Source organism: Lycium ferocissimum, chromosome 4 (assembly GCF_029784015.1).
Source record: "Lycium ferocissimum isolate CSIRO_LF1 chromosome 4, AGI_CSIRO_Lferr_CH_V1, whole genome shotgun sequence".
NCBI classification, from domain to species: Eukaryota; Viridiplantae; Streptophyta; class Magnoliopsida; order Solanales; family Solanaceae; genus Lycium; species Lycium ferocissimum.
Window position 1 is genome coordinate 45,998,347 of NC_081345.1, and position 72,089 is coordinate 46,070,435.

At 34.4% G+C, this 72,089-nt stretch overlaps 5 protein-coding genes across 9 annotated transcripts in view; 3 read left to right on the top strand and 2 right to left on the bottom strand.

Moving 5' to 3' along the window:
* The window catches only part of LOC132054108 (14-3-3 protein 1-like), a gene marked incomplete at its 5' end in the record, with an annotated part of 5,392 nt that extends 3,724 nt beyond the window's left edge, over positions 1-1,668 (top strand). Inside the window, 2 exons of the mRNA XM_059446171.1 lie at positions 761-877; positions 1,468-1,668. Coding sequence (XP_059302154.1) covers positions 761-877; positions 1,468-1,488 — 138 coding nt within the window. The remainder of the gene's footprint in view (positions 1-760; positions 878-1,467) is intronic.
* Positions 1,669-21,811: 20,143 nt separating this feature from the next.
* On the top strand, positions 21,812-26,067 carry LOC132053302 (uncharacterized). 2 transcript variants are annotated; one of them, XM_059445266.1, is made up of 5 exons: positions 21,812-22,035; positions 23,877-24,076; positions 24,692-25,167; positions 25,757-25,803; positions 25,891-26,067. In XM_059445266.1, exons 1-4 carry the CDS (start codon positions 21,876-21,878, stop codon positions 25,794-25,796), a joined length of 876 nt encoding a protein of 291 aa, XP_059301249.1. In that variant the 5' UTR covers positions 21,812-21,875; the 3' UTR covers positions 25,797-25,803; positions 25,891-26,067. The 2 variants fall into 2 exon arrangements, with proteins under 2 accessions (XP_059301249.1, XP_059301248.1); XM_059445265.1 differs by having other exon boundaries at positions 21,813-22,035; positions 25,757-26,067.
* A 1,680-nt stretch (positions 26,068-27,747) lies between these two features.
* On the bottom strand, positions 27,748-38,541 carry LOC132053304 (uncharacterized). Its single transcript, XM_059445268.1, has 9 exons — positions 38,361-38,541; positions 35,726-35,961; positions 34,844-35,264; positions 32,966-33,154; positions 32,506-32,597; positions 31,291-31,350; positions 31,119-31,188; positions 29,816-30,019; positions 27,748-28,398 (listed from the first exon to the last, which is right to left on the bottom strand). The coding sequence occupies exons 2-9, from the start codon at positions 35,920-35,922 to the stop codon at positions 28,012-28,014; spliced, it is 1,620 nt and encodes a 539-aa protein (XP_059301251.1). The 5' UTR covers positions 35,923-35,961; positions 38,361-38,541; the 3' UTR covers positions 27,748-28,011.
* Positions 38,542-40,184: 1,643 nt separating this feature from the next.
* LOC132054780 (major pollen allergen Ole e 10-like) lies at positions 40,185-43,319 on the bottom strand. Of its 4 annotated transcripts, none has more exons than XM_059446749.1 (5): positions 43,168-43,318; positions 42,205-42,464; positions 41,447-41,636; positions 40,607-40,637; positions 40,185-40,517 (listed from the first exon to the last, which is right to left on the bottom strand). In XM_059446749.1, the coding sequence occupies exons 1-5, from the start codon at positions 43,256-43,258 to the stop codon at positions 40,361-40,363; spliced, it is 729 nt and encodes a 242-aa protein (XP_059302732.1). In that variant the 5' UTR covers positions 43,259-43,318; the 3' UTR covers positions 40,185-40,360. The 4 variants fall into 4 exon arrangements, with proteins under 4 accessions (XP_059302732.1, XP_059302735.1, XP_059302733.1 ...); XM_059446752.1 differs by lacking the exon at positions 43,168-43,318 and adding an exon at positions 43,100-43,167; XM_059446750.1 differs by lacking the exon at positions 43,168-43,318 and adding an exon at positions 42,571-42,948.
* Positions 43,320-67,439: 24,120 nt separating this feature from the next.
* LOC132054781 (uncharacterized) lies at positions 67,440-68,965 on the top strand. Its single transcript, XM_059446754.1, has one exon. It carries the CDS (start codon positions 67,496-67,498, stop codon positions 68,348-68,350), a length of 855 nt encoding a protein of 284 aa, XP_059302737.1. The 5' UTR covers positions 67,440-67,495; the 3' UTR covers positions 68,351-68,965.
* The last annotated feature ends 3,124 nt before the right edge of the window (positions 68,966-72,089 follow it).

Here is a 72,089-nt window from a genome sequence, read left to right on the forward strand (position 1 = left end):
TATGTTCATGCACAAATTTGTTGCAACTATTCAGGCTTTTAAATTATTGGGAATGTAATGTATAGATCTTTGACCATGTGATTGTGGTAAAGGAGTACTACATCAACAGGGGCGGATCTACGTGGGTATGTTCAGAAAACTGAAACATAATTTTATGTATATATAGCAGTAGATTTTAAATCTGTTTATGTACATATATTAGTTTTTGAACACCCTAAAAAGGATGCAAAGGAAAAGCGATTTTTTTACTGTTCAAAATTGTCTTTGTGTGGTGTTTGTTTCGATCCCCATTGACAATATTTTTTTTAATATTTACAAATTTTTTTTGTTTTTTTAAATTCTTGGGAATGAAAATGTATAGATCCTGACCAGTGATTGTGTACATCAACAATGAGTGCCCCACATATTCATGATTTTGCCTAAAGCACTATAATTTAGGTTACGAATATGGGTAAACTCAACCCTTTTCTCCAATCCTGTGATGGTAAAACCAACCGTTTGTTTAGATGAATAGCTTCGTAGTCAAGTCTAACATTACGGGGAAATAGACTTTGAGTGTCATAAACCTTTTTAGTGTTCCCGGCAACTGCCTAAATAGAAAAATGTCGATTCTACATGGACAATTTCTTTTACAGTTCGGCAAGAGGTTTCACTTTATTTGCTTTTAGTTCTTTTGCATATACAATGACTACCAAATTTGATTGTAGGAGTAGCTTTGACTCTTTAGCTGACTTGGGATTCATCTTTTGCTTTGTTACAGGCATTTGAGGAAGCTATCGCTGAACTGGACACTTTGGGTGAGGAATCCTACAAGGATAGCACCCTTATCATGCAATTACTAAGGGACAATCTCACTCTCTGGACTTCTGATATGCAGGTACTTCATTTTTTAAAATTAGAAAATTCATTGAATTATTGCATGGTATGTGATATTTTCTCCCCTTTTGGGCCTGTTGTGGACGAGGAGTGACCAAACCCCCGACACAGTGGTTCATAGCCACATCTGAGCTACAAGCCTCATCTTGTTTTACTGGATTTGTTCCCTGGAGTACCCCAAAAAGGAACCTTTCCTCTCTCCAGCCACACTTTTCCCATTTGTCCATAAGAATCAGACACCCATATTCCAGGACCATTCAAGCTCGTTACATGAAATGCACAAACAAAAGCAAGCCAACCCTGAGAAAATGGATGAATTCCGAAGATCTTTTGCAAATCCAAAGAGGGTTTTCCTGTATGTTCATCACAAAATATTTCATGATCCCAATACACCCAATATATTGCTGCATAACTGAATCCAGCAAACAAAAAATTCTACTTGGACTGCAATTTCAAATATATAGCCGTTCCATCTATATCCAATCCCAATGAGAATAGTACCATTCACTTCCACCTTGTTTTCTAGTCGTAGACTCGTAGTCATTTCTCTTAATAGAGAACTAAAACATTATTATATTATGGTTAATGCAGGAGCAGATGGACGAGGCTTGATATGAAACTGTTCCTCCAGGAGGTGGGCTCAAATGTCACTCAGCAGTCTGTAATCTACATATGTGACTGATAGCTTTTGTATTTGATATATCCTGCCTACTTTGATAATTTTCTTGTTCAAACTTTTGTTTGATACTTTTGATGATTTTAATTTTATTTCTCTAGCTTCCCTTTGGTTAATTTTTTTTTTGCTGGATCTTATTTCTTCTTTTCTTCCCTGGGGTTTCACCTTTGAGAGATCCTCTTTCTTTTGCCCCATTAGAGAAATAGAAAATTGTCTTAGAGTAATTGGAAGAGTCACATTTTTTTTTAACACGAAAATACCTTAGCTAATCACAAACTAATACTCCCTTTCAATTCACACGCCTTAATTTGACTATTTACATGTCTTAGCTTGATTGAACATAAAGTTTAAATTTTAAGAATGTAAAGAGTTTATTTTAAATCATGTGATCTTAGAGGACTTCTCCAGGTAGGAGTAAGGTTTGCGTTTGTGTACATTCTATGCTCTCCAGATTCCACTTGTGGAATTAAACTGGGTATGTTGTTGTCGTTGTTGTGTGATCTTAGAGGTGTGTATAATTCTATGTCATTTTTATAAGAACCTTGTTATTATCTTTATGAAGAATCAGTGTTCTAATATAGGCGTGGATTTGGTAGTTCTCTCTTCCACTAAAACAAGTGAATTGCGTATATGGGATTAACTTCTAGTGCATAATAAAAGATAAGTTTTTAGTCAATTCAGTTCTATTTGTTCGACGTGGTTTCTTGTAATCATATATATACAAGAGTGCCACGAAGGGACTTATCTTTGGGAAAGACGAAGCCTTAGTTTGTTCTATTCTAGATCAATAAAAATCAGGGTGCAAGAACGGTAAAAAACTCATTTGCTTTGAATATTTACATCGAATAATGCCAACTCACTACGGTTAAGTAATTATATATGACAATATGAGATAATAATACATACTATTAGTTAATTTGGTGTAAACAATCAATAACTATCACTGGAGCAAGTTGCTTATGCAATATTCACCTTTTTTTAATTTTAATATTATGGTGGTGTTATGTACCTCTTCATCTTGAATCAGAGTTTTTGAGTTCAAGCCTTGAAAATAAAATCGCATTTGATAGGGAACATTTACCCTCCAAAACTGGGACTGTCCGACACAAATTTGAATCACTGGAGCCTTAAAACGGATACCGAACACTGAACACCATACGGAAGAAACATCACAATGTGTAATAAAATGTATGAATTATTCCTCATCTGAATGCAGAAGTAACCCGAAAATTAAGAAGGATTCATGGCATCAACAAGGTAATGAGATGGAACATAATAAATCTTTCCTATTAGTGCTCTTTGCTATATCAATATTAGTTTGCAAGACTTCAAACCACAAAAAGGGAAGAAGAAAAAGAAATTAAAAAAAGTACAAGGAAAAATTTCTTGACAATTTTTAGACGTCGAGATGGACGGAAATAAAAGGCTAGAGTAAAATGGCAGATGAAACGAATTTAATAGAGCAATCACTAATGGTAGGTTTATAAACTATTTGTAGAAGTGCTATGATATCTTTAAGCCACAAAATGGGACAAAGCTAATGACTCTTAATCTGTGAATAAACTTTACTCCCAATGTTTATGCAAAATCAATAAATACAAGATGTATGTCTTTGCTTATACATTTGATCACTACAAGTGATATGTATCCGTAGTTTAGTCTGTAACTCTTAAATTAAATTATTTGATTGGTACAAACATTAAATTAAATTATTTGATTTGGTACAAACACTATGTGTAAGTAAATATTTTGGTTTAAAAACATTTTGCAAAGGTTTTCCAGGAAAACCCAAATATTTTTCAGAATGCTAAACAATCCAAAGGGAGATGCTAACAAAAACCAAAAATGAATGTTGTTTTGAACATGTTTTATCAAAACTAATCCAAATGCATATGTAGAGAGTATATATATATATATATATATATATATATATATATATATATATATATATATATATATATATATATATATATATATATATATATATATATTTTAAAAGGATAATAATCATAAAAAAGTTTCAATTAGTTTTCCAAAAACTGAATGCCATATTCAAAATGCCACCATAGTCACTTCCCTCTTCTATTCCTTAAAAAAAAAAAAAAAAAAAGAGAGAATTGATATCAGAAATGGCAATCTTATAAGCATAATGTTGTATTGGTAATAAATGTATCGGGATGAAGATTCTTTGATCGGGCACGTGGCAAGCATGGAGGGAATTCATAGTCAATCCTGTCAATTGGTGTCAACTTGGCCAAAGACTGAAGAACTCTTACCCGTTCGAGAAACTGGATCTTGAGTCTGCTTCGCTTATAATGGATATCAGTGTTTGGAATGATCCACCCGGAAAGTCCAAGATACACTGAAAACCGTCATCGATCCCAATGCCGGCCAACTGTGAGATAATCGGGATTCCGTCTTATCACTTGCAACAATCACGATCTTATCCTTGAAACGTGAGGGCGAGGTGCTAAGAGCAAGTTATGGTTAAAATTATCTTATAAATATTTCCCTCTTTCCACCATTGTAATACACATGGATGTACAAAAACTCTCGCAAAATCACCATTCATTTATTGTTCATTACTACCGTTTGATATCAATCAGCCTGGCTCAATTAATAAAAGTTACTTCTTTTCTCTTTTTATTATTTCTGCTCGATTATTTACTTTGTTGTTATTATTATTACTAAATTATTTCTATTATCTTTACATTATCAAGGACCAACAATTTACAAATTTAACTGCTTGACATAATAATAATCGACTTTTAAGTTAAACAAGTGGGGCACTGAAACTTGAGAACAGAGAATGAATGAAAGCAAGATCGGCCCAGTTGCATAAATGTTGGTTGGCAAATGACCCAATTTCCAAGAAGCCATAAATGGTTCTACTAAAACCCACAAAGAAAGAAATAATTGAAGCCAATGTGAGAAAGGCTTCTGTTCCTTCAAGAAAGTTAAAGCAGAGAGACTGAAAACAGTACTATGATATGCCCATTATTCTGTTCTATATTCATATGGTCCAAATAGTCCAGCATTTCCCCTTTCACCCAATCATGCTTTGACCATTTATTTTCCCTCTTCATTCTTCTCTCAAAAAATTTCCTTTCGTTTTTCTTTCCGTATCTGTTTTAGGGCTCGACTAATTTAAATTCACATTATTAAAATCCACGTGAGGGTAAAACGCTTCTTACAAAAGCAACTTCATAACTAAGGTTCGAACTCGAAATATTTAATTAAAGATTAAAGAATAATTACCACTTCACCACAAAATTTTAATGATTCTTCCTTGGAAAAGTTGCTAGTTAGCTTTGACCATATTAAAGGCCAATATGGTCCTCTTTTGCAATTAAAGTTCTTAGCTTGGATTCCCTTCTATCCATTTATTGTGTTTTTAGGTCCTTTTCATATATTCTTCTTTTTCTTAATCCACCCCCACCCCCCCCCCACACACACACCTTTTTTTTTTACAAAAAAAAAAACAAAAAAAAAAAAAAATCATGACACGAGGGATCGGAGAAGGGAAAAAGTTGGATGTTGTATTTTTTTACTGGTACAATTTTTTAGAATAATTAATTATTTAGTTATAAGAGATGCTTAATATTTAGTTTACTGTAATATTAAGTCTCTTAGTTGTAGTAAGAATCTAAGATTTTTGTTGTATGTTATTAAAGCTCTATAAATAAAGAAATTTTAGATCCAAATTTTCATCCATATTATCAATGTGGTTACTTGCATCTTTCTAAGAAAGGGGGTTAGTTAAGAATGAAATTCACACTAATGATATTTCAATTTCTGGAGATATATACAAATCTACTTATCAAACGGAGGGGACAACTTTCAACTATCTTCACATGCCACGTTCACCATAAATGGTCGTCTTATTCAAAATTTCAATTGTGAAATTTCTTCTCTCTCACTTAATCCTTCTAAATGCACCCTTCTTATAAAAATAAATGCACTTTCACATTTTTTTAAATTAAAAATGACTGGAAAAAAGGTTCCTTTTCTACTGTATTCTAGAGAACATATCCAGTAGATGGAAGTAATAACCTTTTTAAGATCATTTCGATATCATATATTTGGCATGTGGCTCAATAAGATCGGTGGCTTAAAGTCAATTTTAATGGGAGATCCTATTTTTTTTTTAAATTAACTTATAAATCTATTATAAGTAAAAATTAGGTATCATCCTCCCTTAACTAAAAGTTTTGAGTTCGAGCCTTAGAATAAAAAAAATCTTAGGGATCGCTTCCCTCTTTAATAGGCCTTGTGTGTCTCGGAATCGAATCAATCAGAAAATTCAATACAGATACCGAACAACGGATGAGAAAACATGGGGGCAAATTTGCACGACTGCCCTTATTCGCAAGTGGTCTTTAATTTTTGTCCTTCGCCTAAATACCCCGAGGTTCTGGGTTCGAACCTCAGGTCATTAAAAAAAATAAAAATTGCAAGGCAGAATTTTATAGCAAAATTAGGCCTATTCGGGCAAAAGTTAGGCTTTCAGCAGAGTAAAAAAAAAATTGCCTTGCAAAATCTAATCTCTCGGGGCAAACTTTTGCCTTAAGGCAAATTTTGCCTTTTTCGCAAAGTCGTGCCTGTGTGAAATTGTTTTTATTTTATTTTTATTTTTATTGAGCGGGGTTCCAACCCAAAATCTCGGGATATTTTCGACCACTTTTTTAAGCGAAGAGAAAAAATTCAAGACCAGCGCCTCTGAAGGATAAAACATGGGTCCCCCAAAATTTTGGGACCCAAAGCCCCCGCTTTAGTGGCTTGGACCTCTGGTCGGCCCTGACTCTGTTCTAATTGTTCTCAATCATATATATATATATTTTTTGAGCGGAATACCCTTCAAAGGCAATGATCTTTAAAAATTCGATCCAAAATTTTTTTAAAAAAATTGTAAGACAGAGCTTTGGATTCAAACTCTTCGAGTTTGAACCTTATGAGGCAGAGTTTGGGCAAAAGTCTGTCTTAAGGCAAACATCTGCCTTAAAGGCCTAACTTTTGTCTGAATAGGCCTAATTTTGCTACAAACCTTTGCCTTGTGAAACTCTTTCTTTTTTTTTACTGAGCGAAGATTCAAACCCAAAACTTCGAGGTATTAGGCGAAGGACAAAAATTAAAGACCAACAATTTGATCGAAAAATTTTTGGGCAATCGTGCAAATGACCCGTTCTTAATTGATCGTTCAAGCAATTTCCTTATAGCTTTATGTAATTTAGATTGGGCAATCTAATTCTGTTCTTTGGGGTGGTCTTTAAATCATATATATATATATTTTTTGAGCGGTTTAAAATACCCTTCAAAGGCAATGATCTTTAATTTTTGCCTTATGGGCAGACTTGGCATAAGTATTTGTAATTTGATAATTCCTTAATTTTTAAAAGTCCTTTAATAGTATGCCCCCATCGGCATAAACTTGTTAAGGAAAAACTTTCGATGGGGGCATACTTATGCCTTATGGGCAAACTTTGCCTTATATATGTATTTTTTGAATAAACCAAAGTTACATGGAAAAGTATTTTTAAAAAAATTGTCACACATTGCACTGGCAATACAAAGTAGCTTTGGATTCAAATTCTTGCATTTGATCCAAGAAACATTTTCCTATCTTTATTTTGAATGCTCCATCACAAAAGGACCGTGGGTACAGTTGTTGGTTGGGTACACTAGAAGAATAGTAAGGCAAAATGAAATCAAATGGATCTCACACATTGCTTAAAGGCTCCATTACTTGTCGCATTTTTGGTATGCTTGGCATTGGTTTGAGAGAAAGGGCATTTCAAAAACTCGCTTTTTGCTACAAAGATTGCACAACATATTCACATTTGAACCTCAAATGCAGAAACTCTTTTTTTTTTTTGTAGTTGATTGAAGCCGTTTTTTTTTTTTTTAATGTAATAGTTGCTCCTAGTTTGACTTATACAAGTTTGAGTAGGAATTTTACCAGGCGAAGGACAAAAAGTTTTTTGGATGGAATAAAATAGACTTTCAACAATTTGATTGACAAAAATTAAAGACCAGTGTCTTTGAGGGGCAATCGTGCAAATGACCCGTTCTTAATTGATCGTTCAAGCAATTTCCTTATAGCTTTATGTAATTTAGATTTAAACGTTGAATTTGTAGAGTCCTTGTTTTTCTTCCTTATTCTTGAAAAAGTCTCTTCATTGCAGATTTGGAAAGAACAGCGATTTTTGTGAGAAAGAGATGATAATTAAGGAAAAAACACAATTGAAAGAATCAACTAAAAAAAGCATGGAATTCCTTTTTCCCTTTTTTTTCCTTTTTTGTTTTCCCAAGATGTCATAAAAGATGCTACTACTTCCGTTGAGTTCCACTTGTCCACTAGATTAAAAATAAATATTTGTTTTTACATGTCGAAAAAGTATAATTATTTCCTATTGCAAAGCATTGAATTTATTACTACATTCAAAGATGATCTACTTATCATTTTAAGGAACGCGTCAAATCAAATATGGGCAAGTAAAAATGGACGAAGAGAGTAATTTAGATGCTCTGCAAGGAACTTCATGAGCACTTATAAATATTGATGATTGAAGCTTCACTAAATTTCATTTGTGTATGAATGAAAATGCAGGTTTCACTAAATTCAATGACTATAAAATTTGCAAATGGACCAGCCTTAGCCCAGAGCATTTAATGAGTTAGTACTATTTTTCCAGGCTACGTTCATAAAAAAAAATCTATATTATTTGTATTTTAAAGTACTTATAAAACCATTAAAAAAGATATTGAAACAATTTTAATCATAAAAATGTTTATCTAAACTATTATTAAACGCCTCATTTAATTGATATATAACAAGGACCAAAATCGAAATTTACCAATAAAGTAGGGATAAAAATATTATCGTATTGCTCTATTATTTATTTTTTGACCAATTAAAATGTGTACTTTTGGTCCATTTATGTAAAAAAACATGTCATATATAGATTTTTTAGAAGTATATTATCTTCAAATAATCTTACAAGCGGAACAAATACATTGCTAATTGAATTGTGGAACATTTGATACTTGTGGAACTTTGTGAATATTCACAAGTAAAGGAGTCAAAGTGCATATTTCAAAGTTAAATGTGCTTAGTTAGATATTAAAAGAACTAAATATAAAATTTACCAAATATAATATTAACTCTAATAAAAAAAACTTAAAATGTCAATATCTTGAAACAAGTTATGTTTGTCAACACGACTAATATTTAGAACCAACCAAATCAATATAATATTAACCTATTTTTCTCGAGTAATAATGGTTTGCTTGAGCATTAAATGATATAGCGAATCTGCAATGTTAGCTTGGTCTTAAAAAATAAAAAAGTCAATGACTCCTGAGTCCTGCCAATAAAAAAAGTAGATTTTTTCTTATTATGAAATATAGAATGGATGTCCACTACACAAATATAATGCCTCTTTTATTATCTTCCACCATCTTAATGGTTTTCCATTATCTTCCACCATATTAATGGTTGTTCCATTATCTCATATATTGAATGCATATGTAGCACTATAAATAGAGGCATAAGTTTTCATATGGAATGGACTTGAAAAACACATTTGGATGAATAAGAAAGCTCTCTTCTTTTGTCATTCTATTTCTATGGTTTTCATCCTTTAATATTATTACTCATTTTTGCTACTTTAATTTATTGCACTGCTTTTATTTTATAACACGTTATCAGCACAAATTGCTCCGTTCATCTTCTCTATCAAGCGTATGTGGTACAGGTACATAATAATACAAGATATATTCTAACAAATTAATCTTGAGAATGCAGATAAAACAGACATAAGATCTGGTAGAAATTTACATCTACAACATATCATGAAATAGATTAAATTATTATACTTTCAAGTAGAGATACTTTTGTTCCTTTCAGTTTTTCCTTCTTTGATATCAATTCTAACACATAGGTTTATTTTGCGTTCAAAGCTTTACATATTGATTTATGTGGTGCTAACATTTTTAAATGTTTCAGAAAAGTACCGAAGAATAAAGAGAAAGGTTTTCATGTTGATTTTCTAAAATCTTATTATGACTAAATTTGGTTAAGTCTATAACCATTGATGGTGGTGATATATTTCAAAGGCTCAAGGGCGAGTCCTAGTACATTTGGCCTATTATGTCATTGGTTGAGGGTAAAACAATGGATTGAAGTCTTGTCGCACCAAGAGGGTAAGACATCGGGTTTGAGTCCCGGTGCTCTATGATGATAATATAAGATATTGGGTTTAAGTCCCATCAATTTATGGCCTAACATGCCTTTATATGGATAAGACGTTGGGTTTAAGTCCTAATGCACTATAGTGATGATATAATGATGATCAAGGCAAAATAATATATCTTTGACGATAAATCTTGAAACCTGTCTCACTAGATATGCTTCATTCCGTGAGGGGAATGTGGTAGCAGTGCATTATAATTCTAAATGAGAACATGTGGCTAAAAGAATGAACGTGGGCGTAGAAAATGACAAAATAATGTTAATCATCATTGTGGTAATATAAAAGGAAGAACATTATGGGTTCTCAAATGGGTCCTTCTAAAGGTGAAGATAATTTTGTCATCAATATGATATGAAAGGTCATAACGCCGGCGTGCGACCTAAATTGATGAAAATTAATAATAATATCCATCAAAGAAAAGGATACAATTACAAAGTGATGTTGAGGTGGGTCTATGAATATGATAAAGATAATGGGCTTATAATGAAAAATTATGAAGCACGAACATATGGTTATAGTCAATTCCTTGACGAGAATGTGACTTGTAATAAGCACCGTGAAAGTAATTCAGTCAAGATACGATAAAAGTTATCGATAAGGACATGCTCATATATGGTTGAACAAATACCACGACTCACCTCTACGAAAGGTTTGAGAGAAATAAAAAGAAAATATTTTGGCATAAATGGTCATTTAATTTGGTCACGTAATTTTAGTACGTCACAAATATTGTGGTGTGTTTTATCATGAATTACCAAAGGGTAAAAGCAAGAAATAAATCTTGCTTATAAATGTTTTGGCCATGACTATAATGACAATTACTCCCTAAAAAGAGATGTTCACCAAATGGATGGTATTATGAACTATGTGGTAGTACATAATTAATTAGGAGCTCTGGAAAAGCTAATATGTTATTACCCGGAGGAATGAAATTATCCATAATATTGGTGTTGTAGTAAGTCTCAAAAGAAACTTTTTAAGTTTCAAAGGCATTGACCAAAAATGAATTATATTGAGACTATAAATTATGAGAAGGTTTAATATCTTCATATTACTACAACTACAGCGGGGAAACAAAATGTATGTGAAATGTTGCCCGTTTTTCCTCTGAATTTGTACCACATAAATATAAGCATGATGGAATCACATGCTATGGAGGTTGGCATGACCGGTTGACCATCCCGGTTCAAATGTGATGCGAAAATAATTGAGAATTCATGTGGTTATATTTTGAAGAAATAAAGAGATTCTTCAAGAATTCTCTTGTGCTGCTTGTTCTCATGATGACAAATTGATTAATTTACCAGCTAAGGTTGGGATTGTATCCCATGATTTTGGAATGTATAAAAGGTGATATATATATATGGGCCCAGTCACCTACCATGTGGACCGGTTTACTATTATATGGTTTTGATAGATGCATCTATATTATGGTCACATGTGCATATGATATCAATTTGCAATTTGATTTTTGCAAGGCTGTTTGCTCAAATTCTTAAATTAAGAGCACCATTCCAAATTATGAAATAATGTTGATAATCTTTGGTTTATATCCAAGTTGGTTTAGCAGAAATTGTATGCCTCCAATTATAGCTAAACAATTGGTTATGAGAACAAACTCCCAAAAAGAAATTTTGCCATGAGATATGTTATTTAATATGTAGCAGCACTTGTACGCATCAAGCCAACAAGTTATAAAAAGTTCCTCCATCATAATTGGTTCAAGGTCAAGAACCAAATAATTCCTATCTAAAAATTTGAATGTGCGGTATATGATTCAATTGCTCCACCACAACGCACAAAGATGGGTCCCCAAATAAGGTTGGAAGGTAAATGTTAGATTTCCTAACATTAGGGGGAGGGATGATAGGTGGCTGGAAATAATGTATATTTAATGAATTATCATAGTTATGATCCTCGTTGAAAAGATAATTCAAGTTAACTGCCAGACGCATTTGTTCACCCAAAAGACAATATTATATTCTAGCTACAAATGCTCAAATTAGAACTAAAGTCCTTGAAGGACAACGTCTATGACGATAGACCAATCGGTTCCACAGATAAAACTCCTTGAAGAAGGAGAGGAGCAAATGATAAAGATGGTCATAATAATGAGGTAGGTGCTTTAAAAGAGCACCACGACATAAATACTTTATAAAACCTTGGGAAAGGTTCAGGTACCTGAAATTGATGAAAAATGAAGAGATCTCGATAAATTATGTCACATTGGAACCGATATCAAATAACCGTCAACGGTATCTTTGAAATAATGTAGCGTTCAACATTATAATGGTGATGAGGATCTTGAATTCAAATCTGTCAAAGAATATGGACAGATATAATGATTGGTCAAATAAAATACGCAGTTCAAGTATATTTGTTTCACTTGGAAAAGTGATGTTTTGGACCTATAGTCCGATGACCTCAAGGTATAATGTCAGTGGGGTACAAATGGATTCTTGTGCGAAAAGTAAAATGAGAATAAAAACCGTAAAAATAAAGTACGGCTTGTGCCTTGTGGCATAAAGATTTTTCGCAAAAGTCCTGACATTATTGTATGGAGACGTATGTACTCTCCTGTGGTGGATGCAATGGGGTTTCTTATCAGTCTGGCAATATATGAAAATATTTGAATGCGTATAATTCATTGTTGTCAATATGGCTATATAGACAATGAAAGAAAATCTATTGGGATTTAAATTGGTTTGAAGCATTTGAGGTTTATGAAAATAAAGCTTCAACAAATCTTTATATGGGGCAAAGCGATTCCATTGAGTACCCAATGGTTGTGATGTCGCTAAATATAAATAAACATCATTTTGACCTCATGATAATGATGAATATATTGTATTGCATACTGCAAAAGAAATTATTAATATAGATTTGTTTGTCCTAACAGCTATTATCAAGGTTTTGTTGGTTATATAAATGCAGGGCATTATTTGTATTATTACATGAAGTTTGGTCTTCAAGCAAGCATTGATTTGCATATGAGGATACTGCCACACTATGACATTCGACATGACAGTCAATTGTTGATACTTATACAAAGCAATTCAGGAATGCGTGTCTCGCTGAGATCAATAATTCAACACATTTTTCAATAATATGATGTTTATTTGGAAATGAAAATTTCAACAATATTGTACGAAGCTTGCATAGCTCAGTTGAAAGAAGGATATAACAAAGGAGACAAAATACAACACATTCCTCAAAGTTCTTTTCCAGACATGACCTTCAACAGAAAGGTGAAATATGTTTTCAACAAATACGCTCGATTGATAAGTTGACGGACATGTTCACTAAAGCATTGCTAACCTCGACATTTGAGAAGCTGATATACAAGATTTGGATGTGTTGTCTCCAAGAATTAAGTGATACTTTAATCAGGGGGAGTATAATACGCGCTGTACTCTTTTTCCCTTAGCTGAGGTTTTGTCCCACCGGGTTTTCCTAGCAAGGTTTTTAATGAGGCAGCTAGCAATGCGTATTACGAGATATGTGTACTCTTTTTCCTTCATTAGAATTTTTTCCCATTGGGTTTTTCCTAGTAAGGTTTTAACGAGGCGCATCATCTATTAAGACAAGCAAAACTTTGTCTTGGTTTGCACGAAAATGTTTTAAAATGATTTTACATGGACAATGCGCATCCTTTAAGTACTCCAATGGTTGTTCGCTCACTTGAAGTGAGTAAAGATCCGTTCCGACCTCAAGAAGAAAATGAAGAGCTTCTTGGTCCTGAAGTACCATATCTTAGTGCAATTGGTGCACTTATGTATCTTGCTAACGCTACAAGACACGACATAGCGTTCTCTGTTAATTTGCTAGAAAGATATAGCTCTTCTCCTACACGAAGACATTGGAACGGAGTTAAGCATATATTGCGATATCTGAAGGGAACTAGCGATATGGGTATGTTTTATACTGACAAAGGCTATCTGTTTACATGCGGATACTGCTATATCATGGCGATCCACAAAGCAGTCCATTGTTGCTACTTCTTCGAATCATCTTTGAGATAATAGCTATTCATGAAGCAAGTAGAGAATGTATGTGGTTGAGATCAGTGATACATTTCATCAGAGAAAGATGTGGCTTGAAATGTGATACAAAATTACCCACAGTATTATATGAAGATAATGCTGCATGCATAGCTCAATTAAAAGGAGGATTTATAAAAGGAGATAGAACGAAGCACATTTCACCAAAGTTATTTTTCACACATGATCTCCAGAAGAATGGTGATATTGATGTGCAACAAATTCGTTCAAGTGACAATCCTGCAGATTTATTCACCAAATCTTTGCCAACTTTAACTCTTGAGAAGATGATATTCAAGATTGGAATGCGAAGACTCCGACATCTGAATATTGGTCTTCGTCAGGGGGAGTGAAATACGCGTTGTACTCTTTTTTCCTTAACCAAGTTTTATCCCATTGGGTTTTCTTGGTAAGATTTTTAATGAGGCAGCTCTCAAAGCATATTACTAGATATGTGTACTCTTTTTCCTTCATTGAGGCTTTTTCCGACAGGGTTTTTCCTAATAAGGTTTTAACGATACACATCATCTATGGACATCCAAGGGGGAGTGTTATGAAATATAGAATGGATGTCCACTACACAAATATAATGCCTCTTTTATTATCTTCCACCATCTTAATGGTTCTTCCATTATCTTCCACCATATTAATGGCTGTTCCATTATCTCATATATTGAATGCATATGTAGCACTATAAATAGAGGCATAAGTTTTCATATGGAATGGACTTGAAAAACACATTTGGATGAATAAGAAAGCTCTCTTCTTTTGTCATTCTATTTCTATGGTTTTCATCCTTTAATATTATTACTCATTTTTGCTACTTTAATTTATTGCACTGCTTTTATTTTATAACATTAATTAGTCTCTTTAGAAAGGGAAATATGATTTACTGCAAATTTATGTGAGGTACGGAATCATACAATAGTATAGTCGTATTTATTGACTGCCAATTTGACCTAACTGAATTTATACTTTACGAATTTATGTTTGTTTATCGGAAAAATACATAAATACCCCCAACATATACACAGATTAATTATGACGCATCCAACCTTTGCGGGCAACCTATTATTCCCTGACCTTATTTTTTCAGTATTTTTGTGGCCTTTTAGGCTGATGTGGCACCAAAAAATTTTAATGCCCAGTTGCACAGTGGAGAGTGTTGCACACTCTCTGCCACGTCTGCCCCACGTCAGTGCCACATCACTGCCACATTGGTGCTACTTTTCCTTTCTTTTTTTCATTTGATTTTTCTTTTATTAATTATATTTACACTAATTAACCTCTAATTAACCATTAAACCCTCTATTAATTTTATCTTCTTCATCACTAAACCCTTCTTCTTCTTCTTCTTCTTCTTCTTCTTCTTCATTTCAAGAAATCAATCAACCCATGTTCTTCCTCCATTAACATACACACGCATTCAACCCATTTTCTTCCTCCATCAACACACACACATTCAATTTCTTTCATCAATCATAAATATTTTTTCAAGAAATTAACCAACCAATTTTCTTCCTCCATTAACACACACATTCAATTTAATCATCAATCATAAAGAGCTTATTTTCAAGAAACATTCAACCCATTTTCTTCCTCCATTAACACACACATTCAATTTCATCATAAACCCTTCTTCTTCTTCTTCTTCTTCTTCTTCTTCTTCTTCATTTCGGGTTCCCCCCCCCCCCCCCCCCCCCAAACCCTAAAAAAAAATTCGAGATTGTACGGATATAGAAAAGAACAAAACCAAATACTCAAAGTTAGTTGTCTTCTCTTGATCAACAAGAACCCCAACACACACACCCGCAAGACCCAGCAATACCAACAAACATAAATCCTAGTTTCTTCCCCCAATTTGCCTTCTTTTTCGATTTCCCATGAGATTTATCGTGCTTTTTATCGTTGTTTTTATCGTGGTTAGAGTGTTTACTCTCCAAGGTTATCGTTTTCGGAGCAAAATGCACAGATTTTGGAGGTGGTGGATCTGACATGGCGGTGGTAGCGGTGGCGGTGGTGATAAAGGACTCATATTTTGCTGAGATAAAAGACTCACATTTAACATTTGGGTTGGTCTCCAACTAAGCTAAAAAGAGAAAAAATAAATCTGAATTGCAATTAGTAGCTTTAACAATAAATCTGGTGGCGGCGGCGGTGGGGGTGGTTGAGGAGAAAAAAGAAGAAAGAGAAAAAGGAGAAAGAAGAAGAAAGGGAAAAATAAATTGCAATTAGTAGCTTTAACAATTGAAATGTGAAAGAAAGGGAGGATGGGGGTGGGTGAGAGGATAAAATATAAATAAATTTTTAAAAATTAATTTTTATTAAAATATAAAAACTATTTTTACTGCTTTCACTCGCTATTAATTTTTTTTGTGCCACATCAGCCTAAAAGGCCACAGAAATACTGAAAAAATAAGGCCAGGGGGGTAATAGGTTGCCCGCAAAGGTTGGGTGCGTCATAATTAATACGAGTATACGTTGGCGTTTTTTTTTATGTATTTTCCCTTTGTTTATCTCTTGCACGCATCATAATCTTAGATCAGATCGTATCAATTAAAAACATTCAATAGAGGGTCTTAAAAAAATAACTTGAAAAATACTACTAGCATTTAGGATCACGAACTTCATTTATATTTTCAACTATATTGACCGAATTAATAGTTTGAACTTAGTTTTATTTTGTCATTATTTCATCATCCAAACTAGCGTAAGCAATAAGCATGCTTATGTACTAAAAGCAATAGAAGAAGTCAAAATTAAATGGAGCGACACCAATGTATGTATGGTCAGATGTGGATTTATGACGAGTTCTCTAAGTTTAATTAAATTCATTAATTTCGGCTCAAACTATATGAAAAAGGGACAAACTATACGTAAATCAAGGGTGTTTTTGTTACGGAGGAAAATATATTTGGAACAAATTTTTCAATTTTTATATGTTTGATTTTATATATATATATATATATATATATATGAAAAAGGGACAAACTATACGTAAATCAAGGGTGTTTTTCTTATGGAGGAAAATATATTTGGAACATATTTTTCAATTTTTATATGTTTGATTGGTCAAATGATTTGGAAAATATTTTCTTTTCTAGCAAAATAAGTTTCTTAAAAATTAGCCAGGAAAATATTCTTTCCTGATGGACGCAGAGAACACAAGTTTCATTGCATGATGATAAATGTCACCTCTCCAGCCCCAAACACTCCACCCATGCCCCCTCCACCCACCCACCCCCCAATCCAAACCCCACCCAGACCACCATAATATCCTTTACTCCCACCATATAGTGTTTGCTAAAATTATGTATAAATGCTCTTAAGATTATTTTTTCTGCTTACTTGCAAATATAAAAAATAATAATAAGAAAGTTGCTTATTTTTTAGAAAAATATTTTTCGCAGAAATATTTTACTTCGTACCAAACATACCCTAAGATGTCGCTCATTATAAATTCATTTGTCTCTAGACCTTGAAGTTACTTCTAAATGTGTAGCGTAGGTTGTGGTCATTATAAGACACAAAGAAAAGACTAATACGTAAACGCAATGGATATTTATAACGAATTATATTAACTTATAATCATAATTAAGTAGAAGAAGTATGAGCAAACATATATAATACTTCTATTAATATGAGGTAAACACGAACCTCATCCCATTCCTTCTGCAGCATTTTACGGACTTATGTTCAACTTGTATGGACAAGTATGGAGGAATAACATAACGTGATAGTAAAAACTACTACTACTACTACTAATAATAATAATAATAATAATAATAATAATGTACCTGACCGTGCACATAAACAAATAATACCCCCTTTGATTTGATTCCCTTTAACAAAATAACTGACAAATCTTCCTAATTTAAAGATTTTAAGCATTTTTAGAACTGCTAAACAACTTGATCTTAGCAACAAAAAAAAATGGAATACAGAAAATAAGCCAATGTAGATTTGCCACAGCACTTCCCTAATTACTGCAACAAAATTAATATATATAGTACTACATAAAAGACTATATATATATATATATAAAGACACATGAAAAAAAAATCTAATCATACAAAGACTAAAATAAAACATACATAAAAGGAAGAAAAAAAAAAAACAGAATCAGCTCTTATGGTGGAGTAGCAACATTTTGACACCCAACTATGGTTCGCATTTAGGAAGTCAAAAGAGCTTCTGTCTTTAAATATATTATAGCTTTTAGAAAAAAATAAATACTTTTGAGTAATAGTACGTGGAAGTTGTTTTCTAGAAGCTGAAAGAAGTAGCTAGCATTTCCCTATAAGCACATTTCGAAACTTGGTCAAGCACAAATTATAGTTCTACATTCGCAAAAGTGTTTCAAATCGATCGATTAGCCAAACACGAACTACGATTCTACAAAGAATTTTTTTTATTTAGAATAAAAATATTTCGGACAAAAAACACTTTTTAAAATAAGCAGATTCTGCAAGTTTGACCGAAGATTCTATTGATGTTTTGGGGTTATGTATTGTCGGGCCTACACTCATGCCGGCAAGCACCCATTGTGTTATACACAATGGGTGTTTGGTCAAGCACTTAGAAAAAAAATACGTATTTTTAAGTAGTTAGAAAATTTTTTTTCGTGAAAATTCTAAAATAATAGATTTTCTCCACAAGCGCTATATTATTTTTGTATTGGAAAGTTGTAGTGACATACAAATGTATTAACTTAGCACCTAATCTCGGCTTGTGACTGGGGGAGTATATTTCATTTTATTAGAGGAAATTTTTATGTAATCCAACTCGGTCGTTGTGAAAATACAGAGTAGACAAGAAAATGATACTGAATTCCGCTTTTTCTGCATTTGTTCAATAGAGAAATCCAAAGAAAATGTTACATTCCATTGCTTCTCCTACTAATAAAAATTAAAACACGGAGAACCTTAGAGAACAACTTGACCATCTTCACAAAGAAGCACAATGCACAAGAAACAATTTGGAGCGTAGGCTATTAAATATGGGGGCCCAGCATTGGGTGAGATGTGTCTTGCACTAATACTTTGTAAAGAAATGAATGTTGAGCCTAACTTAACTCGAAAATAAATTAATTAAATAAAAAACTAAGGTAAAAAGCTTCTATTATAAGTAAAAGCTAGTTTTGGTAATTCTTTCACAAGTCCACTAATTGCAGGCAATATATAAATCTTAAAATGAGATAGCAGCTCGTCACCTACCCATTTATCTCCTTTGCATAGACCTAAGTCTAGTGAGAGCTCTTCAAAAAGATCATCCATATTATAGGTAAGCCTGATGGCTTCTTCGAGCCAACTATCCCAGGATTTCTTGAGTATGTTGGTAGAAAAGGTTACATAACCAAGTTCTACGATATCAACCATTGCCTAGATCTAAGGATCATCCTTTCTAACTTTTGGAGCTCAGCATCTACACCCAAAAATTCTGCCTCATTCGCTGCAAGCGCCGTGAAATTGCAAGTAAAATTGAAAGAGAAACAGAAGCAAAGCTAGCACGGAGGTCTTTATCCATGGATGTAAAGTTCTTAGTTATATGTCCACAATAATCATCGTCAATAAAAATGGCTAGGACTCCTTTATCTATATATTTGAACAGTCCTCCAGAAAAATCTTCCAATGGGGCGACCGCCTAAGTGGACTCCTGATATGGATGCTGCCCTCGAAAGGGGTGTCAAAAAGTATACAAAGAAGGGCATCGTCCATTGGAAAGAAATGCGTAATGATAAAGACTTAGCTGACAATTGGCTGCCTGAGTGGACCGGAGACAACTTGAAAGACAGATACAAGAGAAAGGGGAAAGAACCCATAGATCTGAATATTCCTGCACCTCCGCCTGCTCCTCTTGTGAGTATTCCTGCACCTCCACCTGTTCCTCCTGTGAGTATTCCTGCACCTCCACCTCCTCCTGTGGGTATTCTTGCACCTGCTGCTGCCACTCCCTGGCCTCCGCTGCCATCTCTTGATCCCAAGAGAAGTGAAACTCTTGCACTCAAAGTTCAGCGATTGCCTGTGGAATCTAAAGAAGACATTTTTGCTGGGATTGGTGCCAGCGCCAAGAGTGCGGTCTTCTGGTGACGTGCTCAAAATGGTTAAAAAAGTTCTCAATGAGTCCCAGGCCAGCTTCAGAGTTTTTGAGGAGTTCTCCAAACAAAACCTTCATGAAGAAGTAATTAGTGACTGAACAGTAGGGAGTCTTTTATGTTCGGTGGATTCTCTTTTAGTATTGATACAAATTCTACTTTGAAAATGCCGTTTTCATTTTTCAAGGTAATATCTTTGCGAAATATATATATATATATATTTGAACCATCTTTAACCTTTATCAATATATCCTGAAAAGAGTTTGAACCATGTTTAACCGTTGATATGTATGGTGCAACCTTCGGACATTTTCCTTTGCTACGCTACTACACCAAACATCTATTAGTAATATTTATTTATAGTGAAAAAATAATTCAAGTTAATGAGATGGCAGGAATATGTTTACATATACTATCGTGGATTTTTTTGTTAAAAATACTAGGTGCTAATATGAAGATTTCAATAGTTTAATTTAAGGCCTTAAAATATTAGGAAAAGTTCTATTAGAGGTTCAGAAATTTAAAATTTAAAATTTAAAACTTGGAACTAAATATTCGATCATATTTATTTACACTTAATGGATATATATAAATCTAAATTATCTAAATGTCAGTGTATTATGTACATTCTTTAAAACTTTTACAACAATTTATTATGAGCTAAGGGTCTATCATAAACAACCTCTCAACCTTACAAATGCGGCGGTAAGATTTGCATACATCCTCACTCTCCTCAGACTCTACTTGTGAGGTTACACTTGGTACGTTGTTGTTTTTTACGGCCATTTATTAGCTCTTAAAAAGATTTGAATCATTTAGATCTTTGCATATAGCTTTTGAGCAAGTTTCACTTTACTCTCTTAACCTCTAATGGTTGGGGAAAAAATACACCACCAGCTTTTGAACGAGACCGATAATTCCCTGAACAACATTTTTTTAGATTATCTTTTTGATATTGTAGAAGTAAGAAATCAAGATTTCAGATCATGCACAGACCTTTAGAACAAGTTCCACTTTACCCTCTGAACCTTCAAGGCTCGTTTGGTTGGGAACAAGTTATTCCGAAATTATTATTCTACCCTCAATGTGGGATAAAAATAATGCTACAATCTCTGAATAATTAATCTCGAGATTGGTTATTACACGATTTTATTCCAACCAATCATGAAATAAACTCATCCCAAACCTAATCTCCTAATTAATTATCCCTTCTCCCTCGTACCAAACGAGCACTTATTGATTGAAAAAATAGTAACCCCTTTAACAATATTTTTTAGATTATTTGTTGATATTGGAGAAGCAAGATTTGGAATTTCAACTGAGAAATAATATTTTTATAAAAAATAACTGGCGTTGAGAGGGGTTGTTCGGCCTGAAGCTCCATTTCAACCAAAAAAAGTACTACTCCTTTTGTTCTAGTTTATGTAGCACCATTTGACTAGATACAAAATTTAAGAAAAAAGAAAGATTTTTAAAATTTGTGATTCAAAAAAAATTTAAATATTTGTGTAACTTGTAAATCATCTGATTAAATTAAATTATTTCTAAATATAGAAATGTGACATTATATTTAAACTATGGGATGACAACCAAAGAAGCATTTGATCCCGTTAGATATTATGAAGCACGAGAATGGAACTTTGTTAGCCATGAATTAGAAAAAAAAAGAGAAATGCCGCGTTTTAAAACGTCCTTTGAAATTGAGACTCATACATCTCCTAATATTGAATCAAGCAAGATACTAATTTTTTAACTTGATTAAATATGAGATGGAATTGTATTAACCAGGTAGGAATGTAGGATAAACAAAAAAAGATGGCAAGGATAAAATTGGTATTATATTCCATAGTTGAGAGTATTTTTTTCCCTTTAATTTTAGAACAAGAAAATTCTATTATAAGAAAATTCTGTATTCTAACAATAGAGAAGAGAAGAAAATGATACTGAATTCTGCTTTTTCTGTGTTTGTTCAATGGAAAAATCCAAAGAAAATGGTACATTTTGCTACTTCTGCTACTAATAATTTAAACAACACAGAGAAGCTTAGAGAACAATTAGACCATCTTCACAAAGAAGCACAAAGCACAAGAAACAAAGGTAATAATATAAATGGTTTTTTTTTCTGCTTTATTTATGATAAGTTCATGTAAATTTATATACTGTATTTGTTGTTGTTTTAATAAGTTTATCATGGGTCTTTTTGGATTTGGCTTTATTTGAGGATTTATGCAAAAAATTACTTATTTGAGGATTTATATGTGAGATTTCTTGAACATGGTGTACATGATGTTGTAAAGTTTGTACCTTTGATTGGTTTCTCCTTTTTGTGTTTGACCATCTTCAGAAAGCACAAGAAACAAAGGTAATTATATAAATGTTTTTTTTTTTTACCCCTTCATTTTTAATAATAAATTCATTAAAATTTATATACTGTATTTGTTGTTGTTTTTATAAGTTTATCAAGGGAGTACAAGATGTTGCAAAGTTTGTGCCTTTGATTGATTTATCCTTTATTGGGTTTCAAATTTAGTGGTGGGTTCTGTTTAAATTGACTTATATTTCCATATAGAAGCACAAAGCAGAAAAAACAAAGGTATTTATATGAATGGGTTTTTTTTTTCTTCTTCTTTATTTATGATAAGTTCATGTAAATTAATGTTTTTTTTGTTGTTGTTTTGATAAGTTTATCAATGGAGTTAGTTGGATTGACTAAGTAAATCTCTGAACTTTTCATGGGTCTGTTTGGATTTGGCTTTATGTACAAGAATTACTTATTTGAGGATTTATATGTCAGATTTTGCGAACTTGGTGTACAAGATGTTGCAAAGTTTGTATCTTTGATTGATTTCTCCTTTATTGGGTGTTAAGTTTAGTGGTGGGTTCTGTTTGAATTTGGCTTTATGTTTTGTAAATTACTTATCTGAGGATTTATGTGTTATATTTTGCGAACTTGGTGTAAAAGATGTTGCCAAGTTCGTATTCATTGGGTGTCAAATTTAGCGGTGGGTTCTGTTTGAATTTGCCTTTATGTGTTGCAATTTATTTATTTGACGATTTATTTGTGAGATTTTGTGAACTTGCTTATAAGATGTTGCAAAGTTTGTACCTTCGATTGATTTCTCCTTTATTGGGTGCCAAATTTAGTGGTTTTCTGTTTGAATTTGGCTTTATGTTTTGCAAATTACTTATCTGAGGATTTACATGTGAGATTTTACCATGTTGTGTAAGATGTTGCAAAGGCTTGATGGATATCTCCTTTATTGGGTGTCAAATTTAGTATATTAGTGTTCGTTTTGAATTTTGATAAGTTGATTGATGGAGTTAGTTGGCTTGATCAAGCAAATCTCTGCCCTTTTAATGGTTCTATTTGGATTTGGCTTATGCAAAATTGCTTATTTGAGGATTTATATGTGTGGTTTCGCGAACTTGATGTATAAGGTGCTGCAAAATTTCTACCTTCGAATGATTTCTCTTTTATTGGGTGTCAAATTTTGTGGTGGGTTCTGTTTCAATTTGGCTTTAGGTTTAGCAAATTACTTATCTGAGGATTTACATGTGAGATTTTACAAGCATTGCTGTGTAAGATGTTGCAAAAGTTTGTACCTTTGATTGATTTCTCTTGTTTATTTGTCAAATTTAGTGGCAGATTCTGTTTGAATTTGCCTTTATGTTTTGCTAATTACTTGTATGAGGATTTACACGTGAAATTTTACAAGCCTGTTATGTAAGATGTTACAAAGTTTGTAACTGTTATGTTTCTTATTATTTCACATGAAAAAATTTGAAAAACTATATTACAACTTCGTCTTGGATCACTTTTATCCAATATTGTTTTTATCTGTTTCTGTTTCCTTGGTTATTTACTCATTGGTTCTATGGACAGCATAATATTTATTGAACATTTTGAATTCTTACTGATCAGAATCCTGGCTGTTCAGCGAATAATGCAAGATCGAGGCTACTTCGATTGTCTGAAGCAGCAGAGAAATTTCGGCGACAGGCAGCCATTAATGTTCGAACTGGAAAGGAAAATGACGCCAGGGAGCTACTTTTTCAAAAGAAGAAGATAATGCAAGCCATGGAGAAGTCAAAGAGTCGCATTGAATTGCTTGATGAACTTGCAGCAAAGCTTAATGAGGTATACTTGACTATCTTTTAGTTTTCTCCTTTGGGTAGTTGCTTTCCTTCAGCTGAGGAAGTTTATATGATATCCAAGATCTAAAATCATTATGAAACTTAACAAAACTAAATTACTTCAATCACCACACTTCATGGATTCAAATTCCTGCTCAACATGGTGCCTTACTACCTTTTGTTTGTTCTACCATGTCTGATTAAAAATTTAAAACAGAATCAGTGCCGTGTTTATTTTGAACGAAAACAGGATCTGTAAAATCTTAACTCAATTCTGCTCTTCTCTCTTTAGTAATGTGGATGAAGCCTAAAATTGAAAAACTAGAGTACACAAGTAAATCTAGCTTAGTGATTTGACCTGCTTTTTGATCTTTAATGGAGTCGCTTGTGTAGAGAAAGGTGAACTACTTGAGACAGTCATGTGAAATGCAGCGAGTCTATGTTTAGTGAGTTGAGTGTTATTCCAGAGGATAAATCAAGTTTCAAAAGGATGAATAGGTTTTCAATTAAAAAGTTCAGTTGAAAGAGCTACTCCCACTAATCATGGAACAAAATTTCTGTCAAAGCTACTCAAATATATAATTTTCTTCTCCCTTTTCATGACGTCATCTATTTTCAGGCGATATCTATGAGGGAGAAGCAGTTGATTGGAAATGTCGCTTTAGACCTTGAGATTACTACAGATGATGCTCCAAGTCCCGTTCGAATCGTATCTCCGAAGGATGAAAATCCAGATAATTCAGATGAAAATGAAGACTTTAACCAGGAAACTATAAAATTAGATGATAGCCAAGAATCGCAAGCTCCCAATGATGGTAATGCTAACCTTGTAACTGATGATGAATTGAAAAATCTTGAGGCATCAACAAGTGGGAACATGTCCAAGGAAGCCGACAGGATCAATAGTTTAAAGGGGGTATCTTCATATGAGGAGTTTTTGGAACATATAGACCAACAACTTAGAGACATTGAAGTAGAACTTGTCACCTTTTTGAGATTTTCATCCTTAATACTTGAAAGCAAAGAGAAACTAGAAAACTCAAAGGTACAGCAAGCACTGGACGTTCTTGAGGGTGTTCATCAGCTTAGAGGGAGGTAATGTATAAGCAAATCCAGAAGCAAGTGCGCTTTTACTTCTCATTGCCACACTTTTTGGGTGATTTTATGTAGGGGTGTCAAATGGGCAGGTAGGGCTGAATATGGGCGGGTCGAAATGGGCTGAGTTAATAAATGGGCGGGTTATTGACCTGTCCAAAAGTTACTCAGGCTGAAATGGGCTAAAAGGTGGGTCATAACCCTACCTGCCCAATTCTTACTACGTTTTAATTTCTTTGTTTGCTCTTTTATAATTTCTTTGTTTCCTACCCTCCCCAACCCCCCCTTGTGGGACCACACTGGGTTTGTTGTTGTTGTTGCTGCTCTTTTATAATTTTTTAGCACCTAATAAAACTTTTTGTGTTCTTTATGATGGCTATAGATAACATATCAAATAAAAGTTGTCTTTTTGAAAATATTTGACAAGATTTCTCATGGGTCAATTTGGGCTACATATCATCCCAACTTTTTAATCGGCTGAAATGGGCTGAAATGGGCGGGGCAGCCCAAAATTGGGCGTGTTGGCTAATTTTGCCACCCCTAGTTGTGTAGAAACTTGTCTGATACAAATGTGAACTTCTTTTTGCAGAATCGAAAGCATAGTGCAGAAAAAAGCAGGTGTACATTGAAGGATATTTGCACTGTATGCAATTCGTGGCATTTTTTTGTGGTTCCTGTTTGTGGTGGGACTTTGCCTCTAAAGCGCTCTCTCAAAGAACCAAATTGCTGTAAGATAACAAGATTGCTTTGTGAATAACAGGAGATTACAACAGCCTTCTTTCACTGATGGATAGTTTATCATGTTCATTTGTAATATATTTCTGCACTGTACCAACTCTGTCAAATTTCTCTTTTCCAATTGTACATTCAAGCAATTATATCTGAAGTATCCTTTCACTACGTGCTCTATGAGGTGGTTCAAATTTGTAGCTGGATTTTTACAAAGTTGCAGTCTTTGATTCTTGAATTCAATCTTTTATTGGCATTTCTTCTCCTACAAGTTAAGGCTCTCTATTTTCCGTGATGCATCTTGTCTATTACCTATTTTATAATGTCAGTTGGTTGCTGTGCTTATGTTGCCCAAACAATGTGACCCTTAATTACATTTTGAGAGGACAAAGATGAAAATCTTATGCAGAATTTATGTGGCAATTTTCTTCACTCATTTAGACAGTCCTTGCATTGTACTGCTTTTAGCTGGTTTTTAGAAAGCAGTATCCAGGAGGAGGACGTAGCGGTTTTTCTTTTTTTGAGTGTGTTCCTTTTCCTTTTGTTCCTATATAGTTTTACTATCCAAATTTTTTTCTCAATACTGCCCTTCAGATAAAGGTAGCACTACAATTCCTTTCTCCATTCTTTTGGAATGAATTATCCCAGGTTGTAAGGTCCTTCTGCAAGGATAAGATCACGATATTCTCCGGTTCTTATACCTGAGAAATCAATTTGTCATCGACCATTCATCTGAGGGGTCTGCAGGCAGTAAGTTTTCAACAATTGCTGATGTGCAAGATATCATACTGATTGCTGATTTACAGAATATCATTTTTTGTTATTTTCCTCATCTTCTTGAGCTTGGATATGATGTACATTACTTAGCACGATTGTTGTGCTCTGAGGACACTACATAAAGCAAATACTCCTCCCAAACAAGTTCGGATCGGCTATATGAATCCTCATTGACCATGTTTCATCCTGTTACTGATGAAAGTTTGGTTAGTTTTTTCCTGAGAATTTGTTGGGGATAGCAAAACGTTGTTACTTGATAAACTTTATCGGTGTAGTTCATGCAGAAATCTGGTATGATTAGTTGTCTGTGAATCCACGTTCTGGATATCCATGATAAATGCACATAAAGTAGCTGAATGTGTGTCCATTACAAGTTTGCTTAAGATCCTATACAAGTTTCTTTTGTTTGTTTAAGATACTGAAGTTTCTTGTATACCCTTCACTGAATAGGGTGTGACTTATCCATCAACAAAGTGGATAAAAACCATGAAAGACCAAGGTTTAAAGTCAAAAATGTTTTGTGATTTCTTTCCATAATCAGTGAAATAGTCGACAAGCATGCAGCTCCAATGTTATCAAAGAAAAACTAATGATAGCCAAGTAACTATAAAACGCCTTTCCTCTATATTGAAAAGGCATAATCTGCATTAGTTGTAACTGATGAGACTTATCATAATATTTTTTCGATCTTGTTTCAAGCATTTGGGTCGAGTGGAAAGGGCGTTCATCGGTCACTTTCGACCCATCATTGAAACACTTTCGACCCATCATTGAAAAATAACCATTGTCCTGGAGTTCCAAATTTGACAAGTAAAACTCCAAGATATTAATCTTGTTTTAAGCAATTGCCTCGAGTAGAAGTAGCACCCACTGGCCATTTTCTGGTCCCATCTTTAAGAAATAACCGTTGTCTTGAAAGTTCAAATTTCACAACTGATGTCCTGGAGTTAAACTTGTGAAATTTGGAACTCAACAATGACTATTTTTCCAATTACACGAGCTGAAAAATAACTAGTGATTTTTCCCATTGTCTAGACTAGCAAGAACATATTTAACCAGCTCATCAGCAACATGTGAGTGAATCCGGAACCAACAAAGATTGACACCTCTTGTGAATAATTTGGTGGATTCTGTGTCTGGAACTACATCTGCTTTCTGCCTTTTGTCATATAAACAGAACAAACAGAACAACTAAGGATGTCCCTGTACATTCAACTTATGAAGCAGCAGAAGTATTCTATCCATGCAGTTAACAGTTGTGCTACTTTTCTTTTCCTTCTACCAGTTGTAACAAGATACAAAATGCAGTATGGAAGACTTGGCATCTCTATGGTTTTATCAACTAATGAAAACATATTTGTCTCCATCTGACATTATGCCTGCAGGAACAACTGGGTTCTTGGCTCCTGAACCATCCTTTCGAACCTGAGCATGCGATTCGGCCTCGTGCTGGAACATCTTGACGAGTTCTTGTAACTCTAGTTTTCTCACCTGGACCTGCTCCTCAACGAATGGTCTTTTCAGTCCAAGATAGATCAATCCTGTAGCAATTAAACCAGCTCCTAGCAAGACGAGGGCAAGAGAAAAAAAGGCAAATGCATATGGGGATCCCTCGTTTCCAGGAATTCCATCGACGTTTATCCCAAAGAGTCCGGTGATAATAGAAAGAACAAGTCCACAGCCCCCAAAAACTCCTAGATTATGTTGGACTCGAAGGCTCCGATCCTGAAGTTAAAGATTTTCGGAATAAAAGCTCAAGAGGAGTACAATGGAAGTTACTGTCAAATAAAGATGAAAACTCGAGAAAATGACAAAAATGGTCCCTTATGTTTGAAGTTAGATTTAAAATAGTCCCTTAAGTATGCACTTAATAGTTTTGGACCTTTAAATTTGTTAAAGTTAACACTTCTACTCTCTCTAAAAAATTTACCGAACTCTATCTGTTAGATTTGGCGGAACTATGAGCAAAAGAAAATTAGCAGGAACTCACATTTAGCGGGACACATTTTGTAGCTTTGCTATTTTAAATTTATTTCTATAGTGTGGTGCAACTTTTTAAAGTGTAATTTTATTTTTTTTTTATTATCTTATTAGTGTCTAGAGTAGTTTTTTGTGTTGCATTTTCTAGATTTTGATGACTTTTTTGGTATTTATAGTTTAAAAAAATTCCACTGTTCCGTCAAATCTAACAAATAGAATACAACAACATACCTAGTGTGATCCCGCAAAGTGGGGAAATGTAACAAATAGAATGCGGCAAATATTTTAGGGAGAATAAAGTGTCAGTTTTGACAAACTTAAAGGACCAAATCTGTTAAAGACATACTTATGGAACTATTTTGAACCTACCCTCAAACATAAAGGACCATTTTTGTCATTTCTCATGAAAACTCCTAATAAATGCAAGAAATGTCACACGTGTAAGCAGACCACTGTCCAATGAGCTCATTTGGCAGATTCCTGATAGGCTAAAACTTTTCTAATAGCAATGAAGAATGAGGGTAGTGTTTGTTTTAAAGGTTACAAACTTAACTTTTGAAATTTTTCGGAATAAAGCCCCAATAGAAGCACATGGAAAATTAACGCTTTCGCTTCAAAATCTTAAAACTTTAAATAGTCTCTATTTGCTTATACCAAGTCATGTTATATTCATTCCCTAGCATCAAATTTCCGAGGGAGACCTGCCAAGTGCCACCGGTTCTACTGGCTAACATATACTCCCTCCGTCTCAATTTGTTCATATGACTTTCCTATTTAGTCAGCTTGCTGAATGTCACTTTTTATATTTAGTAACTTTCTACTTCCAACATCCTACATGGCATATCTAAGAGCACAAGATTCAAAGGGCATTTAAGACTACAAAATTCAAAGGTCTTCTTTATTTTCTTAAACTTTGTGCTGAGTCGAACTAAGACAAACGAATTACAATGGACGGAGTAGATGTTTTAGTTCAAGAATATATTTACTCTTTGTCACGAATAAGATCACCTAGATGTGCTGTGGAACATTAGACTGATACCTGATATAGCTAATTACTTCATTATCAAGCGCCTTTACTAGTTAAAGATATAGACAAGGAAGTTTTTAACTTAAATCACTTATTCAGAATAGAATTTATCATATGTGAATAAACTTATGGCACCTGTAATGTCGCACGGACAGTACTCTGCATGACATCTTGAATTGTAAATAAGCGGCCACGAACCGCTTCTTGCTCTTCAATCATTTGTCTTGTACTTTTTACTATTCCTTGAAGCAAACTCCTTGCAGCATTTCCCCTAAGATGTTGGAGAAGCTCGAATACGATCTCTTCTCTTGCATGTAAAGACCATTTTACTCTTATAACCTTGCAGAAAAAGAGAGAATGCTGGTTCAACTCTGACATATAACATGCTTTTAAACACTAGCCTGAAATAGAAAAATCCTCTCAAAGATGAGAGGAAGTTTAGGGATACTCCTATATCATGCAAAAGTCAAGGGAACTAGTAGGTAAAAATTGGATGACAAATAGTGTTACTTGGATGACAAATAGTGTTATACTTTTGTTCAAAAGTTCAAATTGGTCTTCTTGTCTTTTCAGTTTTCACTATTAATCAGCATGCTTTGCATATGACCAAGGAGGAAGAGTCTCAGCTTATGATAAGCTTTCTTAGAATGTGAAATTCGAGCCTGTTTGGATTAGCTTATTGTAAATAGCTTACAAGCTTTAAGTGCTGAAACTGTTGATACGCAGTTGATGTGTTTGGTATAAAATGCTGATGAGCCGTTCTTTTGTTAGAATGACTAAAATACCCTTCAATTTTTTGTAAAAAATTATAATTTTTTTTTTTTTTTGATGAAGTAAGTGATATTAATCAAAGGCATCAAGAAGATGCAATAATTACAAGATATAGCATTTGAGCTTACAAAAAGAAGACTGGCTGGCTGTACAACAAATAACTAAGCCAGAACTAATGATCTAGTAAAATCCAAAAGTTGATCATCATTACCTACAGGGACCAATTTGGTCCAACTAAACAAATTAGCAATACACCTTGCTTTCAAAAGACCTAAATTTATTAGTACCAGTGTTAAAGAAAAGGAGGAGCGACAGACAAGGAGTGAAAAGGAAGTTAGGGTTTTGTTTTGGGAAAGATATTTTGAGAATTAGAAAAAATATTAAGGATAAAATAGTAAAATACTTGGTCAAACCAAAAGCACTAATAACTGAAAAGCCATAAGTTGGGGATGACCGGCTTATGACTTTTGGCTGATTTTGGCTTATAAGCAATTGGGGTCTACCAAACATGTAGATAAGCTAAAAAGTACTTATAAGCTTCACCAAACACCCTCTCAGTTTCTTTCCAACATTTCTCTTTTTCTCATTGGGTTTAGTGTCAACTGTAATAAGCACGGTTCTTATGCTCTGAGGGATCATTTCCTGCAACGGTGAAAACTAGAGGTACCTGTGTTGACAGCCTTCTAATCTCTTGATTCAAAATTACACTGAACAGCTGCACATCTTCATGGGTTCTCCTGTCCAACAGGGATACATTTCATAAGTTTCTAATGGATGTCATTAGCCAAACCAAAGGCAGCGGAATCTCAATTTCATCACAAAATCATAAGTCGAAAAACCTGTTCATGAACTTCAGTTCAGCTTCATCAGCTGCCCCAAAAATATACTTCCGATATAACCTAAAAAGTGTATTATACTATTAATTGAATTCACAATCATAACCCCAAGCGACATTGATCCAACGTGACAAAAATTATAGGTGAATTCAGCCGTGCACAATAAATGACAAATCAAAAGCTATCGGTATTGTATAAATTTCTATCATGCTCATGGCACATTGAGAAATTGGAAATTAACAGTCAAAGCTGCAACTTCTGACAAAGTTAAGTAACCTGAAATGTAAAGATTGGTCAAAGACTGGAACGGGGTGGAGCAGAAAGCAAAAGAATGATATTTTTACAATAGCTTAATATATCATAAAAAGAAAACAACAAAAGGAATGGTCCTGATTAGTAGTGCATTAAGGCAGTCCACCTACAATTTACACAAGTACTCGTTAAGGTTATGGTATGAACACGATTGCTCAGATGGTGGGACCTATTCCCACCAAAGCACTAAGTTCACATATTGATCAACTTCTAATTACTAAAAACAACTTAATTTCCTGATGACCTTTAGTATAATCGATACCATCTAAAGAAAGAAAAAGAGCAAGAAAATCCATCATTTCCCAAAGCAGGGGCGGATTCAGTCAAGGCCGAGGGTGTTCACCCGAACACCCTCGGCAAAAAATTACAGTGTATATTTAGGATCAATTTTATGTGTTCATGTACATATATTGACTTTTGAACACCCTGAACAAATGCAAAAATTGGTTCATTTGTTTTTTCGAACACCCTGATTGAAAATCCTGGATCCGCCACTGTCCCAAAGATGGAAAAAATCACAAGGCATGAATTGTAGGGAACATGAAGAGATGATTCTTTAATATCCAGAGGAACTTGTAATAACTGAAAGTCTAAAACATTATCAATAACATAATTCTGTGCAAAAGTCACAAAAGCAAGAGATAAAAAGTGGAAAGGAAGGAAAACAACAAATAGACCAAGAAAATAAAGAAAAATTATAATTTGTTGAGTCAACACTACATGCTTATCAGTAATTATCACCCTTTTCGAGCTGCTTCAAGCTTTTTGTTTTTTTTGTTTTTTTTGACAAGGAGGATGAATTCAAAAGATTTTGGCAAATTAAGAAATGATAAACATGGGATTTGTTTCCTAGAACATGCAGTCATAAAAGAAATGGATCGAATGAAAACAAGGGAAAACTGATACCTGTCGTCCCACCGGGCCAGGCGACAAGCTAAGAGTGCTACTACCTCATGAATTGTTCGTGGGACATTACAAGAACCCGCAGCGAGTAATTCCTACAAACACATCATTAAATTATGAGATTCTATCACTAAAAAATCCAAGCCTCAAGATTGTTATTACTCAATCGGTTTTTTTTTTTTAAATAATTATGGTGTCCGGTCTAGCTTACGCACACCTCGACTAATTTCACGGGATACCTGCTACATCCCACCAACAACAGGTACCAGGTAACTCTGTCCACCAAGGCCTAGACATGAGAAGAAATCACCTAGTGTTTTTGTCTTCGCTGGATTTGAATATGAGATCTCATGGATCTCCTCCCATTGAGAACCACACCCTTGGCTGCTTCGTATTCCTCTCTCTAGTAATGTCAAATGAAACATAGACAGTAGGATAGCTTAATACATGATCATTGACAAACCTGGACTTCTGAAATGCCGATCACATTGATGTTTGGCGCAGATCCTTTAAGATGCAATGCAGTTAACAAGAAATTCTGTGCTTGCCACGATCGTAACACAGCTGGAATATCATCTTCTGCAACATAAGGATCACCAACTGACTGCCCCAAGAGCTCAAACAGTAATCCACCAGCAACTCTAACTGGCACCTGCACTCAAAGCAACAAGAAATGAAGGTTATACAACTCAAATTTGTGGATGTAGTTTTCACACAGAAATATAACTATCATTGTAGTAGAGAGACAATTCTTTAATGTTATGTCCTTCGATGATTTGTCACAAAGGAAATATTCATTATCCTAAGATGATCCGTGATGCAGAATGATCTATGATGCTCTGCAGAGGAAGTGTTTTTTTAGGCCACCAGAGTTTTCAGGGCCAAAGTTAGACCTCAACTAAGAGCATGCATAAAAGTTAGAACAACTGTTTAGAAAAAGCAAATGCAGTCTCTCATAGTTTGACTTTTCCTCCTTTTTCCTTCATATTTTTGTTCAAACTACAGTCTATTTGTGTCTCTGGTGTTCTTATCAGAGTTCACAAAATAAAATTGAGAAGCATCAAAGAAAATCATGCAGTCCCTGGACACAGCACAAAATACTTTTGTGGAACATGCTATATAAGTCGATCAAGCCATTGGCACTAATAGCTTGTTTGGCCAAGCTTCTCCAAGGCTAAAAATGCGCGTTTTTTTTTTTTCCCTCAAAGTTGAGGTGGCCAAGCTTTTAGCTGAAGAAAACGTAAGTAGAAGCAGAAGCTCTTTTTGGGAAGCTGAAAAAGTACTTCTCCCCAAAAGTACTTTTTTGAAAAACACTGTTGAGAAAATACACTTAGAAGCACTTTTTAAAAGCTTGGCCAAACATTAATTCTTGCTCAAAAGTGATTTTCAAATTGATTAGCCAAATACAAACTGCTTCTCACCAAAAGTACTTTTTTGAAAAGAACTTTTCAAAATAAGCCAATTTTAGAAGCTTGGCAACAGACTATAAATGATGTTCTTGCGAGAGAAGTAACAACTACGTAACGCAGGTCAAACTGCGGAGAGAAAACAGTTTAAAAGATCAAATGACCGATCATCAAGTTAACAGACAAACTACAACCTCAATGGTTTTCTGTCAAAATCGGTTTTGCAGAAACTTAAGCATGCTATTTAGCAAGAAAGTTCAACTTACTGTCTGTACTCATTCCTCCCCTTATCTCCTTTTTGCAATCACAGGAAGACCTATTATCTAAATGGAATATGTCAGACCAACCAACGAAGTCCAGTAACATTGGGCTTGTGTTAGCATCTTTTGCTGCTTCTATTAAGCAACTTCTAGAAGGCATAGAAGTAAGTAGCTGGTGAGGCAAATAATTTATAACATAAAACACGATTACTTGCATGTCTTTACCGAAGCTTTTCACAATTACCAAGAGTCAACCATCCTTTAGGTCATTTACAGGAACAATAGCCTATTCTTAGATCCTTATAAACTTGCACATCCTAAAAACTAAAAGAAAGGAAAAGTACCACAATAACCTGGTAGGTTATGCAATAGGTTAGTAGGTTTAGTCTTCCCAAAGTTGTTAAAGCAGTAAGGAATTGCTCGTGTCTTATAATCCCTCTGTTCCAATTTATGTAACACTCTTCCCTTTTTAGTCAGTCCCAAAAAAATGACACCTTTCTATATTTAGTAGTAGCTTTAAACTTCTCGTTTTACCAATAAGATTATTTATAGCCACACATATATCTATTGCTTACGTTAGACCACATGTTTCAAAAGTCATCCTCTCATTCTTAAACTCCGTGCCCGGTCAACACCTTCACATATATTGGGATGGAGGGAGTAGAAGAGAAGTACCTCATAGAGAAGGTGCTTCATACGTTCACTGATCAGCTTGCTTTCATCTCGCAAGGCAATACTTATGGCGGGATGTAGCCACTGAGCATTGTTCAACCATGCGTTAACGGAAGGGTGACCTGCAGCTACATGACACCACCAAGTTGGTCCCACCGCACGTTGCCAGTATGGAGCTGCAACACCTGCTACAGTGACATCATCATCTTCCTCATCCATAAAATCAACAGGCTGAGACGCCCAACCACTATCGATATGCACTGTCTGAAGGAGCTCAGATATTCTAGCCCAGCCTATCGGTATCCAGTAATTACCAGGAGACCTTTCTGTTGTACAATAAGGTTCTTCTATAAAGAGATCCTTGTCAACATCTTGGGGTGAGAAATTACTCTCATATTTAGATAATGGTGGTTTTTTAGGTGCCCTGGCAGTAGAGATATCATAATTAGCCCATGAAAACATGACCTGCGCAACCCGCCCAAATTTGGGCTGGTCATTGACCCGCTAACTCAACCCATTTCGGCCCATCAAAAAAATGAGTTGATATGTCTAATGTCGTCCAAATTGACCGAAGTGAAATCTTGTCAAAATATTTTCAAAAAGTCATTTTTTTTTTGTTTAATATGTCATATATAGCTGTAATAAAGAAAAAAAAAGATTTATTAAGTACTAGAAGATTATAAAAGAACACATAAATTAAAACTTTATACAAGAACATATAAATTAAAACTTAGTAAGAATTGGATGGATTTGGTTATGACCCGCTTTTTAGCCCATTTCATCCCAAGTAACTTTTGGGCAGGTCAACAACCCACCCATTTATTAGTCGGCCCATTTTGACCCGCCCAAAAAATTCAGCCCAACCTGCCCATTTGACATCCCTACCTGGCAGCATAACGTTCAGTCAATCTCGAGCCATTTGTCTTTCGTTGGCCACGGACAAATTCAAAGGCACAAAGAAGGCCATCTGTCCATAGCTCACTACCCAGCATGACATCTCTGGACAGTTGCTGTTTATGATTCTCTCGATTCTTCTTCATACCATTGTTCGTTTCTGCACTCTCATGAGTTACACTACTCATGTTGCTTTCCTTTTTCCTGTTTCGACTTAGCCACCATTCCTGAAATAATCAGCCATTGATGGACCAAGTTTGTTGAAAAGGTTACAAGATGAAGGAAGACAACAAAAAAAAAAGAATCTCAAAAAAGTAGTATTATATGAAGGTATTTGAGCTGGCGACATTTAAGAAATAAAGGAAGATTTTTGAAGCTTGTGGTCTAAAACAAAGTACAGAAATATGTGTGGCTAGAAATCATTTCACTAAAGGTAAAAAGGTAATTTTAAAGTTGAATTTTTTCTAAATATAGAAAGGTCTCATTCTTTTTGGGACTAACTAAAAAGGAAAGAGTTCATACAAATTGGGACTGAGGGAGTAACATTTTGCCAAGATCAGGTCAGATCTGTATTATACTCTCATCAAACCATTCAACAAATAACTTGGGCCGTTGTCTAATCGTTTCGAGCAAAAACGAAGGTTGTACTATTATGTCAAAAAATTAAAGGTCTATAGCAGTACCGAAGGAACATCGAAGCCCATGTGTAACACTTGGAAAGTATACTGGTGCATTTAACATCTAAATTTACAATCTTAGTAGATATGTTTTACAAGGAAACAATGAAAACATAGGATAGAAAAAAAGGGTTGTGTTGGGTAATGACCATAACGTCTCTATGAAGAAGTCATTTTCTGGTGTTTGATTTCTTAAAGAAAAAGCCATTTATGATGTTTGAGGAAGTTATGTTCCTTCAGATGTACATTTCTTACTTCATATCACTTCCTCCAACCAATACATATTATCAATCACTAACACTCAAAGAGTTCATCAAAACACTAACCAATTTGCTGAAAATTATTATCTATATTGACCACTCCAACAACAAATAAGTGAGAACACCACCTATTTTCCCCGAAAAAGGAAAAAAATTTCATGGAAAACAATTGCAGTCATGCTAACCGCCTAAGTACACGGCTAAGGTACAGGGTCTTTTCGGAACCAAAAAGGAAAATTCTTTCACATCATCAATCTTTAACACTCAAAGAGTTCATCAAAGCACTACCCAATTTGCTGAAATTATTACTTATACTGTCCATTCACTAACAAATCAGTAAAAACACCACCTATTTTCCTGAAAACCATCAATTTCCTTCTTGCTAAACTCCTCACTGGATAACACCACGAAGGTACAGGGTATTGTCAGAACCAAAAAGGAAAATTCTTTCATATCATCAATCTTTTAACACTCAAAAAGTACATCAAAACACTATCCAATTTGCTGAAATTCTTATCTATAATGTCCATTCACCAAAAAATAAGTGAGAACACCGCCTATTTTCCTGAAAACCATCAATCTCCTTCATGTTAAACACCTAAGTGGAAGTAACACTGTGAAGTTATAGCGTATTGACGGAACCAAAAAAGGAAAATTCTTTCATATCATCAAATATTTAACACTCAAGAAGTTCATCAAAACACTATCCAATTTGCTGACATTATTATCTATATTGTCCATTCACCAACAAATAAGTTAAGAAAACCAGGGGTGGCTCGACTATAAGGCCAATAAAGCAATCACTTGGGGCCCCAACTTTTTTGGGGCCCCATTTTCCTTATATATATATATATAATAATATAATATTGTTGCTTCTGCCTAAAGAAGTTTTCCAAAATTAAAATTGATAAAATCTTATCTAAAATCAACAATTTCTCAAGATAGATTGAATGAATTAGCTATATTATCAATTGAGAAGGAATTGTTAGAACAAATTGATTATAAAACAGTAATCAATGACTTTGCATCTAAAAAAGTTAGTAATGTAGACTTTAAATAAAAATATATATGACGATCTTTTCTTTGAAAAAGAACAGGGCGTCTGGCTTTAGGCCCCCAATGTTGTTAAGACGGCCCTGAAGAACACCACCTATTTTCCTAAAAACCATCAATTTCCTTCATGCTAAGACCTCAGTGGAAGTACCACAGTGAAAGTACAGGGTATTGTTTGAACCAAAAAGAGAAATTCTTTCATATCATCAAATCTTTACAACAACAACAACATACCCGAAATAAATCCCACAAGTGCAGGGAGGGTAAAATGTACGCAGACCTTACCTCCATCTCGGAAGATAAAGAGGCTGTTTCCGGAAGACCCTCGGCTCAAGACATATCATCAAATCTTTAACAATCAAAAAGTTCATCAAAAACACTAAACCAATTTGCTGAAAATTATTATCTTAATTATCCATTCACTAACAAATAAGTGAAAACACCACATATTTTCCTTTCAAAAAAAAAAAGGGGGGCAAAAAAACAATTCCTCTGAGTCTAAATACCTCAGTGGGATTAAAAAAAAATTTAAAAAAAAAAAGTTTCTTTCGAATCACCCAAGTAATCAATACACATACAGTCTTCTTGAACATAACTCATTTCATTTTTAATACATAAACGTTTAGGGAAACTTACAAGTAGTAAGAGTAACAGTGAACACCAATTGGCCCCAAATGAAATTTCCAGAATTCTTAAGACCAAAGATTCAAATTGTTAGGATAAAAAATGTTTCTTGATTTCAATAAAAACCTTAAAAATATGCTTATTCTACATAGTGCAAGTGGCAAAGAATTTTTCAGTGTGCGTTAGACAAATTGCTTGATACCTAAGTATTTGGGTGCTGACATGTGGAAGTCAGTTATATATTAAACCGTTTATTTACTTAATAAATAAACTGTGTAAATCAGTAGTCAATTCAAAGTGTCTCACACTCACACTCATACTCAATTTTATTTTATGAACAAAAGACAAAAAATGGTTATGTCAGACCTCATTTATTTATTATTAATATAAAAATATCTAAATAGTATTCCCTTCGTCGCATGGAGTTTAAGAAAAAAAGAAATACCAACTTATGATCTAAAGCAAGTTATATATGTGTATGTGGTTGTAAATCATTTTATTAAGGATAAAACAAGAAGTTATAAGTTAAATTATTTTTAGATATAGAAATGTATGAGAATATTAAATTATGAAGGTTTAATCTTAATAATTCAAATTTTTATTACTAAGTGTGTTTGTTTTTAAAATTTTACAACCACTTAATATATCTGAACCGATCTAAATAATTAACATTTATAAAACAGACTAATACCCTATGAGATGTTCATTCAAGGATTTGTACAAAGATGGCAGTTCACGAGTACTCCATCTCTTTTCACCGCTAAAGGATGTCGTCAACTCATCTTCAGCCAATTTTTGTTTTAAAAAAGACGCAAAAATGCATTTAGTGGGTTTCGATCCCGCAACCTTAAGGGATTAAACCAAACGCTTAACCAGTGCTCCATTGAGTCCAATTTGAGTATGTGTTCCTTCAGTTAATATTAGTATATTTTAAGAATTATATACACAATATATCGAGTTTAGTCGGATGACTATGGTTATCAATTTTAATGCATAGATTTTAATGCATAGATTCGCCCATGTAATTACCACTACCATTAGTTATCAATATCACCCATCACAATTATTAAATGTCACCACCAACTAGCGTGATCAAGATCAACAACCAACAACCATCATTCAACAGAATCACCAATCAACACTCACAATCACCACTGCTAGTCATTATTACCACAAACTCCGCAAATTTTTTAAAGAATACTAATATAGTATTGGATTAATTTAGTATTTTATTTAAATTTTATATTTATTAATTTTTAAATAAAGACAAGTTTAATATATTCAAATCTAAGAGAATAAATAATTTTAATTATGTATAACATTCAGATCTTAATTCAGCATCTTAATATTCGGATATGTGTTTTGGATAAAATGATATGGATTTAATGCTTTTTATTTTTGGCGTAAAACTTAAGTGTCACTTAATAAAAAGTTTTCGGGTTGAGTGACTTTTAAGTGAAATAATAAAAGATAATTGATTTTTATGATAAAAAAAAGACTTTATTTACCTAGTTCTAATAGTTGAGTGGTACCACTTAACAAACTAACTTTCCAAATAATTGCATTAAGTAGAGTTTCTTGCGAGCAATACCTACAATACCAAGATTAATTGGTCAGTTTCCTCCATTTACAAATTATAGATGGAAATCCTCCTCTCCTAACAGGTAAGATTCCATTTTGGAAAAACAAAGCAACTCAACCTAATTGCCATCACTCACTAAATTATAATAAATCTTGAGCTTGTAAACTCCTATCACAAACTCTCAACATGATCATGCAGCGTGTGGCAGCTTCACAGAAAGTAACCATTGATCGATAACTCAGGAGAGACGAATCTAGCATGTAACATATAGGTTTACGTGTGAACCTAGTAATTTTTGTCCAAACTCTACATATGTAACGATAAATATTTGATAGTGAGCTTAGTTACTATATTGCATATTTACTCGATATCACTATAGAATCCATAAACTTCAAATCCTGAATCCGCCTCTGTCAAACAGAGCCTGTAGCTAGGCCAGCAGTATCACAAGGTATGTTAAGATGTGGAATATATAACTTAAAGAGCTACTTGCTGCTACTGCTGATGAGGTTGATGGTGTGATTGGTCCAGCACCAAATGTTCTTGATCTTCCTGCATTAGTTGTGTTCAAAATAGATGCACTTGTGCTGCAATCAGTCACATAAATTAGTCAAGTTTTCTACTTCTAACAGGGTTAAGTTAAAAAAAGATACTAACACTGGAGTTGTTAGTTCACCTTGTTGATGGATATTGGCATGATCCACTACCTGCAGACATATAAGCATTTAATAACATGTCATCAACTACATACGAAGGTTAATTTCACGTATGGTTCACGGAACTTTATCCACTATAACAGTAAAGTCACAAAGCTTTCTTTTATCACATCAAAATAACTGAACTGTGTGAACTGCTCAGAAAGAAAAAAACCGGAAGATCAAATTTTCGGCTGGGGTTTGACAAGTCACTCGCTATTTTAGTGCTTTGTCACTCTATAAATTCCACGATAGAAAATGTGATAAATCATCAACTAAAGTAGATGCACTTTCCCCGGCTTAAAGGACGGAACTCCGGCAAGAAATCTATTGAAGAATTGGTGCTGAGTTAGCCGAAAATCAAAGTTTATCCGGTCTACTAAGCGAGGCTGCTAAAGAAGAGCTTGTTCCGGTTTCGAACACGAGAATTAGAAAAGGAATAACAGTTTTTTTTCCTATAGTTTATCCTATAGGATCTAGTAACAAGAAGATTTAATCAGAAATATCGACAAATTCCTCATTTTATAAAACAAAACACAACTAAGAAAATCCACAATGCAACAAGAAAATAGAAGAAATATGGATAACAGTATAAAAGTCCTTCATTCTAGAAAATTTGCAAATCCATCATACTGTAATTGGAGATACAAAATGTGGGATATATGTCAATCTTAGCAAGTCAGATATAGTTCAGTTATTTTAATATGACCGAAAAATAGTTGTGTAACTTTACTGTTATGGCGGATAAAGTTTAGTGACAATAGGTGTAATTCACCCCGGACATATTACATGAAACATGACTAATAACAAATGCAGTTTACTTGGGTTAGTGTTGGTAGTAATAGCAGAGCCCGCAAAATTGCAGCTATTTGGAATTGGGTTTTTCTGGTAATAGTTGTTGAATGCATACGAAGCGTGATCGCGAAGAGTGTTCGGGTTGTAGCAGCTGCCATGTGGCTGAATCGCCGAGCAATCAGCGCCACCATTGCCACAAGCATAGTCCAAAGCAACCTGCAGCAGATGCGAATTCAAAATTTAAAGTCAGTATATAACGTTTTTTATATATGTGCCATTTTTTTTTAACTCACGCACACATATATAGAGTCCGGGCTAGACGCCAGGTATTCCTTTGAACTTGTTGCATCTAGGGGTGTTTACTGGAAACTGAAAAACTAAACCAACTCGAAAATTGAATCTAACCAGGAATAATTGTTATTTTTCTTGTTTGATTTGGTTTTGATTTTTTAATTTTGATTTGGTTTTGGTTTTGGTTTTAAGTAAAAAATAACAATTAAAAAAAAGGAACCAAACTTGACTATATAAATAGCACTTTACGAATTATACACATATATGTGTAATTTTCATATAAATTTTTTATGGTACATATTAGTCTCTTGCACTCTCATCACATATTAAAATAAACGACCAAAAAAAAAAAGCAATAAAAAGTCGACGCAATTGGTTTGATCTGGTTCTAATATAATGGAAAAACTGACTTAATTGACTTAATTTTGAAAAGACCGACTCAAACCGAACCGTGAACACCCTTCATTGCATCTAGTCTAGATCCGCAACTGACCTGCAGGGAGGTTTGTGAAGCAGCTCGGCTAGCAACACACCAGCTCTCACCGGAAGACACTGGAGAATTGGTTATTGCTGGTGTCGAAACTGGATTAGTTGGGCCAGTGGATGTCGAATCAGGATTTGAGATAGTTGGATTCAGCACAGGGGTTGATATGGTAGGATTTCCTGTTGGTACTGTTGTTATAGGTGTTGTTATATCCTTTTGATTTACCATTTTCTGCTGCACTATGAATTCTCTTGGGGTTGCATTTAAACCTGAAAGGAGCAAATGAGCATTAAAATTCAAACTTGGGGACAAGATTTTACAACTTGAAAGAAATAAGATTCCTTTTATGTAGTGGAGTGATTTGCAATGAACAACCTATGGGATATGTTGCTCGTACTTTTCAAAAATGATGTTGGATCTATTTCAAAAAATACACTACTTTTGGAAGAACCAAGATGCACTCCTCAACATTTTTAAGACTCTCAACAACATAGTCTATGAGGATGAAGTTTCTGTTCATGTAGTTATTGTTAGGATCGAAGTTGTCAGGTATCATACGGAAGCTAACAAAGTCAGACAATGATAAAATAAGATAACAAAGACAGATATATCAAAAGAGACGTAATAATTTTACATGATTTGATTAATTGATCTACATGTGAGCAATTCAATCGTAAATACACCAACAAAATACTAAAACAAAAATTTTAACCACCAAATGTTGATGTGGAGTGGTAAGTACTCTCCATCTTTAAGTCTTTGATAGGGAGCACAAGCAAGATATAAAACACCTTTGATACGACACAAAAAAAATCAAAAAAAAAACCAAAAAAGCAAAATTTCAAAGTAAGTGAAGCAGAGGAATAAAAGAAGAATATAACAGAGAATACTGTTGTAGAAGAACCTTATGCAGCCATTATAGGAGATCCGGTATATGAAAATTAATGATAAAAGAGACAAAGTTTCATTCACCTGAACAGATAATAATACAAAGAGAAGTGAGTTGAATAAATATAAGATTGCTGAATATCCTTGTTCCAAAAATTCTAACTTTTTTCTTCATATTCTCCTTAATCAAGTACTGCACTTATTTTCATGTCAAAAAACAAGAAACCATGATGACCTTCTTGGGAAAGCAGATGATTTTGTATATATATATCCAAGAAAAGTAATACAATCTTTTCTTTTCTTTTTTATAATGGTGGTGTTCGGATTAACTTGCGCAACAAATAAAAAATTCAAATAAGGGAAAATTCAAGAAAATATTGCAATGTCACATCTGGGATTCAAACTCGTGGCATAAAGTTATTTTTTATCCTTCTTTGCCGCTATACTAAAATATTTCTTTACGTCAAAGGGATTCAATAATTATATATAACAAACAAAATTTGTTTTTAGCTTATTCACATAGTATAATTTTCTGATGAAGGTCCCAAAATCTAACCCTTTCCCGTGCGCGCATCTTAACTATTTTATCTGATATTGTCTTTGTTATTTCTCACCATTGATCTTAAGCATTGAATAACTTTATCCACCAAATCTTCACTTGAATTAGGGCTATAAGGGTAGGGAAGCAAGACAAAGAAGTATAAACTTTCTCGCATCCTATATTTACTCCAACTCAATAAAAATAATGACACATGTCTTTATATACACTTTCATTACTTAACCATAATTCAATATGATTTCATGTAAATGTGGAATATGGATAAATATTACCAGAAAAAGAGAAAGGGGAAGTGGGATAAGGAGAAGACAAGAAAGTGAAAGAGGGAATTAATTGGAATTTAAGTGTGGGGTTGTTAATTGAAGTTAGTGATAATGGTAATGATGATATGTGCATTTTTTTCTTCTCTCTTTTTGTGACACTAGCTTTTCACTGTTTCATAGGACCAAATCAAGTACCTTATGATTTGTTTAAACTAATTACTTATCTTTTGTTTCTTTTTCTTTTAAAGAGAATGATTCTTAGTGATCACAATAGGTTGCTGATTAACTTAAATAGTTAACTATGATGCATCCTCTAAACATCATCTTTATCAGGAAAAAACAGTGATGTATAAACATGAGTTAAAAAACAAATTTCTCTTTTCCTGCATCAGCCAGACCATCTTATCATACAAAGTTCATTTAATAGGAAGTAGTCGCGCAAAAATTCTTATCCAAGAGATGTGAATTTGTTAAAAAAATTACACCATTCAGATTAAAATTTTTTTTTATATATACACTATATTACTTTGTTAATCATATGTTACTTCCTTTTCTCAGATGGAACATGTAAGCCTGTTCTGTTGAACACTGGGCTATCTGATGTAACTGCTCTTGTGGGTTCTTGTTAGGACACTCAAGTCCAATTTCCACCCTACCACTTCTTGCTTTCTCACAGAAGAAACCTATTGAGGGACGGATTTACAGTTGAGATTACGAGTTTGGCAGAATTCAATAGTTTCAACCAAACCTTATATTAGTATTAACTATTAAGAACTTTACTTAATTTGTATAAAATATCTAACCATCCAGAATCAGTAAACAAAAAAGTTAATGGTCCTGAACTCATAAACTTAAAATTTCATATGCATCTTTGTAGAAATCCATGCTAAACCTATCATCCAATATTGTCCCAGATAGGGGCGAAGCTACATGTCTGCTTACGGATTCGACATAATTCAATAGCTTTAGCCTAGACCATGTTTTTGCGTTTAAAATTAGCGTAGCATGTATAAATGATTTTTTTAGAATCCAATAAACTGCTTTTTTAGAACACAAAACTCTTAAAAATAAAATCTTAGTTCCGCCTCTGATCCCATATTTTTCTTCTGTCCATTGGAAAAAGTTGCACACAACTATTTAAATTAATTTGAAACATATGTTACTAGGGAAATGTCAGTCTTAAAGATATATAATAAATTGTAAATATGATCTTTTGCAATAGTTGCGGCTCTGTTTATGGCTTTTTATGCTATATCAAGGAAGATATTTTTATTAAAAAAACGAAATTCAAGTCTGCAACTGCCCCCACAGTGAAATAAACTATTGAGAGCTAATGATGAGTATCTTCCTAAATCCTAGTTAAAGGGAAGTACTTTTGATAAATCAATCTCAAAGTTCTTAGGGTCCATGTATAAAAAAATGTTTTTGTGGGGCTCCTTTGCAAGAAAGTGAGTCCTTGAGATTTTTAATTATTGTAAATGAGACCACAAATGACTTAAATTTGAACCAAGTGGTTAATGACTATTGTATAATGATTAACGATAAGCCGTTACACTTTTTTTTTCACAATTAAAAATCTTGATCCAAGTGGGAAGGCACATGTTTCGAGTTTTGGGTCAAAAAAATAGGCCGAAAGGTGAATTCGTTTTATAACTGAGAATTTTATGGTTAGGATGATTTGCACAAATAAGATATCTCATTGCTCCTATTTAAATTTTGACCTCGTTTTAAAAGGTTTTACAAAAACATATTACCAATGAAAGATCATCACAATTTAACAATCAAATCTTGACGATTCTGGCAGATTACAGTTGAATTTGTTAGGTTGTCTTATCATAAGTCTTGACGATCAGCTAGAAATTGACCATTAAATTCAAATAATTATGGTGTGTCATAAACTTATTGTGTAGAAATTTCAGTAACATATTTTCACCTTAAATTGACTCAAATTGTTCCAAAGCAACTCCAAATGACTCCAAATTTGATATCTAGTTTTCTAATACTAATCACAGCAATTTTCAATTATTAGATTGTTCTCAAACCCTCAAAAATCAATAGACCCCATTTTATCTTGTTCAATAATCACGCTAAATAAAATCCAACAATGTTGTTCCTCAAATTTCTTCAATCAAACCAATCCAAAATAGCCACAAATAAGCATATGTTGGATCGATTGGAAGAAGGATGAAGAAGAAGATGCGAAGAAGTATAATTGGTATAATTTTGCTAATCGGGCCAAAAATTAAATGGATCCTTTCAGAGGACACCAACATAAATTTGACTTATGGTTTTGAAGGGGGTAAGTGCACATATTGCCACTTACAGGACCTCTATTTAAGTGATAATAAAAATAAAAATAAAAGTATTTAATAGTTAGCCACTTTAGAAGCAACTTTAAATATGCATGATTAAAATTGAAAAATCTGGATATAAAGTTAAAACTTCAGACGTACGAGCATTCTTCGCATTTGTTTGTGGTTCGAACTTCAAACATTAAGTTAGGGTTGACAATCTCCAACTTAAAATTCAAATTGAAATTGGCATAGTCCATGTTTGAAGAAGGTTCAATCTTTAATTAGAACCCCTTCTCAATATCTACTATACTCCTTATGTCCCAATTCATGTGATGATATTTGACTGTGTTTAGAAATTGATGAATTGAAGACTTTTAGAACTTGTGGACTAAAATAAGTCATAAAAGTTTATATGGCTATAAATCATCATGTAAAATGAGAATTTTAATGTTAAATTGTTGTCAAATATAGAAAGATATCATTCTTTTTTGGAACCGACTAAAGGAAACAACACATAAATTGAGACATAAGGAGTACTCTAGTCTGTGTCAATTTATGTGAAGGTGTTTGGCTAGCACGTAGTTTAATAAATCGAGGAACTTTTTTGAAACTACGTTCTACAATAAGTCAAAGATATTTGTGTGGTTATAAATCATATCATTAACAATATAATGAGTAGTTTAAAGTTAAATTGTTGCTAAATATAGATATGTGTCAACTTTTTACTAAAAATGAAAGAATGTCATATAAATTGAGATGGAGGGAGTAAATTTATCACCTCCAATTGGTAAATTATTATATTTCATACCTATTTTCACCAATTTTGTCTATATAAACTATTAGTTTAAACCTATAGTTCGTAGTCTTTATCCGCCAAAAGACAAGCACCTATGCTAGAACTAGAGATGAAAAATAAAGCTTAGGCCATTCATCACATTCGAAAGCAGTGATGATTTATAATTTACGTTACAACTACTCTGCATAGGGGTGGGCTCGGGCCATCGGATTGGATATAAAAATTTCAGTTTGAATTTTCGATTTTCTTATTGAAGAAATGACAATCCAAATAAGTTTGGATCGGATTGGATTTCTTAAGTTCGGTTTCGGATTAATAATTTTGGATATTTCGGATTTTCGGTTTTGACTTTTGAGCATGTAAGACAGCCTTATTAGGAAACAAAACCCGTGTGCCCAAGTTATCAAGTTACAGGTCTTAGCATAATGTGAAACCAAATATGTAGATTCAGCAAAGAGTTGTTACTACTAAACCAAGAGGTATCAAGTCACATAGTTCCGTTCTACATTATTCCATCTGTTTCATTGAAAGTTGTCTTATTCTTAAAGTAGTGAAGTAAACTCCAAATTTGCAAGCTTTATTGTTTACTTTGGTAGAAAATTTTATATTGGACTTAATATTATAGAATATTAATGGGTACGGTTGCGGGGTACTAAATATTAATCGATTGGACCTTTGGACTAATTAGTATTAGGCACATGTAGAAGTTTCTTCACATTATCATGTTCAACATTACTATCTAGGGGTCGTCGCTTTGCATATGGGTTGCTAATGGCATTTAATATGACCCTGCAAAAGGCCGTTGCGGGCCCACAAGCGGAAGCGTAAAATGCATTTGAGGAGTGCACTTTACTGTCCATATTTTGTGATCATAAATCAGCAACAGTAGACAAGTTTTTGGGGTCAATTTGATGGTCAAGATTGACAGACCCCTTTGATCTACGGTCCGTAAAATGGGATCGTACAAGCAAAAGCATAAAATGCATTTGAGGAGTGCATTTTACGGTCCGTATTTTGTGACCATAAAACCGTAATAGTGAGCTCAAATTTTGGAACCAATTCACACCATTTACAACAGAATTGCCTTCGTAAAAATCCTTCAGTGATGAAGCATTGTATTTCGTACCTCGATCTTTGGGCTGAATTTTTCTGAATATTCCTTGTATTTGAGGTACCTTAGGCCCACTATATCATATGTTTTGCTAAATTTAGCCCAACAAACACTTTTTCACTTTTTGTACTTGAAATTTTGAATCAAAGGCTTCTTTGGGTGTCTTATTCCTTATGAATTTAGAAGATTTTACAACATCCAAAATTTAATGTACTCCAATTTCAACTAGGATTGGCTTCAAATTTCGCATCTAACCCGTAACAAATGTTCTGTACCCACTAGTGATATTGTTCGCTGGATTACAGTTGAACGGCTTTAAAACGCGTCACTTAGGTGCATAACACTTGTATACCCGACCTCTCCCAGTGCCGATGCGGGACTTTCCTTCCTGGGCCGGGGTGTCACACACACCCCTCTTATGGACTGTCCCGCCGAGGTTTGCCCCACCGCATTGATTTGCCTAGACTAAAACCGAGGTTTGCCCCCGCCTACCCGGATTTGCCTAAACTCAGTTGAACTCTAGCCCCCCATCGACAAAGCCGACACAAGAGTAGGCCGATACCATTTGTAACACTGTACCCACTAGTGATATTGTCCGCTTTGGGCCTAGGCCCGCACGGCTTTAAAACTAATCACTAAGAGGTAAGGCATGTTTATTATATGTTCTCAAACCTCTCCCGTGTTATGCCGATGGGACTTTCCATTTGGGCCGGGGTGTCACATACACCTCCTCTTATGGACTCCGTCCCGTCCTCGCCGAGGCTTGCCCCACCGCATGGGATTTGCCTAGACTCAAGACCGAGGTTTGAACACCATCTTGGAACTAAGTTTAGACTCATAGCATTAGAGTTTTAGCGGAAAAAGAAGGTTTGAACGTTTTGCGAAAATGGTTGATGTGCCTATTTCGGGGCGATAACTCCTTAATCAGCCTTGGAATTTGGGAAATTACCCCCAATGAATTTGTAGTATGTGGAAATACCTTTCTAACGATATAAAGACCAAGCCAATCCAATCGGAGCAAGGAGATATGATCGTCTCAACATGGCTAATAGTTGAAATCCTATAGAATCGGCTAAGTTTTCGACATCGACTTCCAGTCAAATTTCGTGCAAATCCGTTGGGAATTTGAGAAACCTTCCTCAATGAAAGTTGTAGATCTTTGAAATAGATTTCCAACGGTATGTCGCCCAGCCCAAACGGAGTTACGTACAAGAAGTTATGTCCATTTTACCGAACACTGTGCAAAACCGACACCCGTCGCTTCTCCGGGGCGCGTGAGGGCGCGTGAGAAGCGCGCGATGGCATGATTCGCGGAGAGATCGCGCAACTCTGAGTTTTTAGCTTCAGAATGTTGCGCGATGCATGCCGCATCGTGGAACCATCGCGAAACGGGCCAGTTTCGGGTCAAAAAGGTCGGGTTTCGCGTTTTAAGTTATATTTAAGGTTTCGGGTCTACAATCCTCAAAGACCCCATTCACGAACAATTAACCTAAAGTCAAGAAGAACAAGTCCCAAGCCTCAAGAACCCTACAAGGTAAGTTTTATCATGATTCTAGGGTGAATTTAAGTCCCTAATCGCTTTCTAACTTGAGTAAACTCTTCTAATCCATGTTAGGATTGGAACATTTTTGATGGAAACCCTAGAACCCGAATTCAAGAGGATTGGACTTCAAAAAAGGTAATGTTTCTACTCTCTAATCATGTATAGTTGTGAATTGATGAGTTCGGGAGAATAGTAAATGGGTTTGATAAAGAGGATTATATAAACTATGCTATAAAGTTTTGGATTGTGACTTGAGATTGTTATAATGATATGGGTGATGGAGAATGATGTTAATTACATCTAATTGAGATTGTAGAATCACCTAGAATTAATAGAATGGGAATTGGGTGAAGAAACACCATTAATGGAGATTGTGGAGCTTTATGCCCACTAAGTGTTTGATAACATGCTTAGATGACCAAAGCATGAATATTATTGCTAATATAGAATCCCTTTGGCTTGTATTGATATAGATCAAAGTTGAAAGGGGCGACGAACATTGTATTTCGCTTGAATTAAGGTATACGCGAGGCTAACTATCTCACGTAGTGGGAATATTCTATGATTCTCCCCTACGCCTCATTCTTCATACTTGTCAATTTGACTAATGATATAGTTTTATGATATGTTGTAGAACTGTTATCTTCTAGGGTTGCGAATATAGATTCGTTCATGGTTATCAATTTGAATATCATGAACTCAGCACGTAATCTTTATAGATGTTATGCCCCGCACCTTGCACGTTCGAATAGTTTGAGATGGTTGCGATAAGCAAACGGCGGTTATAAATCGTATTTTGAATATTTGGACACCTTGGGATTTTTGAGACAAGTTAAAGACAATGCTATGTTATATTTGATATATATATGTTGGTTATGAAAATTTAGATGTGGAAATATCGGAAAGGACGAAGGGCAAAATTGGAATGTCGGGAAATGGTTTCATGAGTCACCAAAAATATGGACTAATAATTGGGCTTGGAAAAAAAAATTAACAAAAAAAAATAAACAAGTCTAGCCCAAGAGGGAGGCCCAACCGGCCATGAAATGAAAAAAGGAAAGAAAATGGGCCAAGCCCATGAAAGTTTAAAATGGCAATAAAAAGAAGAGAAGGGGGCTAAATGAACTTTCAAGAAACTTCAAGAAAATGAGAAAGAAGAAAGAAAGAAAGAAGGAGAAAACCATCGGATTGCGAGCATTCTACCATGGTCCTCTAATTTTGTCCCGTCAATTTTTGTTCCTAAAAATTATTTTCTTGTTGTATTCCTACTAATTCAAGTGGTCCTACAACGTGGTATAGTTTTCGGAAGATAAACCGTTCGTTTCGTTGTTTTCATATTTGGGTCAAGTAAGGAAGTCAAGGAAAAAGGTATGATTCAATCCTCTTTTATGTTTTATAAAGGTTGTGTTGATGTTGTAGAACGTAGAAACGGATGAAACTCAGAAAAATATGGACGTTTGCATGGTAATTTATGCAACGTACATGGCCGTGTGTGTGTGTTGTTGTATGGATAAGATGAATATGTTTATGTGATATTATAGTTGTGGTTAGTGGAAAGTGTATTGCAAGTGAAAGTTGAACAAAAATTGGATGAATGTGGCAAATTGCATGTTGGTCGTGGAGAAATATAGTGATGAACTAATGATGCATTTGTTTTGTTTAATATGCTAATTGTGTTGTAGTGATCTTTACAATGCAAATGAAGGTTATATGGGTTAAGTTTGCATGAAAATAGAATGTAGAGAATTATGGTACATTAATGCGATTTTATGGTATTAAGATAATGAAATTGTTAAAGTGTGGATTATGGTGGTTAGTGATGAATATTAAGTCGAAGAGGTGTTAGAATGGTTTCGTCAGCATATATGCGATTGGATGGAATATGGAAATTGATGGAATTGTTGGATATCGGATATATAGCATGGAATGCCCTTAATTTATGTTTGAATGATCTCAAATTAGTTAATGAATATGTAAACGATGATATTGGTTCGAACGCGCGCTATTGATTGGAAGTTGACATACTATGTAGTAAGAAAGACTACTTATGTGGAATGCGTTTGGATTGGTTGTTTACATTGTTGTTGGTATAGTTGTGTTATTTTGGCCGAGTTCCATTCTCGGGTTGTTTTTGATTGAAATCAGTCTAAATCTCGGGGATGTCATATTTATAGGGAGATGGACGAAATTTCGTAGGCAAATACTAAACCAAAGTTGAAAGTTTCAAGCCTCATGAATAGTAATGCAAAGGTGACCATTTGATTTGCTATTTCCGACGAAACGGATTTGAGTTTAAGCGAGCGCAAGTCATCCGTAAGGTATGTAAAGCTCTCTCATTCCTTCTCTTGGCATGTCTTAGATGTACTAGGTTTGAATTTGGACCTCGGGGACAACTCTACCTTTTGAATCCACGTCCAAAAATATCTCTTTTTCATTAAAAGAATTGAACTCAATTATGGAACTAGTGTCAACAAGTCATCCAAGTATCTAGAACTTGTACTTATGAAATCCGATTATCTTATACCTCTCCTAAAGGACATTATAAGGTTTAATATGCGCCGTTTGGGTACGCCGCCTTATTAACCCGAGGCGGACCCACAAATTCCGAACCTTATGTTGATATTCCGTTTGATCTCTTTTAAAATAAAAACTAAGGGAAACTTTTAACTATTTTTCTAAGTTTTAAAGAATAACCCATGATTATTTCAATGAGTCTTATGACCTACTTTGGCATCCGAAATTTGCTATGGAAAGACTATTTTGATACGAGCTTATTCCGATATCCGAAAGATTTATGTTTTGACTATTGTCAATTGTTTGCTATAAATTCCGCCTATCCGAGCTATGCCATAGAGTTTCGTATAAGTCTTACATTTTGATATACATAAATGACTCTTAAGATTCTACTTGATAAGACTCCTCCGCATCTTAAAAAGGTATGTGTTATGCCTCGTCAACGACTCCTTTTTCTGATATGTCATTTGATTATTCCGTCCGATCTCCGTATGTGTTGTATATTTTATATTGCATAAGTTTCTCACTACTCCACTCGTGGACGCCCAATGCTTCCTTCACCGAGCCCGGCCAGATATGTTATCACGCGTATTCCACCGCATCGCCGTGTGATTTCTGTGTATACATGTACATGGGTTGTGTGTATGATGTGCCATGTACACATCGATATGATATGATTTGACGTGGCCACCCGATATGCTATGCTATGTGCACATTTCCGATCCGATATGATATGTTGTGGCGCCAACACGGTGGGCGACCACTTTCTGTTTGTCGAGTCCCATAACGGGGCCGGCATGGCATATTCTCCGTTATGCATTTGCCTATGTTTTATGAGTAAGCATTTCTCGAGGATTGCTATTACATTTATATTCTCGATCCCTCTCATTCTAGCCTATGCTCCGTTCGCTATGATTCCGTTCGGCCACGATTTTGTTGTCGGTCTTTATGCTTTACATACTCGCACATTTTTCGTACCGACCCCCTAGTTCTTCTGGGATGAGTTTCATTGCAGTACAAGAGAGGAGTACGACCATTATGTAAGATGCTTCGCCGGATGGCAAGCTCCTTTTAGCCCCCGGAGGCCGCCAAGTCGGCCGTGTGTATGCTACGTGTTCGGTCATCTGTTAGAGACCTGCACAGACAGAGTGGGTTCGGATGTCGGGCTTCGTAGCTTCACCGGCCGTCATGTCATTTTGTATTATGTCATAAATTCCGCATGATTACAAAATTCGTTGATTTGTACATTACAAAGATAGAGAATTATTTACCGTATTTGTCATTTTTGTCCGATTAAGAGTCCGAAAGTTATGTACGTAATAAGAGTCGTTCCGGTTCGCTCGCTCCGAACGTGGGGTCGGTGCCCATCACGCCCTAGCAAAATCGTGGCGTGACAAAGTGGTATCGCAGCGGTGTCCGTCCTAGGGTCACTAAAGTCGTGTCCAAAGCAGATTCCCGTTTATGGGTAAAGCGCGCCACATCTATAAACAGGAGGCTACGGGGCATTTAGGGTTTGTTGACCTTCTTTCTGTCTTAGATCGTGCGATAGAGCCAAGTCATAGGAAAATGAAATTCCTATAAGAGGCTTTGCATACATGGAGAAAAGTAAGTGATGGCATGAAACTACGTAATGAAATCTTGGTATATTTGCTCCGCTATCCGAAATCGGGAAGCCTTGAATGGCGGGAATGTGTTACATAACTATGTGTTCGTGGAAACATCAGATTTGCTATGTAATTGGTTTGAAGGCCAGAATGATAATCCCTAGATTCCGCCGAAAGCGTGGGTTAGAATATTTTCGTATATGCTATAAAGAGGGAAAAGAAAATATTGTTAGTAGGCAATAAACGAGATACGCCGCCCGGTAAGAGCCGTGGATTGGGGTATGGTGTGAAAAGTGATTATAGGAAAGGCGGCCTCCGAAAGATCGAGACGAATGACACTCGATGCTCAGAAGTGAAGCCTATCGGAGAATTTAGAGATAGTTCATAATCGACCTGCGGAAAAATCATTGTGTGACGCCGAGTGAAGATCTAGACAACACCCGACACAAATATAAGTAATGACGACGGAGGTATATTTATTGTTCTGGGAAATGGGAGGTTAGGATGAAAGATGAATATCGTGGAACGAGAAGGGTAAAACAAAGAAATATGGAAAATAGACGTGTTATGGAAACGTCTCGAAATCAGAAAGACTTCGATCCGCCCCAAATTATGTAGTAAAGGTCATGTGATCAAGTGGACGCAATTATACTGGCATTAAAGTATCGTATTTCACTCGAGTTTCAAAGTTAAGTCTGCATATGTACAAATTGACGGGTGACCCCCGGGAAGTGCACTCAAGGTTCCATAAATGTAAGTGTATGAACCGAATGGGAAGTTAAGAACCCAAAAGGAATTAGAATATGTGGATTAACTAGAAAGCTTAATAAGGATGACCACGAGGATAAGTAAAGCCTAACGGCAAAGCGCCAAAAACGGGATATGAATTATGGAATACACGAGGAAAGTGTAAACACAAAAGTGAGCTATTCGAATGTATGAAAGAGGCTCACCGAGCTCTCGTAGGAAAGTATGGGATCAATATTATATGTCGTCGAAATAACAATGAGAACAAAAGAGAAGGACCGTCATGCTATGATGAATTAAGCTTTAGGAAGTGACTTCCCACGTCATCTATAAGAAGCACTACCCCTATTCGGGAACATCTTACTTTGAAGAAAATATACGAGCGATCAATACGCAATTCATCTAAATCACTAAAGTATGTTCCGATCATATCGTGCTTGAAGGAGGCCCAAATTGACGGGAAAAGAATGCCAAAGAATCGAGTGTGACTATGATGAAAGAATGTAAGGTATACGAGTAAGTAATTGTGATCTAAATAGTTTATTCGTAACTCAAGAGTAAATCAAGGTGAATCGTGCGAACAAAGTACTAGGATGCGCCCGCGTGCTCGCGACTCTAGTACCTTCCGACGGCGGTTGAAGAATATTTTCTGACAACCGCTTATTTAATTGTGCTCAACAAATTGGAAATGGAATTCGTGGAAAAAAATGGACAGAAGTGGTAGTGCGACAAACAGGTCATCAAACGAGACCATTACTAAGACGAAGTTAGTATGACTCGGATAAGATTGTAAGTTAATAATGAGTATATGGAAGGAGTGAGTGAACATGAAGCATAAGGAAATATGACATATTACGCATATATGACCTTATTGTGGAAGTAGCGGAAATTATAAGAAACAAGAATTGAGAATTTGGAAACGACCGACATGTTGTAAGTTTATCGGGGAAAAGTGGTTGGTACCTATCTTTGGGAAGAAAGATGGTATCAACAAGAAGCTTGGAATATTTACCGTCCAACTATAAGTGTTACAAAGTGAAGAATCCGAGACGATTCGACGCAATAACTAACTTTTGACGGAATAAATGCAATATGATTTGGATATGTTTGGCTACAATGATGTTGCCCGAGTACTAACCGTCATCAGATTTTGTGCGAGATATTGAGAATTTCTATTACTCATGAGTGCGTTAGAATCCTATACAGGTGGTAAATTAAGTTATGTATGTATAAAAGCATTGCTGGTACTTTCAGATAGTATGCAAAATGTATTCGAAAAGAATCCCGTGAGTTTGAAAACTTTGAATGGAGACAAAGGATAGAATATGAATAGACAATGATATAGGAGCACCCAAAGGGGGAAGTGACGGTAGAAATGCGAAGGTAAGATGAAACCAACCGACGTCGCATCTCATTTAGTGTGAATGCTTGAATTGTCTGCGAGATCTTATGTCGAAACCAAGCTGGTGGGATTCGAAACCGACAATAAACGAACGGGAATCAAGACGATAATTAGAATTAGCGCGTTTTGGCACAAATGAGATATGTAAGGTCGGGTGGATCAAACAAAAGAGATTATGTCCGGAATCAAAAATATTGTATACGAGTTATAAGAGGACGGTTATGTAACTCACGAGCAATTGCACGTTAAGCAAACCAAGCGAGTACATAACTAATAAGAAATGTAAGGATCCAATAAAAAGATGGTTATGATATTTTGAATACGATACAGAAAATGCAGAGATGGTCTTGATCGTGTTACCGAAACGAAATTGGTACTAAAATAAGCAAGAGCTTGACCAGGATTAATTAAATATTCCTCCAAATCGATTGTAAGACAGGGAGAAGATGAGGAACAAATAAGGGTTGGTAAGGCGATGCTAAGGCATTTCTTGGACTAACTTGCGTATGTTTACCTGTTTTCGCTGAGATTACAATATGACGAGTGGCGGTGAAGATTAAGAGTCAAATTCGCGGAAAAGAAAAAGGGAAATGAAAGAGTTTGAACCAAAGACAATGGAGTGATATGAAATAAATGCCAAAAATATAATTATATATAATTTGGGAAATCATAGAATGGTTAAACAACATTATCGTACTATGTAAAATTATACCTCAAGGAGGTAGTGAAATTTCGTAAGTGGTCCATCGCCTATTATGTTGAACAAATATCCAAAGATACGGTTAATCTCTGGAAATTTGTCTGGACGAAATTAAGAGCGCAATAAGTCTTAAACCCGCATCCGTTCTTGAACTGGCGGACAAGCTAAACATGCTATTCAGACGTTAGAAAATAAGTTACGAGTCTGTATCATTGATCTCTAAGTAACGGAACGAACACTTTAACGTGGAGTTTACTAGCAATAAGGATTACCAATCTAGTATTCAGGAAACATTATAGGAGACTTTGTATGGCAAGAACGTATGTTACCGAGTGGCTGGTCTGGTATGGACAAGATTAAGTTACTTGATTTGAACATAATTCAAATGGATACCAAAAAAAAAAGTGAAACTCATTCGAGCCATTAGTGACTCAAATCATTTAGAATCATAATAGTGATCGTTGTCGTTTTAGACCCCGTTTTTGACTGGACATTTTCGAAAATATCACCGTCAGAGGTTATGAAATATAATCAACGAGAAAACTTGGCCAAAAGATGTCTTGGACTTTATATCATTCGAATAGGGCAAGAAATCATGGATTAGATCACTTGCTACCCGAGTAAGCGGTGATCTAATGTTCCGCACGTCTATGCTTTGCAAATACATTGTGACCCCAAAATATTCGCCGTGGAGAGGCATTCGAGGAATAGAAGAGTGAACGAAAACGGTAGCCGCCCAAGTGGCGGTGAAAGAAACTACGTGATAGTGATCCATTAAGGCAAGTTGACGGAATGGTAGTAAGGAATGAGTGACTTAAGAAACCTGTGCGAGACAAAAAGGTACCCCATTTAGTTCCCGTCCTACATATACCCGTAATTGCCTTATTTGATGATGTTGATTGATGCACGAATTGTGGGCGATAACCGTAAGAAGAGAACTCCCCCAGAAATACTTGTAAGTCCCTATAAGGCTAATTTAACATTCGAGGACGAATGTTCTAAAGGGGGGAAGGATGTTATGCCCCGCACCTCTGCACATCGAATTTGAGATGTTCTATAAGTTTTAAACGCAAGGGTTATAAATCGTATTTTGAATATTTGGACACCTTGGGATTTTTGAGACAAGTTAAAGACAATGCTATGTTTTGGTCTTGCTTGATATATATATGTTGGTTATGAAAATTTAGATGTGGAAATATCGGAAAGGACGAAGGGCAAAATTGGAACTTGAAAGGTTCATGAAAATCACCAAAATATGGACTAATAATCGGGCTTGGAAAAAAATTAAAAAAAAAATAAACAAGTCTAGCCAAAGGGGGCCCAACCGGCACATGAAATGGAAAAAATTCGCCAACATGAAAGTTTAAAATGGCAATTTTTGAAAATGAACTTTCAAGAAACTTCAAGAAAATGAGAAAGAAGAAAGAAAGAAAGAAGGAGAAAACCAACCATGGCCATTCGGCCATGGTCCTCTAATTTTGTCCCGTCAATTTTTGTTCCTAAAAATTATTTTCTTGTTGTATTCCTACTAATTCAAGGGTCCTCTACAACGTGGTATAGTTATTTCGGAAGATAAACCGTTCGTTTCGTCGTTTTCACATTTGGGTCAAGTAAGGAAGTTGAAGGAAAAAGGTATGATTCAATCCTCTTTTATATGTTATAAAGGTTTTGTTGATGTTGTAGTGCGTAGAAACGGATGAAACTCATGAAAATACGGATGTTTGCATGGTATTTATATATGCATGTATATACGTGTGTGTGTTGTTGTAATGGATAAGATGAGTTGAAGTTTATGTGATATTATAGTTATGGTTATTATGGAAAGTGTATTGCAAGTGAAAGTTGAACAAAAATTGGATGAACGTGGCAAATTGCATGTTGGCCGTGAGAAATATAGTGATGAACTAATGATGCATTTGTTTTGTTTAATATGCTAATTGTGTTATGTGATCTTTACAATGCAAATGAAGGTTATATGGGTTAAGTTTGCATAAAAAATAATGTAGAGAATTATGGTACATTAATGCGATTTTATGGTATTAAGATAATGAAATTGTTAAAGTGTGGATTATGGTGGTTAGTGATGAAGTAGTAAGTCGAAGAGGTGTTAGAATGGTTTCGTTGCATATACGCGAGTCTTTGATGGAATATGGAAATTGACGGAATTGTTGGAATATCGGATATATAGTACTTTAATGGAATGCCCTTAATTTATGTTTGAATGATCTCAAATTAGTTAATGAATATGTAAACGATGATATTGGTTCGAATGTGCGCTATTGGATTGGAAGTTGACATACTATGTAGTAAGAAAGACTACTTATGTGGAATGCATTGGATTGGCTGTTTACATTGTTGTTGGTATAGTTGTTGTTATTTTGGCCGAGTTCCATTCTCGGGTTGTTTTTGATTGAAATCCCGAGTCTAAATCTCGGGATGTCATATTTATAGGGGAGATGTGCCGAAATTTCGGTAGGCAAATACTAAACCAAAGTTGAAAGTTTCAAGCCTCATGAATAGTAACTCGGTAAAGCGTGACCATTTGCATATTCGACGAAACGATTTGAGTTTAAGCGAGCGCAAGTCATCCGTAAGGTATGTAAAGCTCTTCCATTCCTTTCTTGGCATGTCTTAGATGTACTAGGTTTGAATTTCGGGACCTCGGGGACAACTCTACCTCTAATCCACGTCCAAAAATATCTCTTTTTCATTCAAATAGAATTGAACTAATTATGTTGAGCGTGTCAACAAGTCATCCAAGTATCTAGAACTTGTACTTATGAAATCCGATTATCTTATACCTCTCCTAAAGGACATTATAAGGTTTAATATGCGCCGTTTGGGTACGCCGCCTTACTTAACCCGAGGCGGACCCACAAATTCCGAACCTTATGTCGATATTCCGTTCGATCTCCTTTTAAAATAAAAACTAAGGGAAACTTTTTAACTATTTTTCTAAGTTTTAAAGAAAAAATTCGCTATGATTATTTCAATGAGTCTTATGACCTACTTTGGTATCCGAAATCAGCAGGAAAGACTATTTTGATACGAGCCATTCTGATATCCGAAAGATTTATGTTTTGACTATTGTCAATTGTTTGCTATAAATTCCGCCATCTGAGCTATGCCATAGAGTTTCTGTATAAGTCTTACATTTTGATATACATAAATGACTCTTAAGATTCTACTTGATAAGACTCCTCCGCAGCCTTAAAAAGGTATGTGTTATGCCTCGTCCGGACCCTTTTTCTTGATATGTCATTTGATTATTCCGTCCGATCTCCGTATGTGTTGTATATTTTATATTGCATAAGTTTCTCACTACCCACTCGTGGACGCCTCAATGCTTCCTTCACCGAGCCCGGCCAGATATGTTATCACGCGTATTCCACCGCATTGTTCGCCGTGCCTCGCGCAAGAAAGAATGTATACATGTATACGGGTTGTGGTGTATGATGTGCCATGTACACATTCGATATGATATGATTTGACGTGGCCACCGATATGCTATGCTATGTGCACATTTCCGATCCGATATGATATGTCAGGCGCCACATAAGTGGGCGACCACTTTGCGTTTGTCGAGTCCCATAACGGGGCCGCCATGGCATATTCTCTCGTTATGCATTTGCCTATGTTTTATGAGTAAGCATTTCCGATACTCCGTTTATTACATTTATATTTCGTATCCCTCTCGTTTCGCTATGACCCGTTCGCTATGATTCTCGTTCGGGCCACGATTTTGTTTGTCGGTCTTTATGCTTTACATACTCAGACATTTTTCGTACCGACCCCCGTTCTTCTGGGATATGCTTCAACAGTACACCTGTGAGGAGTACGGACCATTATGTAAGATGCAAGCCGTGTGTTGGCAAGCTCCTTTTTTTCCCGGAGGCCGCTAAGTCCGTGTGTACGTTTACGTGTTCGGTCATCCGTTAGAGACTTTGCAAACAGAGTGCGGGTTCGGATGTCAGCTTCCACGCGTTCACCCTACCGTCATGTCATTTTGTATTATGTCAGAGAGAGCATGATTACAAATTCGTTGCTTTGTACATTACAAAGATATTTTAATTATTTACCGTATTATATATTTTTGTCCGATTAAGAGTCCGAAAGTTATGTATGTAATAAGATATGGGTTCGCCCTGGCCCGAATGCGGGGTCGGTGCCCATCACGCCTAGCAAAATCGTGGCGTGACAATAGACTTATGTATTGTTACCACTAAATAGAAAATATGCTCTTAAAACGCCGTTGTTTTGTCCGTGTCTATTTGCTCAAAGATTGTTCATTGTTGTTATGGGGTCCATATATTAATTAACCATAATTATACATACGTGATTTTGCCCGAGGGCACAAGCATGCCTGTGTATACGTATACATGGCCGAGGCCATTGGATCGACGCACTACTAGGCCGAGGCCATAGAAGGTGTATTTATTATCGGGCCGAGGCCCCACATATACAAACACGTATAATAAGATGATTCGTTAGAAGAGTATTCATATCTCTACTTCCTTGCTATTACAAGCACGCTTCGCCGTTTTCTTTCAAGATTTGATTTTCCGTTGCTTTACATTTTGACAATTCAAATGTGCCGATGTCCCTTTTTATTGTTTATTCATTCGCGACGCAGTAACGATATACAAAGGACGTCCTATTTAGAGTGCATGAACATCGCGAGTCCCAAATTCCTTCGGGCGCATTAACAGCTTGCTTTATAAAAAATTCTCTATTATTCAAAGACTTTAGAGGCTTCATAGATCCAAAAATGTAGATATTTATTATGTTAGCCTTGTATTGGCGTTCGCTTGTTTGGTTTAGCCATGCTCTTACTTATATATGTTCAGATTGTCTAAGCATTTCCGTATTATGATATTTCGTTGAGACTTTTAGTTAATAAAGATGTGTTAGTTTTATTTTATAAATTAGTTATGTTTTGATATCACATGTTGATTCAGCTTGGTTCGCTTCTGGTCACGCCAGGCACCGGTGCCGTGTTACGTCCAAAGCCTGTGTTCGGGCGTGACATAACCTCCTCTCGACTAGGAGAACAAAGCCCACTCCAAATAGAACTTGATTAAGCCTCCAATCAACCAACCCACTTTGTGTTCTTCAATGTTTGAAGGTCTTTCAATGGTGATTTCTTCAAAACACCTCCAAACACTCTCAAATTTGAAATCTAGCTAGATAGGAACTCAAATCTAACCTCAAATCCACACAAAACACAACACAACAACAATTTTTTTGAATTTCAAAAATTTCAATTTTTTTTTTTCAAATATGAAGAACCTAGGATTGAGGATTGTAGAAACAACACTCTAGCCTAAGCTCTAATACCAAATGATAAGGATCGATTTGGGGGAAAGACCAAATCAATACCTAAAATGCGGAATTAAAGGATAATTAGAAATTGGGATGAGAATTGAATAAAAGAAGATGAGAAAAGAGGGATAAAAGCTAGACCCTAATGATAATGTATATATGGACAAACCTAGATATACCAAACCTAGACCCTTCCAATTGGATTCAATCAAGAGAACCTATACTACTTGAAATCAAGGCAAGAGAAATTCAATTGAATCCACAAATGAACAACTCTTCATAAAATCAATGGAAATGAGGTTCATAAGCCAACAATGGAATCCACTATTGTCTATCACTAAAACTATAGCTACCTAGCTAAACAAACTATTACTCAACAAGAGTATTCATCTTCTCATAATGCATAAGCTAGGAAGAAATGAAAGACTAAGTGTCTTGTTTATACTAAAATCTCTTACAACAAAGGCCCTAAAGTGGCTCTTTGTGAAAACAGGCCAACATGGGATCTTCATCTCCTAAACATCAATTATCTTGCAATTGTAGGCCAAATTACATCCCTAGCCTTGAATTGGGATCTTGGCCATGATTTTCATCTTATAGCCACAATTTGCACTTTTAGCCATTTGCACTTTTAGTCACTAGGTGTAGACGCCTCCACAATCTCTTCCCATGCTATCATCCAAATGTCCCACGAACTTCTAAGCATCCTTGTGCCATTTGTGCCATTTAGGATCATATCAATTATGGATGTTCTTGAAAGTGTTCTCTTCATTTGCCCTGAATTTTGACTTGAAGAACCCATTTGGCAGGGCGGAGCTAGCCTTTCGGGCGTAGGTTCTGCCGAATCTAGTAGCTTTGTTCCGAACAATATATTTGTATTAAACTTGTTGTCAAATATGTACAAATTATTAATTTAGAACCTAATAACTTTAAAAAATTAAAATCTCGAACCCACAAGCTTCAAATTCTGGCTCCGCCTCTATCATTGGGTCTTACCTTCTGGCAAAGGAATGAACCTTGGCATCCACAGTGGTACATCAAACTCACCCATCACGTGCAAAGGTGTATCCAGAACCAAATGTTTAGGTTCAATACGAACAGAGATCTGATAAAGAAGAAAGAATTTTGGCAGCACGAAATTAGCATTACATTTTGAGCATTTTACCTTAATATAATAGAGTCGCAGAAAATTAGAAATTTCATCCCACAATTAAAAAGAAAATTCGACAAGTGTCTTTAAATCACAAACACAATGGTATTGTTATTTTAAATTCGGGAAAAGGGCCAAAAATGTTCTTACACTATGTAAAATTAAACAAAAATGCCCTCCGTTAATAGTTTGGTTCAAAAATGTCTCTGCCATTAATAGTTTGATCCAAAAATGCCTCTATTGTTATCTAACTGGGTCAACAATGCTCTTTTCCTAATAAATATTTTCTTTTTTCTTTTTGAATACTTTCTTTTCCTAAAAAAATATTGTTTTGAAGAACTCCTTTTTTTTTTTTTCCTTTTTAAATCTCTTTAACTAATAAAAAATGGGAAATAACTCTTTTTCTTATTCTCATTTTATTTTTATCAATTAGAACATAATAACCCCATCTACCTTTTTAATTGATAATATAGTCATTCATGCTCATTACTATTATATTATATATAAGTGAGGATGTGAAGTTTTTGTCGTCCTCACATCCTCATAGCATCGAATAAGGGTGTTACCCGTGGCTGCTTACATTTCCTTGCATTTTTTTCATTTTTGTCCTAATTCATTTCTGATACTTTCACATGGGCTTTTATATATAATTGGTGTCCTGTGTAACTTTAAAAAATTAGACGCAAATAGTTGCTTAACGCGACATAGTCCAAACATAAACTACGTGGACGGCCAAACCATTATCCGCTATCTATTTGTTTTAATCGGTTTCATTTCATGGTCTTTTCTTCTTTGTTTATGTTTTTATAAAAACAATATCAAGTAAAACTTTACTTGCCTTTATGATTTTTTTTTTCCAACATATGAAGCAAACTTCTACAATAAAAATTTTTAATAAAAAAGGCCTAAAGCTTCTTCCAAGAAGGAAATTGCACGTGATAGTAGGAGGTTAAAATTGAGGGATAAACTATAAGTCGATAGGGGTGTTCACGGTTTGGTTAAAAATTGATCCAAATCGTAAATTGAATCAAACCGATTAAATAAATAGATAGTTGTTTTGGTTTTGATTTGATTTTAAATTTTAAAAAATCGATAATATTTGGTTTGGTTTCGTTTTATTAAAAAAAATCGAAGAAGAAATCAAGTCAACCCAATAAAACAATATACACAATTTTTATAATTATATATACAACAAATATATCAACTTTTATAAATATTTTTATGCTTTGTTTACTTTGTCATTAAAATTTTCTTTATCTCTATTAGACTGATGAATTTTACATCTTAAGCCCACTTTTTAAAAGAAATTCATAAGTCCAAACTCATTTATTTAAAGAAATAACTATGAGATTTACCTTATAAAATAAGTTGTATTTCTTATAAACTCTATTCACTTGAGTAAAATTTAAAGATCTTACGACAAGGAAAATATTTATACATAATAGTGCTCACCATACTGGTTTTATAATTGGTTGCGTTGTGTAACTTTTTTTAAAAAATCTCTTCTTGCCGCTTATTAGATTAATCATTTGATCCATAATATATGATGGTTTTAGTTTTTATATTTAGTTTGAAATAAATATTCTTTTATATAATCAAGCAAGATTCTTTTTTCAAGATTTACCCTTATTTATATAATTTTTACATAATCAAGAAATCATATTAGATTGATTGATAGTATTTAATTATAGATAATTTAGAGAAAAAAACTTTTTACTTTTCGGGCTGAGTAATTTATTTAAGGGTGTGCCCAAGTTAAGAACACCATATAATTTAAATCAGATTAAGACATTAAGTACCTTTTACATTATTAATTTTTCCTTAGACCCGTAAAATTTAGGTAACTTTGGAACCCAATTTTATTTTCAATTAAAGCATTTATTAAGTCTTATTTTACATTTAAACATGCATCTCATGTCATATTTTTCTCTCCCTATTTTTCTCTCTATTTATTTTAAACCTCTAAAGTTTTGTTCTTTAGTGAAATCACATGTACTTACAAATCCGAGAAGTAAAATTAGTGAATGGTCTTGTATATCGTTGAAAATGAAGGTATCATTATTAGTCAATATGCGATTATTCTTGAAGTTCATCAAATTATTTTTGTTATTTCCTGAATTTCATCTAAAAATAAAGTTAACACCCCCATTTAACTAGCATAAAGCCTCGACACACAAAATAAATGAGTGAAAATTAATAAATACCCAAAGAAATCTATTTCTATCTATAATTAAAAATCTCAATCTCACAAAATTATAAAAATACAAAAATATTTTTCATTTTATAATCTTGCCAAATTGTAATAAACATACTTTATCATGTTTATAGAATATTGAATCATTTGCATCCCTTTGATATTTGCTAATTTTCCTACCAAACTTGCTTTCTCATAAATAACTTTTTCTTTAAAAATTATTCAATTATATGACTTAAAAAACTTTAATAATTATAAAAACTTATCAATAAGATTGGATTAACCGTAATTACATTAAATTAATTATTTCACGTACAAATGTGGTATAAATTATATTTATTGATAAAAAGTTATATATTATTATTATTATATCTTGAGCTAAGCCCGGGCATCTTACAACTAGTTACTTACAGTAGTGAGAATGACGTGTAGTTTTCTATGTCGAACGCCTTGGACGGCGTGAAATAGGGGATGGTGCAGATGTATTTCTTTCTGGAAGATAGCTGATGAGGTTTTCACATTCTCCATCAGCTGCTGACATAGAGTATAATTAGCGGATTCAGAATTTTCACTCAGGAATTCGGAAAAAACAACAAACTAATATAAAAAATCATGTTACAAACTAATATAAAAAATCATGTTTTCTCTGGGAATCAAACCAAGGATGATAGAGACAATTTCGAACATCCTAAACCACTTCAGCTAACCTTTTGCATTTGTTTAGGTATTCAAAACTTAATATATGTACATACCCAAAAATATATATATATATATATTTTTACGAGGGTGTTCGGGTGAACACCCTCGGCAAACTCTAAATCCGCCCCTGGCCAAGGGTGTTAATTAAACGCAGTTTTTTTCACCTTTCCTGCTTTCTTCTCCGTTTTCTTTTATGCTTTTTCCTCCTTTACATTTTGTTACATAGTTGTTACGTATTGTATGTTATTGTTTATTTTAAATACATAAAAGGGCCAAAAATGTCCTTAAATTATGTAAAATTGAACAAAACTGTCCTGCATTAACAGTTTGTTTAAAAAAATGTCCTTGCCGTTAATAGTTTGATCCAAAAATGCTTCTATTGTTACCTAATTGGGTCAAAAATGCTCTTTTATAAACGTCCTTTTTCTTTTTAAATACATTCTTTTCCTAATAAAGATATTGTTTTTTTTGTTGAAAAAATAATATTGTTTTAAAGAACTCTTTTCTTTTCTTTTTTCCTTTTAAATCTCTAATTAAGAGTGAAGAAATCTTATTCATTCAATCACAACTTTTGATAGCTACTGTGTAGTTGTCATTCATGGTAGAGTTTGGCACGAGGCATGACGTACTTTTTTGTTCTATAAAGAATGATTAACATCTAAAATATGAAGGTTAACATATATACACATTTAATTTTTAATGTGAATTATAGCTTATTATTTAGAAGCTACAAAAATGTATAAATAATATTTTTATGATTTGATATATGTGTAAATTAGTGGTAACACAAAAAATATTATACTTCACTAATAAGTGTCATAATTTTGAAAGAGATAGAGGGAACTATGTTAGTTGTCTTATAACCTTGAGTCAAGTTTGCATAGTGCTAGTTAATATAAGTATATTTTTATCGTCTCATTGAACGACAAAAAAAAAACCAATGATTACACGAGGTAGAAGGGGGAAACTTTGGAGAAAAAAGAACAGGACAAAAAGCTATAGAGATTAGATGAATGAAAAAAGAAAATAAATACAACATGCCAACATGGCATGACATAACTTGATGTTGCGTACAACTCACAATGTCGTGTTAGTATTTATAAATGTCATAATTATGCCGTTCAATTATTTTAATATCACGAGTCTCCTAATCGGATTAAATTTATATCAGTATATTTTAACGTGTTATAATATGGTACATATCTCATTTAAAGCTATCATTCTCTTTACTTATTATGGATGATTCTCCATATTTATATTTAACAAAAATAGGCATACAAATATTTTTGCACTGAAAATATATAGTTAAACTCCTAACTCCTAATTTATACTCAAGAAGTAGAATATTTTGAAAAGAAAAAGGAAGTTGATAAAAGGGACCCTTTATCTGTTAGTAGCCACTCATTGTGGCTCTAATATACATGATGTTCCCTTCTATTGTTCTACTATTTTCCAACTTCTTGTTCTTTCTACACTAATCTTTTATATTTCATCTTTTTTTGTTCTCTTCATATATGGAAGAGAAGAACCAACATCTCCTTCAACCTCTCATACAAACAATCACCACAAATTCAGTTGAAAATGACTACGAATTCACCTCTTCAAATGCAATTGTAATCCTTAGGCTTGTTTTGATCATTTTTGTAGGAGTCGTCTCCTTATGGGCAAGTTATGAAGCCTCCAAAGGTTTTGCCATAACCATTGTCAATGAAACCAATGATCAAAGTACATTTGCAAGTAAGCGTTTCAATCTCTTTTTTGTGTCGAACGATGAGGCCACACGTTTAATCTTGAAGACTAGTAAATTTGTTGAAAATATTCTTTATCCTATGAGTGATCATCAGGACTCTTACCAACCTCATATCAAGAAGCAAGTCAAACATGTCAGCCTCCAGCTATCTAGTCGGAATTTGACTCGTCCAATCATCATCAAGTCGTCTCAACATGACGATGAGTTTGTTCTACATATAAGTCCTTCAATATTGGAAGGTTCAAATTATAAGCATGACATGTTTTTGGCGTTGCAAAAAGGTATGGCACGTATATGGCTATGGGATGGTCAAGGTAACGCCCCGTCTAATCTTGTAAATGGCATGATTGATTATATTACTAATTTGGCTAGTTCATCCGGACGTGTTACGTCAGAATCTGAACTAGTCGAGTCAGTGGCTTTAGGCAGGAGGTGTTGGAAGAGCAAGGATACAAGGACCATAGTAAAGTCATTGAATTATTGTGAGGGGAGAAAAGAAGGATTTGTTAGAAGATTGAACAAAGAGATGAAAAATGGTTGGCATGAGAAAATGATTGATGATGCATTAGGAATGCCAGCTTGGCATCTATGTGAAACTTATAATAAAGAAGTGTTCTAGAAATGTTTATGATCGATCAAGAAGATAACTTTATGAATGGACTGATCGGATCGAGTTGAAAAATGGAAAAATTTATAGGAGTACAAGTTATACGTTTTGTCACTAGTTTAGAGTTTGGTTCTTTTTGGAATTATAGTTGATGATTGCTTTTTAATTCCATCTCTACTACAGGACCGGCCTTGAGAGTTTTTTCTTATTCAGCTCCTCGCGGATAAAGGGATTCAAAAAAAATTAATTATTCTTCAAGTGAATTATCAAATTATGTGCAAGAGAATATGGCATCTGGAAGCTGCCACAATATGTGCTATCTATTTCTGTTACGATCAAGCTATTATTCGGGATTGCAACATTACCACATGCCCCTAAATGTGTGCACCAACAGAAGAACATGGTTGTAAATGAGAGAAATTGAAGTGGTCTTTTTATTTCATTATTTTTTATTTATTGAAGTGGGGTTGGGGCATCAATTCCCATCTTCTTTTTTCAGATAATTGACAAAATCAGTTTATGATTCTTTATCTTGCTTTATTTTTCTTTATATCCTTTTTTTTTCTGGCCAACTATTTTGTATGGTGATTCTTTCTCTGTTTATATGTAGTACGAGTAATATTTATCTTGTTCATTGGATTATTTAACTCTTTCAAGCTTCTAGTGTAACTATCTGCTAATTTTAGTATACTGGCTAAGTAAGGGTTAATCCTTTAGGTATTCTGTTTCTAAAATACCCTAGCCCGATTAATAAGAATGATTTTCCATCAAGTAGCCCGTTAAAGATATAAAACGTTCACTATCAATTCATTTTTAATTCTAAATGCTCGAATCCAATATCTAGCTAAGGTTGGAAGGTTCTCAACTATCCCACCATATTTCTTGTTGATATTGATAAATATTTCATTCTAAGAGTTCGAACATAAAAGTTTGGATTGAGGATATATGGAAGATTATATTTATAATGAATATGGCTTTCTATTACCATCCCTCATTGGCATGATGTTGGAGAGTTATCATATTCTGGGCATTTACCATGTCAAAAATGTCAATGGATTATTCAAAATAGGATACTTTTGTCGTTTGTTTTGCTTTTGGCACAAAAATGCATTGATGTTAGTTAAATAGCTTAAAAATGTCCTCTCACACATCAAGTAGCTCAAAAGTACCCTTCTCACTATATATAATTTATATATACTAATAATATATATATATATATATATATATATATACTATCAGATCCTTAAAAATATGTACGGATAAAACTGGCTCAACGTGACAATCATTCAATTAAACTTCAACATAAAAGGAATACATAATCCTATTTCATGAGGTTACATGTGTGTGTGATGTTCCTTTCCTACATATCATGACAACACAGAATACCTGGAAAATGCATTTTTCAGTGACAAAATTGGAATATTAGGAATTTTCAAAGCAAAAGTACTTCATCTAGATGATTACGACATAAAGTTTGAAAGAATCTCAGTTAAAGCTACAGTATTTCTTTTGGTCTTAACGATAAATTTTGAAACATAATGCAACTATTTCATCTACCTAAATCTGAGTCAAGTAGACCGGCTTGACCAACAGTTTCGGATTCGAGTTCTAGAAATGAAATTCTATTTGAAAAGAAGTCCTTTATTCTCAAAGGGGACTTTTCAGTACAATTCCAAATTAGTCGGGCTCCAAAACAGATAGCAAACATCGAATGAAAGGGGGAAAAGTCAAGTCCTTTTTTCGTTTAATTAGATTTTGTATTTAGTCTAATTTATCACGTAAATTGAAACTGATGGAGTAGTATAGTTTCAAATACACCAAATAATTAACCTTTTCTAATATATACTTTTTTGGATTTCCATGTAGTGTTCGGTATTCTGTTTGAGTAGGCTAATTCGAATTCATATTGAAAAGTCGCTCTTTAGAGATAAACTGCATAACAAAGACAACTTTATTAGTTCTATCATAAGAATGAATAGTACTTATCGCTCCATTATAATATTTGATGATTTTTTTTCCCCTCCGTCCTATTTTATGTGAAGATGTTATTGTTTGAGAAGTCTAATAATTTTTTGTTTAACGACAATTTTCTTAAACTTTTAAAAAAAATTAAATTATTATCTAAGTTGATTTTTAAAGTTTTTATATAAATTTTAAATATATAAATTTTATTTACAAAAATCTACAATTAAATTTATAATCAAAATTAAATATTTTGACCCTCGTGGCCTAGAAGCCCTTCACGTGAATGAATTGGACAGGGAGAGTAGTTGTACTCCAAAAAGGAATTCCAGGAAAAATCAAAGAAGTTTTTGCACGAATTGTCCTTCAAACGCACTGATCTTTAATCCCCCCTCCCCCTGTGTAACAACCAGCCCGCTAGTGATATTGTCTGTTTTGGGCTTAGGCCGGCACAGCTTTAAAACGCATCACTAAGAGGTAAGACATGCTTACTTATATGCCCAGCATCCCTCTTGTGTTTTACCTGTTATATCCCACATTTTGCACGTTCGGATATTTCAAGGAAGTCGTGACAAAGTTAAGGGAATAACTATCTTCCAAAGTTATTTTAATGTACAAGTGGTTATGAATGTTGTTTATGAACATTACTAGTATGGAAATACCGTGAAAGGTTAAGGGCAAGAAGGGGAAATTGCAAAATGGTTCATGGAAATAATGTGGAAGGCTAGGGGCAAAATGGTAATATTGAGAAAAAATGGTAAAATTATGAATTTCACATAGGTTTCAAGAAAGTTAAAGGGCCATATTGGTCATGTGAGAAAAAAGAAAGAAAAGAAAAATGATGACAAATAAGTCATCTTTTCATTTGTTTTAAATAAAATCTCTAGAGAGAGGCATGTGCCCCTCTACATGCTCATAAGGAACACACACACACACACACACATATATATATATATATATATATATATATATATATATATATATATATATATATATATATATAAGGGGTGATGAATTATTCATCACTCCAATTGAAGAAATAAGAAAGAAAAAAATTTGAGAGAGAGAGAGAAGGCATTGCCAAGAGAAAAAAAAAAAAATCTTGGAGCCTTAATCTTTGGTCCAAAAAATTCCTTTCTTCTTGAATTACTACTAAGCTTGGGACCCTCTTTAACATGGTATAAATTTTGTGGCAAGAAAGTACTTGGGTGGCAAGTGAAGAAATTGGAGAAAAAGGTAAGAATTGTATTCTTTTCTATGGGAAATTTATATTGTTATAGTGATTGGAAATTAATGAAAATATGGAGGTGTTTGTGTGGTGTGTACTTGTGTGTGTGTGCATGTTGTGGTGTGTGATGTTGTTATGGCGGGAAGATGGATTAATTTTATTTAGCTTGTTAAATGTGTTGTTGTGACCTTGTGATGTACATGGAAGAAGAATAGCTTAAGTTGGCATGAGAATCTATTGTTAAGTGGTTGTAGGAAATTATATGATTTTATTCTAGTCTTATGTAATTATGAAAATGAATTGCTAAGGTGCAAATTATGGTTGTGTTAATGAATTTGGGAGATGAAAACGTGTTATGAATAATTATGTCGAAGAATGGAGGTTTCGGATGAATTATGGCTTTGGTGGAATTTTTGTATATTTTGCAAATAATTTGTAGAATGATATAAAATACTTCCGAATTGCGTTGGAATGATCTTGATTAGCAAAAGAATATGAAAACATTGATATTGGTTTGGAAGTGTGAAGTTAGGATGGAAGTTGTAGTACTATTTGGAAAAG

What these genes read in the sequence shown, in the direction of transcription:
- LOC132053302 (XM_059445266.1), top strand. Translation starts at nt 21,876, where the DNA reads ATGATACTGAATTCTGCTTTTTCTGTGTTTGTTCAATGGAAAAATCCA. An exon ending in ACAAAGCACAAGAAACAAAG is followed by an intron (nt 22,036 to 23,876) that starts GTAATAATATAA and finishes CTGGCTGTTCAG; the next exon opens with CGAATAATGCAAGATCGAGG. An exon ending in GTTCATCAGCTTAGAGGGAG is followed by an intron (nt 25,168 to 25,756) that starts GTAATGTATAAG and finishes TTCTTTTTGCAG; the next exon opens with AATCGAAAGCATAGTGCAGA.
- LOC132053304 (XM_059445268.1), bottom strand. Translation starts at nt 35,922, where the DNA reads ATGAGTAGTGTAACTCATGAGAGTGCAGAAACGAACAATGGTATGAAG. An exon ending in TGAAGCACCTTCTCTATGAG is followed by an intron (nt 33,155 to 34,843) that starts GTACTTCTCTTC and finishes CTTTGAGTGCAG; the next exon opens with GTGCCAGTTAGAGTTGCTGG. An exon ending in GAACTGAAGTTCATGAACAG is followed by an intron (nt 31,189 to 31,290) that starts GTTTTTCGACTT and finishes CCTGTTGGACAG; the next exon opens with GAGAACCCATGAAGATGTGC.
- LOC132054781 (XM_059446754.1), top strand. Translation starts at nt 67,496, where the DNA reads ATGGAAGAGAAGAACCAACATCTCCTTCAACCTCTCATACAAACAATC.
- LOC132054780 (XM_059446749.1), bottom strand. Translation starts at nt 43,258, where the DNA reads ATGAAGAAAAAAGTTAGAATTTTTGGAACAAGGATATTCAGCAATCTT. An exon ending in CTTCACAAACCTCCCTGCAG is followed by an intron (nt 41,637 to 42,204) that starts GTCAGTTGCGGA and finishes CATCTGCTGCAG; the next exon opens with GTTGCTTTGGACTATGCTTG. An exon ending in TGCCAATATCCATCAACAAG is followed by an intron (nt 40,518 to 40,606) that starts GTGAACTAACAA and finishes GACTGATTGCAG; the next exon opens with CACAAGTGCATCTATTTTGA.